Source organism: Urtica dioica, chromosome 9 (assembly GCF_054948205.1).
Source record: "Urtica dioica subsp. dioica isolate 48M chromosome 9, U.dioica_male_clone48M_v1_H2, whole genome shotgun sequence".
In the NCBI taxonomy this organism is placed as follows: domain Eukaryota; kingdom Viridiplantae; phylum Streptophyta; class Magnoliopsida; order Rosales; family Urticaceae; genus Urtica; species Urtica dioica.
In genome coordinates, this window is record NC_142764.1 from 17942523 (window position 1) to 18014611 (window position 72089).

The window sequence follows — 72089 nt, forward strand, 5'->3', positions numbered from 1 at the left end:
TTTCCTCAAATCATTCTACTCCTGAGCCTTGTCAGAATCCTGAGTCTAGTCCTTCTGTTCAAAGTCATGTATCACCTGAACCTGAGTCACAATCCACTCCTGAGTCATCATCTGGGGGTCATACACCTGAGTCTGGTCCCATACCTATCTCTGAAATATTCATTTCTCTCCCTCCACCACTCCCCAATCAAAAAACTCACTCTATGACCACCCGTTCCAAGCTAGGCATTTACAAACCAAGAGCCATGTTAGCAGATTTTATGTCTAACCAGCTACCCATTGAACCACAAAATGTCCAAGATGCCTTAGGTAACCCTGATTGGCTAAACTCTATGAAGCAGGAATATGAGGCCCTTATGAGAAATAAGACTTGGGTCCTAATACCTCGAGCTAAGGACATGCATGTGATTACTAACAAGTGGGTTTTCAGGACTAAATTTAAGGCAGCTGGTTCACTGGATAAGTACAAGTCCAGACTAGTTGCCAGGGGATTTCAGCAACATGAGGGTGTTGACTTCTTTGACACTTTTAGTCCTGTAGCCAAGCATTCCACAATTCGAGTTCTGTTCACCATTGCATGTCAATTTGGTTGGAAAATTCATCAAGTGGATGTGAACAATGCATTTTTTAATGGTGTTCTCCATGAAACTGTGCATATGGAACAGCCTCAAGGTTTTGTCGATCCTACTAGACCAAATCATGTTTGCTTACTGAAAAAGGCTCTCTATGGTCTTCGTCAAGCTCCTAGAGCCTGGTTTGACCAGCTAAAGGGTGCCCTTGAAGGTTTACACTTCCACAGCTCCACCTCAGATACTTCCTTGTTCTACAAAGGGCAGGGTGAAGATCTCATTCTCATCTTGGTGTATGTTGATGATATTCTGATCACTGGGGGTGACCAGGCCAAGCTCAGTGCCTTAGTGGCCTCACTGAATGCTCAATTCTCGCTGAAAGACCTTGGTCAAGTCAACTTCTTTCTTGGTTTTGAGACAGTCAAGTGTACAGGGGGATATTATCTGACTCAGAGGAAATATACGCTTGATCTGCTAGCCAAAACCAACATGGACACTGCGCACGCCAGTCCAACTCCGATGTGTCAAAATAAGAAGCTTGGAGCTGAAGGAATTGAGCTTGAAGATCCCCAAGTTTACAGGAGCACCATAGGAGCACTACAGTACTTGACTTTGACAAGGCTAGATATTGCTTTTCCTGTGAATAAGCTGAGTCAATTTCTCAAAGCGCCTACAGTTGAGCATTGGAGTGCCTGCAAGCGCATACTCAGGTACCTGAAGGGTACACTGGACAAGGGCATTGAGTTCACTGCTGCCAAAGCCAGAGATAGACTTGACATAGTGGGATATGCAGATGCTGATTATGCTGGGTCATTGGATGATAGAAGATCGACCACAGGATTCTGTGTGTTTCTGAGTGGATGTCTTGTTAATTGGTGTTCAAGAAAGCAGAAGGTGGTGTCAAGATCGAGCTGTGAGTCAGAGTATAGAGCTTTGGCTGATGCTACTGCTGAGATAGTATGGTTGCAAAGTCTGATGAATGAGCTTGGCTTGCAGAGCAAAGAAAGTGCTGTTATATGGTGTGATAATGTTGGCGCTGCTTCACTAGCCTCAAATCCTGTATTTCATGCTAGAACAAAACACATTGAGGTAGATGTGCATTTTGTGCATGAAAAGGTGCTGCAGAGAGTACTTGACATTCGCTATGTGCCCACTGAGAGTCAACTGGTAGACGTGTTCACGAAGGCATTGGCAATTCCAAGGTTTCAAGATCTATGCAACAAGCTAACCTCTACAGTGGCAAGAGTTTAGCTTGAGGGGGACTGTTAGTCTGAGATTAGATTGCCTACGTGTAAGATTGATGAGTCAGCTAGTCTGACCTCAGTCACTTCATAACATTCTCTATAAATTCCTCTGTTGTACGGATATCAATCATTGAAGAGAATATCAGAATAAAAATTCTCTCTCTCTCTATCAGTCTTTTCTCTGAGTTTACTCTTTTCAATATAAATGCTTGAACATGTCAAAACTTTTTTTTTCTTTTTTCTCTTTGGACCTTTTGGCTGCTACGGTGATCTCACAAAATAAAGAACCGTTTCTTTGCTTTAAAGTTTTTTTTTTATTTTGCTTTTATTGTTGTTATTAGCATAATAAAGTTAAATGCTTTGATATATGGATCTTTACATAACCTTGGTCCCTTTTTTTTTTTTGAAATTACCGTGGATCCAGACTAATAAAGAGCATTTACTTTGTTTTAAAGAATCTTTATTTGCTCTTGCTGTATACAAGTTTTGGATACTTTAGGAATTTTTTTTTTTTTGGGCTTTTGGTTGCTACGGTTATCTCACCAAATAAAGAGTCATTACTATGCTGTAAAGAATCCTTTTTGCCTTAATTGCTTTTGTTGTCAGCCTAACAGTACATAACTTGGATATATCAAGGATCGAAATACCGTTACCGTTACCGTTCCGAGCTTTCGAATTTACTGGTAATCCCCCGTACCGTAAAGGAATACCGGGGGAAGCGAGAAAAATAAAGGAAACCGGTATCGTTGAACTTACCGTTACCGTAGAAGAATACCGTCAAATACCGTATTTACCGAAGGGAATTCAAAAAAGAAATATACAAAAAAACATACAAAGTATGTAGGATAAAATTCATAAAATTAAAAATAGTGTAAAATGTTTCAACACAATACTAAATTACAAACACAACAAAAAGTAAGTTTAATAACCAAAATGATAAAAGTTCAACACAATCCACCAAATACTATTGTTCAACAAATTCAACATAGGAGGGATACAAATGACTACTCAAAGCGACCGTATGCAGGGGTCATACAGTAATCATACCAAGTCATATAATGAGCACATGCACGAAAGTACTTGTCCAAGTGATAGTCATACTCATACTGAGATGAAGCAACAGACATGGAGTGGATGGGATAACCTGGAACTGGTTGCACCGTTTCAGGAGCGTAAGTTGATGCATAGGAGTCCTGGTTGTCGTAACTGGGAAGATCCGTCATCATAAGATGATGTTGGGAATATTGCCCACTTGAAGATAATGAATAAATGATTACTAAATTCGATAATAAGATAACTCTATTAGCATTATATGATTAGTGGGTTGAGTTCTAAATAATTAGAATCAATAACAACTATCTTCCATAGCCTCCGTATTAAACTGAGTCACATGCTGGGCACCTGAGTTCCGGCGGTGAGCTAAAATGAGGTCGATGACTGATATACGCATGGAAAGCTATATCTAAAGTCATATATGTGGAACACATAGGTGAAGCCTGATCACTATGTGGGAGAATTCTACACTTGTGGTAAGTGTACGACTTGGACAGGTCTTGGTTGTAGATGTGTCGTTTAAGGACCGTTACGACACACTAACCGAGGCCACTATGATGGTCACAGTGAGACTTGATCTGAATCCTGAAGTGATCATGGACACTGGGTCATGTTACTGAGCTCTTTGACTCATTCGCTAAAAGGCTATCCATGCTAATCACAACTTATGTCTTGGGAGTCTCTCAGAACATGATTCGAGTGGGGAGTGATTTACAGATACAGAATCCAGCCTTCCTGAAAGAAGGTTAATGTTCACTCACCTAAGGGTTTATTCAAGAACCGATAGATTGCTAGCACTTTCGAAGTAAGTAACGTTCGAAAGAATCTTTCGCTGGGGAAGCAACAATGCTTATGGCTGATATGTATCAAGAGGAGTATAACGGAAAAATTGACTTCTCTTGACACGGGTTGAACCTGGAGGATCTTGATCACGAACTGACTATATCAGTGGACACTCGTCACGATGAGTAAAATAATTCTAGTATTAAAGGAGAGTTCAGTCTTGGCTTACAAAGGGGAGTATTTGACCAAGATTAGACGAATCGATGGAAAAAGAGAAATGACTATTTCGTCTTTTTCATCGGATTTGTTAAGCTTCTATTACTAGGTCCATAGTCCCCAATTCGGCTCTGATAAAGGTGGATAAGAACTTTCATATAATAATGTTTATCATTATTAATCTCACTTGCTGTAATTGTGATTGACAGCATTAATTCTAAAAAATGGGTATTCGCAGAATTAAATAAATATTTATGGTAGAATTGTTTATTTATTGTTGGATCAAGTAAATAATCAATTATTAATTATTTGTTTGTTATTGGATCAAGCAAATAAATAATTAATTGAGTTTTAAGCAATTGGGTCTTGCACACATGAAAAGTCGAATTAGGGTTTTGGCACTAGGAAGTTGCGCAAATCTCCTTGGCCGTGTGCCATCAAGTTCAAAAATTTCAAAATTGGTATTTACCAATATTTTCTCTTAGTTGTTTAAATAAAGGAGAGAGAATAATATAAGATATTGTCCTATATTCTCTCCTTATTTAAAGGAAAGTATTTAGGAGAATATATGAGAATATATTTAAAGGGAAATAATATATTCTCCTTTATTATCTCACTAAATAAAATATTCTCTATTTAAATAGAGAATAATATCCCATAGATATTGATCTGATGGACGAGAGAAAAAGTAGGATTCAGTTGTTTAGATCCAAGGGCCTAGATTTAATTCACCAGTGTGAACACAATAAAAGGAAATAAAATATTTTGGAAGATTCCATGAATATCTCCTTTTACTACTATAAATAGGGGTTCATGAGAAGACAAAAATAAGCAATTTTTGAAAAAAATTTCGTGCACTTCTGCCTCTTCCTCCCCTCGGAAATTCGTTTCCATTCTTAGTAAAATAAGAGAGAGATCTCGAAACACCTAGTTTCGTGATCTAGTGAGATAAAGACTGTGCCCACTCATCTTTCTTATTCGTCTCAGAGATTACGTTTCGGAAGACTAAGGTGTCATCGTCGAGTCCTTCATCAAGACGACGCAAGGAGTACGCGATTGGTTTAGGAGCGTTCTGTAGCGAAACCGAAATCAATGTAAGTATTCGTTTTTCGCTCAAATCGGTTGCTTGATAAATATGCTCTCGTGAATTAAATTAATTAAACATAACTAGATCTTGGTAATTATAACCATAATTTAATTAGCTTATGATCAGCGTAATTAATTATTTTTCCGCATTAATATGGTTATATGGTGGAATCATCTCAAACGAATAGCATCAGAACGATTGTTTGTGTCTGATACGCGCTTGATTCACCAACAGATGACTCTGTTCCTTGAGGACCAATTGATACCGATCCGAAGTTGTAGGACAAGTCATCAACGTCATTGCTAGACGTAAATGACATGGCATCATTCATACCTCCGCTCTGACCTCCGCGCCCGTATCCTGAATCAAAAAAGGCAGGGTGATGAAGACGATCGAAATCTTCTTGCGATGGTGCTTATCCGAGTTGAGCACCGCCGACATCACCAAATGAAGTGCCTCCAGCAGTAAAGGAACCTCCAGCCCGATATGAACCTCCACCACCTCCCCCTGATCCACCGTCACCTTCACCTCCATCTGCTCCGCTTGATCTATGGCTTGAACCTCCGCCATCTGAATCCGAACTGTCTCTGGATCCACGTTGAGGTTGGACGTCCTCGTTCAGCACTCGCTCCGGATCAACTCCAATCTCTCGAGCCGCTTCAGCTATTGCCGGATCCGGGTTCTGGTTGACGTCGTCCATGTGAACTTCGTCAATCCAGCGGAGCATTTCGTCGTCTCCCTCATTGTCGTTCCCCGAGCGTTCGAAAGCTCGTTCGATGATATCCAAAGGATCCATCGGGGTGAGGTTGTTGTCGTGAATCCGAGTTGCTTCTCGGAGCTGCAACTTCATGTTGTATGAGCAGAAAACAAGCTTCTCGAGTCTGCTGTACGCTAGACGGTTTCTTTTTTTTTTTTGTGGACGAGGGCAAATGTACTCCAATTCCTCTCACAAGCGGAGGCGGATGAAGTTTGTGACAAAATTCGAATGGCCAACGTCTGTAAAGTCGGGGTCCAAGTTTCGTAAAGCTCCCACCACTCACCTGCAATCATGTGACATAAATCATATCATGTCATTTCTTACCATTCCATGACATAGTTAATGCATACAATTCATCTCACAAGCTTACTTGCACAAAGGGTGCCTCGTGCCGAAACAACACTTCTTTGTGAGAAGTCCCCTCGAGCGTCCCCCTCGAGCGTCTCAAAATGCGATTAACTGTAATTAGAAAATCAAATAAGACTCATATATTCATAATGTGATATAGCTTGTAACAATTTATATTTTTATACCTCTCTCCCAAGAGTTGACCCATCAAGATCCGGATGCAAGAAGTCGAACACCTTTGTGACAGCGGCCATGTGAGTATTGTTCATGGTTATATCCGGGTTAAACAACAACTTTGGATTTAGGAAGAAAGCTGCAATGTGTAGTGGATGTTCCATTTGAGTACTCCATCTGTGGTTCACGATGTCGACAACCCATTTCTTCCCACTCATCGCTTCCAACTTCTTTTTCATCTCGTGGAAGACGTAGTATAGTAATCCCATCGTGGGATGCACCTCAGTGTCCACTAATCGAAGAGTGGTGTACATCGGCTCGAATATGGCACACACTTCGTCCACCGAATGCCAGAATCTGGGATTTAAACAAGTCTCGGATACGGATCTACCTGTAGGAGTTGCACTCAATTTGGAATCATCTCACCATTGACTACTGAACATCGTCCTCAACGCAGCTCTCTTCTCTCTGAGACTTCTGAGAGCTAGATAGTTCGTGGAAAATCTTGTTGCGCCGGGACGGATGATTTCACCTGGGGATGTCTCCCGTATCTTGGACAACACACTGTTGTGGTTGTAGATGAACTTAGTCGCATCCCTCGCAGCTTTGATAGTATGCTTAACACTATCTCTCTTCCCAATATCTTCAAACATCAGATCTAGACAATGTGCGGCGCAAGGTGTCCAGTACACATTGTACTTGCGTTGTAATTTCAACCCGGCACTCCTGTAGTTCGAACCGTTGTCGGTCACAACTTGGACGACATTGTGTTTTCCGATTTCTTTGAGCACTGACCTCAATATTCCATAGATGTACTCCCCTGTTTTCGTATACTTTGACGCATCAACGGACTTTAAGAACACCGTTGCACCAGCATAATAAACCATAATGTTTATGATGCTCAGTCTGGTCGGCCCCGTCCAACCATCAGTGAGTATGGTGCATCCGTATTTTACCCACCGCTTCTTTTGTTCTTCAAGGTAGTTCTCCGCGTCTACAACCTCCATATCGAGGTACTTGTTATGAATTTCATACGGAGTTGGTATAGGAACGCCTGGACCTGCAATATACCAATATAGATCATGTTAACGTTCCAAGAACACATGCGATTCGACAATATGAAAATACAATTACTTATCACGAATTAAAATTGCCTAGATCTTGAGCGGACGCTATCATGTTTTTTAACTCATGCGAGGCGCCCTTACTCGCCGGCACATGTTGGTGAAAAAAGAATTTTGTTATGTGTCTTCCGAGCCATGTTCTCTTCTTCGGATCAACTATCTCATCAAGTTTTGTTTGCTTCGCACTCGCTGACTTATATAATGACGGAGCAGCTGGTGGAGATTTTGCCGTAGAACCACTGCCGGGCATCGACATCATCCGAGCCTCCCATTCCGTCTTAGCCGCCTCTTGTCTTGACCTCTTCATAACTGCTCGTAATTGCGCTTCGTAGTCTTCTTCGTCTGATTCTTCCACGCCAACATTTTTAGTCAATGTCTTGCGAAGCGTAGAATCCAACGACTCTTTGTTCTTCTTTTTTACGACATTGCCTTGAAGTAAAGCTTGCATCTCTGCTTTCACTTCAGGATGGACTTTCTCACAGAATTTGACACTCCTCGTTGGGTCTACATGGGCTAGGTGGTTTTTCACTCTCGTGATGCCGTCACCTCCCATAATGTGCTCGCAAAATATACACTGGTGGCCGCTACTTTTTCCGGGAATGGGTGTGCAATACCTCCTAGCTGGGTCGGGGGCCGACATTCTTGCAACTTGTAATCTACAAATTAACAAATAACATTTACAACATAATTCGGATTAATTATAAACATGAACACAAACTCTAAAATTAAAAACAATTCATAACAATATACCATAAATCAATAAACAAGTTCAACATAACCTTAATCATCACTAGCTAATCCCAAAATTACCAAAAAATTCGGATTAATTACAAAGAATTATAAACATCAACACAAACTCTAAAATTAAAAACAATTCATAACAATTTCAATAAACAAGTTAACATAACCTTAATCATCACTAACTAATCACAAAATTACTAAATAATTCGGATTAAATACAAAAAAATTACAAACATCTATACAAACTCTAAAATTAAAAACAAGTCACAAAATTTCTTCATAAATCAATAAACAAGTTCATCATAACCTTAATTATCACTAACTAATCAAAAAATTACCAAATAATTCGGATTAAAAAAAATTAGAATCATGAACAAAAACTCTAAAATTAAAAAACAAGTCACGAAATTTCTTCATAAATCAATAAACAAGTTCATCATAACCTTAATCATCACTAACTAATCACAAAATTACCAAATAATTCGGATTAAATCCAAAAAAATTACAAACATCAACACAAAATTAAATCAACACTACATCAATGCTTACAACTATCAATTTATACTTAATCTTCAAAAATAATCAAGAAATTTAGAGATTTAAACTCAAAATCATCAAAAAATAAAATTTGGTCGGGAAGTGGACCGGGAAAGGGATTACCGGGGGGATCTGGGCAGATTTGGCCTTTGGCGCGTCGGGAACTGGGTGAGGTGGCGGGATCCGGTCGGGAAGTTGGAAAATTTGGTCTGGGTCGCGGCGGGTTTTGGTCTCCTTCTTTCCGTCCCAAATGCTTTTTTTAGGTAAACCGGGTATTTATACCCGGTTTTGTTTTTTTTTTTAACCGGACTGGACCGGGAAGTGGGAACCGGGTTCCTACCCGAATCCCGGTCTGATTCCCCGGAACCACCGGAAACTTCCGGTTTTGGTGGTTCCGGTGCCGGGGAGCTCAAAAAAGGGGGAACCGGACCGGTTCCCCCGGGATTTAAAACCTTGGGATATTTTCGGAATTTTGTTTTTCCTTATTTCGTTCCTACATCAGGAGTTTTTTTTATTAGGCTGATTTTATATAACTAGATACTAAGGTATACATCTTTAGTTATATAAAATTATTTTTTTAAATCAAATTGAACCATCAATTAAGTTTATCTGGTATATTTTAATTGAGTTGATTCAAACAATATGTTGTCAAAGTAACCTCTGTTGTGGAAAATTAATTTAATTAAAATTATACGAATAGATGTTTGTGCGAAATTATTCATTCGAATTATGCTCAGCCCAAAGGAAGACATAGTTTGGCCGAATAACAACGTGCTTGCAAATGCGTGATAATTATAAAGTGTCATTCATGTGAACTATGAAAAGTCCAAAGACATTTTATAGTTTGACAGAACTTATTATCAGTATTTGATCAATGCATTGAGTGTACCAATTACAATTAATTTCTCTGTCCAAAGACTTGGAATTAATGTTGTTCTAGGTAGCTTGAGATGGTTTATTGATTTAATTATGTACTAAAGTGAGCGTGTATTTTCTTTATTTTGTTCGTGGATCCAGTTTCTATTGCAACTGCTTCTAACATGTCTAGCCAAGTGAGCCACATTCCTATGCTGAACGGGACGAATTTCAAAGCATGGAAGGAGACCATGGAGATTGTCCTTGGTTGTATGGACATTGATCAAGACCTACGACAAGATCGGCCCATTCCTACTGCTGGAACCGTTGAAGATGCAAAGACTGATAAATGGGATCGGTCAAACCGTATGTGCTTGATGATCATGAGGCGTGCCATCCCCGAAGCGTTCCGAGGCTCCATTTCGGAGAGGGAAAGTTCCAAGAAGTTTCTGGAGGAGATTGAGCAATATTTTACCAAGAACGAGAAATCAGAAGCGAGTAATACTCTGGGTAAGCTCCTCTCCATGAAGTATAAGGAAAAAGGAAACATCAGGTAATACATCATGGAGATGTCTCATCTTGCGTCAAAGCTGAAGTCACTGAAGCTTGAGTTGTCTGAGGATTTGCTCGTGCATTTTGTTTTGCTCTCTCTCCCACCGCACTTTGGGCAATTCAAAGTGAGCTATAACACTCAGAAGGACAAATGGTCATTGAATGAGCTTATTTCTCATTGTGTGCAAGAAGAGGAGCGGCTCCAGCGAGACTAGACTGAAAGTGCTCACCTGGCAACCTCATCTCGAAATAACAAGAAGAAGAGAACCACGGAAACTGCGGGACAACCATCTCAGCTAAAAAAACAAAAGACGCATGAGAATGAATTCACCTATTTCTTCTGCAGGAAGGAAGGACACATGAAGAATGAGTGTCCCAAGTATGCTGCGTGGCGTGTGAAGAAGGGTAAGATTTTGACTTTAGTTTGTTATGAAATTAATCTGGCTTTCGTACCTAAGGATACTTGGTGGGTAGATTCTGGTGCTACTACTCACGTAAGCGTATCCATGCAGGGTTGCCTGTGGAGCCGACCGCCAAGTGATGATGAAAGATTCATCTTTGTTGGCGATGACAATAAATTTGCCGTGGAGGCTATTGTACTGTCTTTTAGACGGAATTTGGTTTCTGTTTCTATGTTGGACAAATCTGGTTTTTCTTGTTCAATTGGAAATAATAAAATTAGTCTCCATCAAAATTCAAATTTCTTAGGTTCCGGTTCTTTAATTGATAATTTATACTTGTTTGATATTGTTAGTTGTAACAACGAAATATTAAATACAAGCTCACAGGGTAGGAAACGAAAATTAAATGAGAATTCTGCCACTTTATGGCACAAATGTTTATGTCATATCTCTAAACAGAGAATTCAGAGGCTTGTGTCGGACGGAATTCTTGAACCCCTAGATTTGACTTACTTTCAAGTCTGTATTGAGTGCATCAAGGAAAAACAAACTAATTCTAGAAAATTGGGCGCCAATAGAGCTACGGATGTTCTTGAACTAATACATACCGATATATGTGGTCCGTTCCCTACAGCTGCTTGGAATGGACAACAGTATTTTATTACGTTCATAGACGACTATTCTCGATATGGTTACCTATATTTGATACACGAAAAGTCACAATCATTGGATGTTTTCAAGTCTTACAAGGTTGAAGTCGAACTTCAACTTGGAAAGAAAATTAAGGCTGTTAAATCCGACCGTGTTGGTGAATACTATGGCAGGTATGATGGATCTGGAGAACAACGTCCAGGACCCTTCGCCATTTTCCTCGATGAATGTGGAATTGTTCCGCAATACACAATGTCAGGGAAACCTAGCATGAATGGTGTTGCCAAGCGACGAAACCGAACTCTTAAGGATATGGTAAGTAGTATGATTAGTCATTCTTTCTTACCAGAGACTCTTTGGGGAGAAGCGTTAAAGACTGCGGTTTATGTCTTGAATCGGGTACCAAGTAAAGCAGTTACCAAAACCCCTTATGAGCTTTGGACTAATAAAAGACCAAGCATCAGGCATTTACACATTTGGGGTTGTTCAGCTGAAGCTAGGCCGTATAGACCACATGAAGCAAAGTTGGACTCAAGAACGGTTAGCTGTTATTTTGTTGGTTATGCCGAACGTTCACGTGGTTTCAAGTTTTACAATCCCACATCCAGATCCTTTTTCGAAACGGGAAATGCCAGATTCCTTGAGGATATTGAGTTTGGGGGAGAAGAAAATACTAGGAGTGTTGTCTTTGAAGAAGAATCTTCAACTATCGGTATTCAAGATATTATACCTCTTATCGTTCAAGACATAGTTGAAGATATCATTCCTAACGTTGTCCCTAACCAGGACAACATTGAGATTCTTCCTCAAGACCCGCCCATAGAACAAACTCAACAACCTCAAGAACTGCCATTAAGGAGATCCACTAGAGACAGAAGAAGTGCGATTTCTGATGATTATATCGTTTTTCTTCAAGAACATGAGGATGGCATTGGTCTGACAGAAGATGATCCAATCAACTTCCATCAAGCCATGTGTTCTTCTAAATCTCAACAGTGGATCGATGCCATGAAAGATGAGATGAAATCAATGGAAGACAATGACGCTTGGGATCTTATTGACTTACCTGAAGGTGCGAAGCCGATTGGTTGTAAATGGATATTTAAAAGCAAGTTGGATTCAAAGGGTAATGTTGAAAGGTATAAGGCTTGTCTAGTCGCCAAAGGCTTTACTCAAAAGGAAGGCATAGACTATAAAGAGACTTTCTCTCCGGTTTCATCGAAAGACTCTTTTAGGACTATTATGGCACTAGTAGCTCATTTTGATTTAGAGCTATATTAGATGGATGTAAAGACTGCATTTCTTAATGGAGACATTGAAGAGACAATTTTTATGACTCAACCAGAAAACTTTGTGTCAGAAGATCCAAAGTCTATGGTTTGCAAGTTAAAAAAATCCATCTACGGACTCAAACAGGCATCCCGGCAATGGTATCTCAAGTTTCATCAAGTTATTACTTCTTACGGATTCGAGGCAAATATTGTTGAAGATTCTGTATACCAAAAGTTCAGTGGGAGTAAATACATCTTCCTAGTTTTATATGTCGACGACATTCTGCTCGCTAGTAGTGAAATTAGTTTGCTACATGAGACCAAGAAAATTCTGACGAAAAATTTCAAAATGAAAGATCTTGGTGAAGCTTCTGTTGTATTAGGAATCAAGATACTAAGATATCGTTCTCAAGGTGTTCTTGGATTATAACAAAAGAGCTATATTGATAAAGTTCTGAGCAGATTCGGCATGAAAGATTATAAGCCAGGAGATACGCCCATATCTAAAGGAGACAAGTTCAGTCTCAAACAATGTCCCAATAATGATCTTGAAAGAAATGAGATGCAAAAGATTCCCTATGCCTCAATTGTTGGGAGTCTTATGTACGCTTAGGTTTGCACTCGCCCCGACATTGCATTCATCGTGGGTGTCCTTGGTAGATATTTGAGTGATCCAGGTTTGCAACATCGGAAGGCGGCTAAATGTGTAATGTGTTATCTTAGACGAACAAAAGACTATATGCTCACTTATCGGAGATCAGAGAGTTTGGAGGTCGTAGGTTTCTCTGATTCCAATTTTGTTGGATGTCAAGACAGCAAGCGCCCCACATCAGGCTATGTTTTCATGTTGGCAGGAGGAGTTATCTCATGGAAGTCTGCTAAACAAAGACTCGTAGCTTCTTCGACCATGGCAGCGAAGTTCATAGCTTGTTTCGAGGCATCCAACCACAGAATTTGGCTGCGGAATTTTGTCACTAGATTGCGAGTTGGATGACATTGACAGGCCATTGAAGATTTATTGCGACACCAATTCTGCAGTTCTTTACTCCAACAACAACAGTAGCTCAACGAAGTCAAAATTCATCGACATCAAGTTTCTAGTTGTGAATGAGAGTTCAGGATGGAGAAATTTCTATAGAACACATAGGAACCGATTTTATGCTAGCAGACCCATTGACTAAAGGTTTAACGCCTAAGGTGTTCATGAGCACATTGCTCATATGTGCATTATTCTAGATAATATATTGGTTTAGTGGGAGTTTTGTTTTGTGTACTATGTGTCCTGTATTCATGTTTTGATTGATGATTCTGCAGAATAAAGTTGATTTTTTCATCAGTGTCATGAATTCTGAAACTTGCGATATTATATTGCATAAAGAAATAACCTTACTAAAGACTACATTAGGACCAGTTGAAAATGAACATGCCTAAGGTCATATTGCACGTTATTTTCATGCTACTCATCCATATTTGATCTATGTCATTAAGTGTGTAGGTATAGTGATCATTGTGGCTTAGTCATAACATTCATATAACTATAGCCGCGTTGGTTCTATATTTATGTACGCAATTGACCAGATTGTTTAAGAAAAATAAAATCAAAATAGCATCCAGAAATGCGCATCAGGAATTTGGTAACTTAATTATTGTAAATATACATAGCTATATTTTATTTTGTCAATTAATTTTGATAATTATTATGTAATTGATATGGAAATAATGGGTGGATACTAAATATAATTGATTAAGGGAATTATGGGATTCCTTATCAAATTATATATAAAGATAAACAATGGATATGGTCCCCAATGCAAATCAAATAGCCTGTTCTCTTCACATATAGAGTTAGACCTTCAGTGTTCTCGTCGGAGGAACAAAGTGATTTTGCAAAGGAAGACCACGTACCATCCGGCTTGTGTTAGTCCGACCACCGATTATCAAAGTTTTTCCGCATCAAGTGGTGATCGACTAAGATGGATCCAGGTATTCTTTTAATCTTTATAATCTAATAACATGTTGATTATGTGAAATATTATTAGTATATAAGTTTTCATCGGAGTTAGTTTTTGTTATATTATACTTTATTCCATGCTTAGAATGGTTCAATATCACGAAATCCAATAAAGTTATTTTTTCGGATTTTTCATTGAAATATACAATTTTTGCAGTTCTGCATTGCGTCCCTGCACCATGGCTAATTTTTGTTGCATATCTAACCGCATCATCCTGCTACAGCTATATATGTGCAATTTTTGCGGCCAGTTGCGACAATGACAGAAATATTTAAAAATTTATATCTTGACTTTCATGAATTCGCACCATTCAAAACATATATTAGCTCAGAAAAATAAAAAATACTAACTTAAGGTGAAAATTGAGTCCAAAAATAGAGTAAAAAGAATATATTTTCATTTATATTATTTTCCTACACACTAAAGATAAACATAGAAAATGAACACACTATCAACTTATCGAACAATGCAACACAATAAATATGAAGTTCCTATTAATTTACCACTATAGATGATAATTAATGAAAATTAATATATTAGAAGAGGATAGAAGATCGGGGTTTCTAGGGTTTCTATGATTAGAGGTATACATGTTCCTTGTGTGCCCATTAAGAGAATATACTTATTATTATATTCGGAAGATATAAATTACTCTTAAAGACTTATTTTTTTACACATACTAAAATACTTTGAGGTAAACCTTTTTGTTGTTCAGACTTCAGATTATCATTAAAAAGTTATTTACTTTAATAACAAACATTGCCTCTATATATATATATATATATATATGCAATGTTTGTTTGTAAAACAGTACTTTTCAATTATAGAAGAAAGATCCCAAAGATTAAGATACTTGAAACGTCGGATTTGCAATCTAGACAACCTTTTAGATATGTTTAAAATCTAGCAATGTTTGATGACGTTGCATCACTAATCAGATAATATTTTAAATTATTGTCCATAGCATTTACATGCGTTAATTTGATAAATGACTGTAAATAACTAATTTAGTAAAATAAATGAAAGATTGACTACTAGTTTCTTAAAATCAAGTTTAAAATTAGCTAGATACTTAAAATTTCTATAAATTACATTTGAGGGCCTTATAAACGATTTTACCAATATATTTAACTTTCACCTATAGTCTCTAAACTAGCTATATATATAAGTATTTTTTTTAATCTTCAAAAACTAACTTTACGTGTAAACGCTATATATGCCTATGTGACAAAAGCCTGTGAATATATAAACGGTCAATTAGATATATAGTCATATTTATAATTTCATATTGCTATGTAGTCAACATTTTGTCAATTTTAGATAAATAGTCAGGTCAATGTATTTACACGTATAAATTAACGTAAATATCTCACAAATTTATTTTAATGAAATGACAAATCAGGAATGTCACATCATCATTATAGTTGCTATATATCAATATCAAACATTTTAGTTGGTTAATTACCTAATTTTTTGATATATAAATGCAAGTACAAGAGAGCAATCATATATCCAAAAGAATGGAGCAGTCCTTGTTGCTGAGGAAAAATGAGCTTGTGTCTATTGAGTTAGTCAAATCCAGTCAATGAGAAGAATCACCTTGTCTCAATCTCTCTCTCTAGATCTCTCTCTATTCTGTTTGATACTGTTAGCAATCTAACCAATGATTTTGATATGTTTAAAATCTAGTAATATTTGATGACGTTGCATCATTAATAAGATAATATTTTACATTATTGTCCCTAGCATTTACACGCGTTAATTTTAGCAAATGACGGTAAATGGCTAATTTAGTAAAATAAAGTTTCACTAATTTGATTAGTTTTTTAAAATCAAGTTTGAAATCGGCTAGATAACTAAAATTTCTATAATTTAAGTTGAGGCCCTTAAAAACGATTTTTCCAATATATTTAACTTTCACTTTCTAGTCTCTAAGCTAACTATATATATACATATATATATATATATATATATATATATATATATATTAATTTTCAAAAAGTAACTACACTTGTAAAGGCTACATATATGTCTATGTGACGCAAGCGCGTGAATATATAAATGCAAGTACAAGAGAGCAATCATATATCCAAAAGAACGGAGCAGTCCTTGTTGTTGCTGAGGAAAAATGAGCTTGTGTGTATTGAGTTTGCTCAAGCCTAACAAGAAGCTTCTCATTTTCTTGACCCTGCTGATACTTTGGCAATCTGATCGCGGTTTCAAAGTTCAGAGCGCAGGTCCATATTCCAATAGTCCTAATAATGTAATCCCAGCTCCGCCTCAACCTATCGGAGAACTCCCTCAATCTGAAGGTATAATTATAACCAATCCTTACGTATGCATGTATTGTGTACAATGGTTTTGCAATCAAAAGTATAATTTTCTTTTTGTTAGAATGAATGAATCATAAATTAAAACTTAAAGGAATGTGTGTCTTTATTTCACATGAAAACAAACGCTCAATTTTTTTTTTCTTTTCTGAATGAAAATTTATTTCCCTGCATTTTACGAAAGCAGAGCTCGAAGGACACATAAAGCTTATATACTTGGCTTATGAAGAAAAAAAAAAAAAAACAAATATCATGCTTAACTCAATACTCTGATTCCCCTTTATGTTTTTTTAGAAAATTGTTTATGTAGAAATTTAGAGAGAAAAATGGCATATTTATACTATTACTTTATGTATAAGAGTACACTAGACACGTTAGAAGAGTAACCAAAAAAAAAAAAAAAAAGCTACATAATACAGAAACTACATAAGAATATGGAAAAAAAAAATAAAGCTACATAATACAGAAACTACATAAGAAATATGGAAAAAAAAAAATGGGGAGAGATAAATGCAACACTAATTCTAAGGTGATACGAATAATAAAGAAGAGGTTGTTTCTAAGATGGTTAACTCTGTTCTCGGTGTGAAAGGGCATGAAGCGAGCTCCGAGGTAAAAGAATCTGAGGTTAGATTAGTGAGCTGTGAGCTGAATCCAAACGGCTAAACTTAGTCTCAAATTTGGTTAGAACGGATAATAATCCCGCAATAGGGCATCAGTGGTGGGACCCAAACACTGGGTCCCATTGGTTATAAAATAATCTCTCAGAATCGAACACGTTGGGATGATGCCCTGATAACTCTGATACATATAATTTTCCCATGTTACTTTTGTCGTAATGGTGCCCAGCTGTTGCCCACCAATAGAAATTTAAATGTATATTAAAATGGAGTCATGGTAAACATCTGAAATTCTCTGTTTTTTTTTTATTACATTCTACGGTCTACCTAAAGTTTATTTTTATTAAAAAATAACTTAGTTTATCAGTTTCGATTAAAAAAATAACTTAGTTTTAAAAAAATTAATTAAAAAGTTAATTAACTTTATTTCGATTAAATTGAAATATATTCAATCAACTAAAACAGTTAATTTAATTGAGTTCAATTTAGTGAGTTTTTTTTTTTTTTTTTTTTTTAATTTTGATTATTTTTTTAAAGAAAGATGAACTATTGAGCTATTAGTTTAATAGTATATGAAAAGATGATCAATTAGTTAAATGAAGGAAATTGATAATAATTTTTATATTTTAACTAAAATTTAATTTTATTAAAAAAATAACTTAGCTTATAAATCGAATTAAATTTAATTAATTAAAATAATTAATTAAATTTATTTCGGTTAGGCTGAAGCAAATTAAATTAACTAGAAGAATTAATTTAATTTACTTTGCATGTAATGGGTTATTTTCTTAATTAAATAAAATTTTGATTATTTTCGAAAAAAAAATGAATTATTGAACTATTAGTGTAATTATCCCTTAAAAAAAATGGTCAAGTGGTTAAATGAAGGATAGAGATAATACTTTTTATATATTTTTTTGATGATCAAGTGAAATCGGAGAATTCTTAGTAAACAATACTCGTACATGGAATTTGTGTACTTTTACAAGTTTTCAAACAAAATTGACGTGGCAATTTGATGAAATAATTGGGCAGCGTCATCTTTGACTACGGTGGTGAACCAATTAAAAACAAGAACACCGCTATCTCCCGCAATCACAAAGTCGTATTGCAGAAACTCTCAATCAAACTATGGTTTCAGCATCACCTGCACCGACAGGTGCACCGAAGCCGCATCTTGCCAAATCAAAACTTTGTATGTACTGTAATCTTATTCTAATGTTATAGCGTGATCTTCCTAATTACGATTATAATTATTTACTTTCTGACTGGCAGAATCTTTACTAACACGGGGCTAAGTGGAACCATAGATGAAGCCATTGGGGATCTAACAGCGCTGACCACAATGTACATTTTTCGTTTTGTTACATAATACAATGTCGCAATTCCTTCTAGATATTTTACTTGAGATATTTTAGTGACATTTTTATGTGTGTAAACAGTAATCTAGCCAATAACGACCTCAAGGGACCAATACCTACAACCTTGGGAAATTTGATAAATCTGGAAACTCTGTAAGTATATACATATAATAATTTACAGTGAACTACATGTTGATTTAATTATTATCATATTATTTTCACAGGGATCTTTCCAACAATCAACTGACAGGGATAATACCAGACAGTTTAGGAAACTTGCGGTCCTTGAAATACCTGTATGCTCTCATTCTTGAAATATATGTCTATATATAGATAGTTATTTCAAATCATATCATAAGTGATTGTTTCTTTCCAAGAGACATATATTTTTTAGTTATATTCTTGCAAATTTTTTATTGCTTCTCAAAAGTTTTAATGCATAATTGTTAATTGTTGGTTTCCTCATATTTACATAGTTCGTTATATCTACAGCTATTGATGCCAAATTTATTTCACCATATCAACTATGATTATTAACCACAATTTTAGGTTGGGGTCAAATTTCTAGAATTCTCAATATTAATGGTTAAAATTACACATACTAAGTCACTTCAAACATTAAAATTGTACACTAAAATTATTTAAGAATTTGAATTAATCGATTTTGATGATGTGACAATTAATTCAAGTTTTGCATTTCAATTCTATCATTGTTTATATATTGATATTTTTTGTTTTTAAAATGTTTGTTAAAAAAAAAAAAAAAAAAAAAAAAAACTAGCTAAGAAGATATGTTGATTAGGGTCATTAAAATACTTTCCTTTTTGAATTTTTATCAACATATAAAAATACATTTGAGTTATTTTTATTTACGGCTATTTTGTAATACAAACTAGAATATTAGCTATGTTGCAATACTCAAATTTTTATTGGGAAATTAATTGTGTGGCAGGTATCTAAAGTACAATTTGCTGGAGGGTCCTATACCGTCAACACTGGATCAAACGTCTCTCATACAACTGTACGTTTCTTATCTCAAATTGTATTATGGTGACATTTTCCCGACAATAATAGTATATGAGTCTGTACAGGTACTTGGATTATAATAGGCTATCAGGGTCCATCCCCAACACTCTGGGGCTACTACAGAACCTTAAGTATTTGTATGTTCACCCGTGCATTTTGCATATATATTTTGGTATTTCATGATTAATCTTAATGTATAAATATATATATATATATATATATATGATGAAGCCAGAGGTGATGAAAAAGATAAACAACGACGATCGTCGATTCGTGCATGAATATCGATCGATGTTTCTTCCGAAATCTCATTGATTCGTTAGATTACAAATACCAGATAAAAGGCATCTTCACTACTACAAAATTGAGAACCTACAACGCTTAAAAACAGTTGTAGAATACAGCGTTGTAGAAGTTTCTACAACGCTTAGATATCCGTTGTAGAAGCTTGACTTCTACAGCGCTTACGCATCTATTGTAGAAGCTTCTACAACGATAGAGTTTCATTGTCCAATTTTTAAAAATTTCGGAATTTCTTGCCGCGGCGATGTATATATCTCGCCGCGGCAATGTATGCTACAACGGATAAGACAGATGTAGAACTATCTCGCCGCGGAGAAAAATATAAACCGCCGCGGCGAGAATATCTGTGTTCTGCCTCAATTCTCGCCGCGGAGATGTATATTTTGAGTTAGTTGTCTTCTAGCTTTTCTTGTACTGCTACCGCTAGAACTAGTAGTAGTGAACGACATGAAATCTAAGAAACACAATTCAAAACATAATCTCAGTTTCTAACTCAAATTCAATCACAATTTTAGCTCAATTCAAATCAAGAACTCAATCTCGATTCCAACACAAGATCAAACAAAATTATATCTCAATCCCAACTAAATATCAAATGCAAACTCAATTCCAACGAAATATTGTGTTTCAACGTAAATTATATCAATTCATATTCGGAATTCTAAAAAAACACATATTTTCAACCTAAATTATACATAATTCTCAACCAAAAACTAACCCGGAGTGTAGATGAGGAGCATGGAGGTGTGGAAGAAAGAGAGAGTCGGAGTTGTCGCCGGAGATGCCTAGGGTTGTGTGAGTTTGACGTGGTGGTGGATTTTGTGGGTTTGTGGTTGTGGGTTTTGTTGGTTTGAGGTTTGGGTTTTGTGGTTTGTGGGGACGGAGAAGAATATTGAGGGTGGAGAGAGAGTGAGGGCGAAGAGAGAGAAATGAGGGCGGAGAGAGAGAGAGAGAGAGAGAGAGAGAGAGAGAAGAAGAAGAAGAAGAAGAAGAAGAAGAAGAAGAAGAAGAATGAAGAGCAATGAAGAATGAAAAGAAGAAGAACAATGAAGAATGAAGAAGAAAAATTGGTTAAGTCTGAAATTCGGGCGGGGTTTTTGAAAAATTTTAAATTTTTAGGTTTTGAAACGATTCTACAATGCTTAGAGTAAGCATTGTAGAACTCTCGTGCTTAGCGAAGGCTATTTCTCGCCGCGGCGAGACTGCTGAAAGTGAACCCATAATTGTCTCGCTGCAGCGAGAGATAGCCTTCGCCGCGGCACGAATATATTCTAAAAAATGGCTCTCTTGAACTATTCTCGCCGCGGCGAGAATCTGTTTTCGCCATGGCTAGAACCTTCTACAACGGATAGATAATCGTTGTAGAAGGTTCTCTCCGCGGAGAAGAAGGATTCTCACCGCGGCGAGGTTCATTAAATTTCACTAATCCCAAAACGCTTAGATTATCCATTGTAGAAAGTTCTCATCGCGGCGAGAAAAACACGTCCCCGTGGCGAGACTTCTACAACGGATACTCTAAGCGTTGTGGGAGATCTGAAATATGATGAAATTTTACAACACTTATAGTAAGTGTTTTAGAAACACCAAGCATCTACAACACTTATGGTAAGCGTTGTAGAAACACCAAGCTTCAACGATGCTTAGCCATAAGCATTGTAGAAACACCAAGTTTCAACAATGCTTAGCCATAAGCATTATATAAGCATTCAGTTTCTACAACACTTATTTTAAGTATTGTAGAATCTCCAGAATATGGGTTTTAGAATCCAACATTTGTAGTAGTGCTTGAACTCGTTGATTCACAGATAATATAGAAAATAAAGAAATGGAAGAGAACTCTCTCTTTAGGATTTTTTTCATTCATCAAAATCTTAAGCTCATTTTCTTATATTCATGAGACCTCTTTTAATAGAAAAATACAACCCAAATTCGGAATTCTATGTTGCACTAGCTAGCATAAATGGATCAAATTAGGAATTCTATGTTGCACTAGTTAGCATAAATGGACCAAATTCGGAATTCTATGTTGCACTAGCTAGTATGTATGGGCCAAGAAAACATTAGTTAGGTCCGGTAACATTAAAATTAAAAGTCTAATTTAATAATACGTACCTAACACATATGAGCTTCACTAAACATTATTTAACCCACGTTACTTAATAAATTAAAATCTAACTTAACCCCTTATTTTTAGATACAAAAACAACAAATAAATAACTAAAGAAACAAAACTCAAAGTGAGATTGCTTTGACAATTGGCCGAATGCATGAGTCGACTCTCGTTCTTGTTCCGTAGTAAGAATAAAATCTGCATCTATAGTCTCAATCATTCTCACCGGATTTGACAGAATTCGTTCGTCCTCGAATTCGATGCATCTTCAAGTGGTGTGGATGTAGAACAATTTTCCTGGCCAATTCTAGAGAACAAAACTTAGGCTCCATTGAAAGAAATAAATCCACAAATACCTTATGGATTTCATCGGTTTGATTGATCACCGAAGGAAGAGCTATCTCCGGGTGGTCTTCTTCTTCTTCTTCTTCTTCTTCTTCTTCTTCTTCTTCTTCTTCTTCATTGAATATTGGATCACCAAATCGGCTCAAAGAAATACTCTTCCTTTTTTTGCCATCAATCTTGAGCACATGTGACATGAGGTCGTCGTCATTGAATCCAGCAAAAAATTGAATGATTCACGATCGTCTTCGGCTCTGATGCCAACTGATGGAGAGGGAGGTGGTGGAAAAGAATAAAAAACCACAACCGTGGATTTGCGCACGAATATCGGTCAATGATTCTTCCTAAAACCTGTTGATTCATTAGATTACGAATACCAGATAATGGGAATCTTGAAATTGTTGATTCACAAAGAGTACCGAAAACAAGGAAATGGGAGAGAAACTCTCTGTTTGGGGTTTTTTTTTCAATTCATCAAATTCTTAAGCTCCTTTTCTTATTCACGAAACAAGAAAAACACAACCCAAATTCGGAATTCCATATTGCCCTGGCATAAATTGGCCAAGAAGACATTATTTAGGTCTAATAACATTAAAATTAATAGTTTAACTTAATACCTAACTCATATGGACTTCATCACTAAACATTATTTAGGTTAGCCCAAAATACTTATTAAGTTATATAGCCACACGGATATAGTGGATTGAGATATAGCCCACATTTGATTAATTTCTTGTAAATAGCCAAGTAAACTTATTTAACACAACCAAACATATATTTTAGGTAGTTAATAGGCTGTCACGTATGCAAGTTGGCTATTTACAAAGTATTTACCAAATGTTGGCTAATTTACAATTCATATAGTTTAGGTGGCTTACGTAGCCAATTTTTTGTAATAAAAACACTCTGACTTAACCCATTATTTTTTAACTACGAAAATAACTAAAGAAACAAAACTCAAAGTGAGATTACTTTGACACTTGGCCGAATGCATTACTTGGCTCACGTTCTTGCTCCGTAATATGAATAAAACCAGGTTTGACAGAATTCGTTCGTTCTCGAATTTGATGCATCTTCAGGTGGTGTGGATGAAGGATAATCATCTTGGCCAATTCTAGATAACAAAACTCAGCCTCCATTTAAATAAATAAATCCACAAATACTTCATGGATTTCATCGGTTTGATTGATCATCAAAGGAAGAGCTATCTTCTTCTTCTTCTTCTTCTTCTTCTTCTTCTTCTTCTTCTTCTTCTTCTTCTTCTTCTTCTTCTTCATCGTATATTGGATCACCCAATTGCTCAAAGAAACATTCTTCCTTTTCTTTACTATCAATCTTGAACACATGTGACATGAGGTCGTCGTCATTGAATCTAGGAAAAATATGCACAAATCACAATCGTCTCCGACTCTAATGCCAACTAATGTAGCGGGAGGTAGTGGAAATGAATAAACAACCACAACTGTTGATTCACGCATAAATACCGGTCAATGATTCTTCCTAAAACTCGTTGATAAAAAGCATTTTGAACTTGTTGATTCGCAAAGAATACCGAAAACAAGGAAATGAGAGAGAACTCTCTCTTTTGGTGTTTTTTTTTTCATTCATCAAAATCTTAAGCTCTTTTACTTAATCATGAAACAAGAAAAATACAACCCAAATTCGGAATATCATGTTGCCCTAGCATAAATGGGCCAAAAAACACTATTTAAGCCTAATAACAATAAAATTAGTCTAACTTAATAACTAACACATATGAGCTTCATTAAACATTATTTAGCCCAAAATAACAAATAAATAACCGAATAACCCATTATTTTTATCTACGAAAATAACAAATAAATAACTAAAAAAACAAAATTCAAAGTGAGATTGCTTTGACAATTGGCCAAATGCATGACTTGGCTCTCGTTATTGCTCCATAGTATGAACAAAATCTGCATCTAGTCCATCAATATGTATATGTATCTTATAATGCAGGCAATTGTCTGAAAATGAACTGACTGGAACGCTTCCGTCGGAGCTTGGAAACCTGAAGAAGCTCCTGTCATTGTAAGTTCATTTCTGATAATGGTTCAAAGAATAAATCAAACTCTAACGCGAGTGTGTATACATATATGTATATAGCTGGATGCCATCAAATTATTTTACCGGAGATATTCCGAAGAGTTATGAAAACCTCAAGAGTCTTCGCTGGTTGTAAGTATTTTTTTCGTGTCTTTTTTTTCAAATTGTTTCTTATTTTTTATCCACTTAAAATGCTAATATTAAGGGTTGAACATACTTTGAAAAACCATCAATGCAGTGCAGTTGCTGGGAATGATTTAGAGGGTTCGTTGCCTAACATAGCTAGCTGGAATAATATTGAAGCTCTGTAAGTCTTTACTCTTTACTATTCTCTTTTTTTCTTATAATCCTCTGTTATGAACTTTTATGTTGGAAATGTATATATATATATACACACACACACACACACTTAAAATGTTGATTAAATAACGCAAGGTGGCTTCAAGGAAATAAATTCGAGGGGCCTTTGCCTGGCGTTTATTTCGAGATGCCCAATCTTGAGCAACTGTAAGTGAAATACGTAATGTGCTCAATTTGCAAAAAAAAAAAAAAAAAAAAAAAAAAAAAAAAAAGTTAAGGCTCTTTTTTTTTTTAGCTATGTGATAGTTATATATTATTTTACTTATGGTCTGGCTACAGGTTGATAAGTGATCTACGCGGAACAAGTGAGACCAAATTTCCACCAACTGTGAAGTTTTCCAACATGAACAGATTGTGAGTATATAACTATTTGTTAGAGATTACCAGATCATTCTGGCTAGCTTTTTTTTTTTTTGTTTCCTATACATAAATATATACAAGATAATTTATAGTTTCATATTGAGTTAATTTATAATCCGCATATTGAAAATTAATCATCAATTAGTGCTGGCAAAAAATATAAACACTAAATTAAGGAATATACTGATCTTTGGATGGATGAATAAAAATAAATACAAGATTAAACATTATAATAAAATTACAAATTGACCAAGCAGGGTACTTAGGCGATGCTTTCTCAAAGGCCCATTCCCTGAGTTCATTGGCGAGCTTTCAGCGCTAAAACACTTGTAAGTCCTACCCATTTTCTTCATATGGCATGTCTATGAATAAATAAAGTTCGAAAAAAAAGAGTATCTTTATTAAATGAGTATATGATTATAGAATTTGTAGTTGAACAGGGGTATCTTGATGAGTATATTGCATTAAATTTTATGAGGACAAAATAACATTTGCTCCTAAAAACGAATAATGACTCCTAAAAATGTTTGTTTGAAATATATTTTTTTTTTCTTATAGATCACGTCGAATTCCTCTGAGATTTTTTAAATGATAATGTTTACCTTGAATTTCTATTTATTTTTATATTTTTCGCTTTATATTACATGATTACTTCATGTATATGACTCTCCTAGATAATTGTTTTTTAAATTTCACCATTGACTTCAATTTTTGGCTCTGCCACTGCTCATGATATTTTTGCATCGCAGAGACCTGAGCTTTAATAGTCTCACGGGTGAAATTCCAGAATCAATGAGACCAAATTTAATTTCCATGTAAGATTATCCACCCAATCCAAGTCTATCTCTGAAATTTTATTACTAAGTACGGGGACTATTCACACGTGTACTATACAAATATGATGAATTTTCGGAACTTTCGAGCAGGTCTGTGGCAAGCAATAATCTCAACGGCACCATCCCAAATTGGATATTCCAATCAAGCGGAACAAGAATGTATGCTCTTTTATATCTAGATCCCCCAAAAGCTACTTCTAAACCAGTCTCTGTTTATTGGCCATTATGCATATATATATAATATCTATATATATCTGGCATGTATTTCAGAGATCTTTCATACAATAACTTCACAAAACTGGATACACCCATACCATCCGATCTTAATCTGTAAGCTAGCTCACACTGCGTGCTGATTTATAATATTATAATACCCGTTCTCTGCTGCAATTTTTATTTTTATTTTTTTTTGGGTATTATATAGTTTTTATATTATGTTTTCATAGGAACGTTTTCTCGTGTTGCTGCTGCGAAGTATCTGAAGGCGCCACGGAACCGTACATGTATCATCATATAAACTTGTTCATTCATTCTTTATATAAATAAATAATAAAAATATACGGCAATACCTTTCTTATTACAAATCACTTTCTGGCTTCAAACCAGTGGCATGATGAAATCATATTTTCCCAAGAAAAAACATAAGTGTAAGCTCCAGATAAACGGAATTGTTAGTGGTATCTAAACAATGTCATTATGCATAATTGTTGACTATAGACTGTGGTGATATTTTCTCACAGTCTATTCTCTGCACATAAATTCTGGAGGCTCGCAAACACACATGAATAAGACTTTATACGAAGCAGATAATGCCACATCCCCTTTTTATGTTAGTCCGGGGAAGAACTGGGCTTTCAGCTTCTCCGGAGATTTTCTTTCAGTGACCATCAACTCGAGCGAATACACCAATAAAATTTCATGCGGAGTTTCCAACTCCGAGTCGTCCTTGTACGAGGATGCGCGTCTCTCTCCAGTCTCACTCAACTATTACGGCCTAGGTCTCTACAAAGGCCGCTACAGTGTCACCTTACATTTTGCAGAAATAGTGTATTCAGAACAAAAAGAATATCTCTCATTAAGGAAACGGATATTTGACATCTACATTCAGGTAATTTTATCACATATGGCGTTCTAATTAATTCGTTGCGTATAAAAATATTATTATTATTATTATTCTCTCTTCTTCTTTTTTTTTTTTTTTGCATCGAAAAATTAAACAAGATGTCTCTCAACATGTTCTTCAACTTATTTAAACTCTTTTTTCCTCATCATCAGATCTCGCAAGATATGATATGGTCCGATTTTTGTGAAATTACCGATATTATTAGAGATGGTATTTCGCGCAGATATGCACCAAATATCTTTTATTCGCTTTTGCTTGGAAATCATAAAGATATATCTAGATGGTCAATCACTACAGAAGTGGAATTCTACTCTTAGTGACTATTCTTCACGTGTTGTTTCTTTTCGAGGTTGAGGGTCTGAGAGTCGGAACCAATTTTGAGTGTGTATTCATCTCTATCTTGTCCTTTCCACTTATTCGTGTATAACAAAGATCGTATTTGTAAGTTGTGAGTACTGTTTCACAAATTATTAAAATCGAAAGTAACAAACAGATTAGGCGAGTCCTTTGAGTGGAAATGATAATCTGATATTGAAAGGAGCCTTAGTTGAAATTCACGTGTATTAATAGAAAAATCGTTATTCAGAGTAGACTAGTTTGTATTATTTACTATAGTGAATTTTTTTTCACTCGAGCCAAAACTCTTCGAATTTAGGTGATATTCCATCAAACTGAGTTAACAATTCTTTGTGTTTTTATTTAAGTGAAATTTGTTGTAACTAGCCAAGTTTGTCATTCTTATTGGGGGAATAGCCCAAGTTTCATTTTATTAAGCAAATAGCCCATATTTTCGGCTCAGACCATAACGCCCTTGGTAAATTCGCGAATAGGTTAATTTAATTAACCTACTGGAGTGAGTTAGGTTAATTAATTAACTTATTGATTGAATATTAGTTTAGGTTCTGATTTTTTTGTGAGTAAAGTTAATTTACTGAATGATTGAATTCGGAATTAGGTTAATTAATTGAATGCTTTGAATATCAATTGACTTAAGTTATAATTTTTGTAAATTTTTTGTGAATTTCAAATCATTCACGAATCAGTTAATTAATTAACCTAACTCACTCCAGTAGGTTAATTCAATTAACTTACCGCGAATTTGGGGGTTCTAGGGTTCGTTCCTGGAAATTTCAACGCAGACCAAGTCAACCATGGCCAAAAAATCCCTAACGACGACGCTACCGTCCCGGAAGAGATCCAGGCAGCAACCGACGACCACCGAGACCTCCGGCGAACTCAGCGGATTTCTCTGCCGGGACACGAGCATTTGGCGGAGCCTCTCGATGCCGGCCATCCGCTCCTTCGCGTCCCTCGCACGCGCGAGCTCCACCGCCACCTCCTTCATCGCCGATCCGGCGGAGATTTGCCGATCCGGCGGCGGAATCAGCGCATAAGCGGAGAAGAGAAACAAGCGCGACTTTGGCAATGGTTGAGGAGAGAGAGAGCGTGTCTGTGTGTTCTGTGTGTACAGCTAGAGAGAGAGAGAGAGAGAGAGAGAGAGAGAGAGAGAGAGAGAGAGAGAGAGAGAGAGAGAGAGAGTTGTGTGAAAGGGTAATTTAGGTAGTTTAGATTAGTTGAGCTATTCCCTTAATTAAATGAAACTTTGGCTATTTTCTTAATATTAATAGGTTGATTTGGCTAGTTAGCAAAATAGCTCTTATTTAATGCATAGCTTATTTGTTATAATTTATTCTCTAGATATCTTTAACACATATTGATCCAACATTACTTGTCACATCTAGTATCAAACTAAACATAATTTTTATGCCTATTACTATTATTATTATTATCCCTGCAGGATAAGCTGGAAGTTCCCGATTTCAACATAAGACGTCGTGCAGGGGGTCCAAATAAAGCAATGAAGCTGACTTTCCATGCTGAAGTCAACGAGAGTAGTCTACTTCATATCCACTTATATTGGTCCGGAAAAGGGTCGTACCTCTATCCGCCTGCATTCAACGGGCCTCTTGTATCGGCCATTTCTGTCAATCCTTGTAAGACATTTTTCTTGTTTATAAGCTACACGTTGTTTTTAATATAGATTTGATTATTAGCTATTATTATTTTAATAAATCTATTATAGATATATGTAGAGAAAATAAAATAAAAAGCAAGAACACACACTGTTTACACGAAAAATCCAATGGAACCCTAAATCGAAAAAAAAAAATCACGGGTTCAGAGGAGAGGATTTCGTGTAACAAAAATTGGTTATATACATTTTGTGAGTACAAACAGAAAATGGAATCCCTTGCTCCTTGTCCACGTCGAATCGTTCAAGCCAATAAGTCTATTCGGGTCATGCCAAACTGGGACAATCTGCACTTTGACATGCATATCTCATCAAGTTCAAGTAGGTCAGGATCGGACGTATCGGCCGATCCCTTAACCAACAACTATGTCTCCCAACAAATGCATTTGCATCACCAAACACCAACATTATTATTACATTCTTAGTTTAGCCTTTTGACTATAACTATGTTATTTCTCCTTATCGTAAATTCATTCGTGGTACTTATTAGAAAACCCTACCCGTTATCTATACTTATGTCATTTGGCTATTGATTATGTTGTTTCAATGCATTCTTATATTTCCAATATTATAACTATCAGTCATTATTATTCTGTCTTTTTTAGAAGTCATTATTCACACTTTCAGAGAAAGCAACCCTAGCGTCCATTTTTTTTTATGGATTGCTTGTATCTTGTAATTACTAGTTTTTCTTTTTACTGAATTCTTCAGTGTTCAAAGTTGGCAATGAACTCTCCGCCTGGGAAATAGCCTTGATTGCAGTAGGTTCATTGGTTCTGGTCCTACTGCTTTTGTTGGCTCTGGCTTGGTCAATGGGTTGGTTAGAAAACAAAGAGCTAAAAAGTAAGACCATACAACTACATAGTTATAAGTTTGTGAATAATTATAGTAATTTATAACTCAGAATTTTCACATGCGATAATATATGTTTGAGCAGAGAAAGTAAAAGTCGGCGAGCATCTATCCAGCGACGACGCTAAGGAAGGCATAATGGTCACACTCAAAGCATTGGTAACCGCAACCCGTAATTTTAATGACACAAACAAGATCGGAACTGGTTATTTGGGAGCAGTTTATAAGGTACTTAATTAAAAATGCTTTTTAGCACACATGAGTGGGCATACAACTTAATTATAATATTACCAAACAATTTTTTTTTTTTTTTACTAGAGTACATTTTGTGTAGTAATGATATTTTTTGGGATTAAAAACATTCTATACAACATTGTACTTATATTTTAAGCAGCTATTTTTTGTAAATATGTTTTAATAAAATAATAATAAAAGAGAAAAACAAAAACTCACATTCAGCCACATTATATGAAATTAAAGTGAAGCTCAAGTTATATATTTACTGTGAAAATCTGAATTAAAATACAGTTTAAGACGAGAAATTTAATAAAATATGACTCATAGTCGTCATGAAATTGATTTTTTTTTTTTACTTAATATATCAAATATTTTAAAAACATGACTCTTTAAACCAAAATACCCTAAATGAATAAGAAAATACAGCGTCGAGCCGCATATGGTTGCGGTCGAAGTAGATAATTTATTTTTTTTATTTTTTTTTTTTTCGCTTCCAACTGCGACTAGACCGATACTGTATACTCTTCATGATTAAAGTTATTTTAGTTCAAATTTTTATAATTTTCTAATTTTTGAAGTAATATCTGAGAAAAAATATAATGACATCGCCTATATTTTCAAATTTCTCCTAAATAATCGATCAGTATCTCTTCTTTTATCAATTTGGTTTCCTACACTGTACGTAGGCAGAAGTAATGGAGAGTCCTAAAATCACTGTGGCTGTGAAAAAAATTTACCCTCGCCACAAGGGAAAGATCAGTGGTAAGATTCAAAATGAAATCTATCACCTGAAAACTTTGGAAGGTCAGAACACCGTCAAGTTGCTGGATGTTCATATCGGGCAAACCCTACAACTCTTCATCTATGAGTACATGGAAAAAGAGTCCCTCGAGACCGTCTTATTCAGTATGTAAATTTACTTACAACTATTTTGGTGTATCATTCGATTAAATTCTCATCTTGGTTTAATGATTAAATGATAGACTCCAAAGTGGGAACGTTTCTTTGGAAAACAAGATTTGAGATATGCAAGGGAATAGCCAAGGGTTTAGCTTCTCTTCATCAGCGATCAACTAGGGTTGTTCACGGCAATCTCAAGGCTTCAAACATCCTTCTTGATAAACACAATAATCCTAAGTTGTCCGACTTTGGATACGCTAGCATATACAACAATGATGAAGACAAGTTCTCGCTAATCAAACAACGTGGTCCAAGGTGATGAATCAAACAACTAATCATTCCCCTAACTCCTTATATAAGATTCTAGTCGAAGTTTTATTTTATTAAAGAAAAGAGCCCACCAAGCCCGCAATAAAGTAGTCAATTAAAGAGTAAATTTAATTTACTCTTTACTTAATTAATTTATGGCGGACCTAGTGGGCTATTTGTTTTGGGACAATTAGGTCAGTAGTTCAATAGTCTACTCTCTCTTTAAAACCTAGCCAAAATTTTATTTTATTAAGAAAATAGTCCGGCAAGTCGAAGTTAATTAATTAACAAGTAAAGTTAATTTAATTTACTTCGAAAAGTAGCCTACTTAAGTAAATTAAATTAACGGTTTTAGTTAATTTAATTTATTTCAGCTTGATGAGCTATTTTCTTAATAAAATGAAACTTTATCTAGAATCTTAAAGGAAGTTTGAGAGTTGACTAAGTAATTTCAACAAATTCTTCATTTTTTTATAAAATGAAAGTTTTCCTATTTTTTTTAAAAGATGGTGAACTATTGAGCTACTGCTCTAATTGTCCCATAATTAAATATATGGCCTAATTTAGTTATATACAAACTATTGAATGCAGGATTATGATTGACTTGAAAATGCATTGCTTGAATGATTTACAGTGGCCTAATTTATGTACCTTGTTTAAATCGGTCTTTCTTAAATAATTTCTTCGTTAATTAATTTACAGTGGCGTTTTGGCACCTGAGTATTGCCAAGGCCGTAATGACGAACTCTCAGCGAAAACAGATATCTATAGTTTTGGGGTAATACTTCTTGAAATCGTCGCTGGACATGGAAATAAAGAGAGCAAAGGAACCCAAGAATCGACAGATCTTCTAGAAAAGGTAATCCTTCATAAGTAAATGATAACTAGAGAGTCGTTCAAGTTCAACAAAATCAAGACTAACATTGAGTAAACGTAGGTTCATGCCCACTTTGCTAAACAAAAACCGAGTATAAGTAAGCTTATCGATCCGAAGATAAAAGGAGATAAAGAACTCAACGAACGGGAAGTTGAATTAGTGTTGAGGTTGGCAGTGATGTGCACAAGTTCCTCGAGTATGATCAGGCCTTGGATACATGATGTTTTGAGTGTTTTAAATGGCGAGAAAAGTCTCGATGAAATTCGTCTTAGTCAGTCATCGGCGATCTCTAATGACTTAGACAATACAACTAGATCCCCTGCCTCGACGTCTTCCGAGAAGCTAGCTTTGATCTCTTAGGGCAAGAGACACACGTTCACTTGTATGTGACTATTGGCATTAAAGTTTGTGGCTAATTGCTAATTTTTCTTACTTATTATTGTGTGACTATATTAAAGGTGTGTGTGTGCGCGTGTGATAGAATGTTCTTGAGATTTGGGTGTGGAGAAGTATTGGTCGCAACATTTATATACAGTGTGAATTTATATGCAGTGTCCTATTGTGATATCGATTTACAGTGTTTCATATGTAAATGCATATGAAACACGCTTGTTTGTTTGTAAGATTCGTTGTATTTTTCCCTTTTGCCTTTCTTATTATGGAAATTTGTTGATTTTCTTAAAGAGGAATACATTTTGTTTTGCAAGAGAAAAAACTGAAATATATATATATATATATATATATATATATATATATATATATTACATATCTACATATATATGCATGGATAATATGGATATTAGAATATAGACATGGATATGGATACTGATATGGAATTGTAGATTTTTTACTATGTATATGGATATGGAGATTTTTTAATATTCATAGGTTTTTAAAAGCCAAAAACCAACGGGCATATTGCATGAAAACAGAAAGAAAAAAAAAACAGAATTTGTGGAATAAAATGGTGCTTTCTCCTAAAAGAGTAGCTCGTGTTAAGTATGAGTGTAATCAGGTTGGGTTGACTGGGCTTTACGTGAAGTGCTCATATAACAATTTGTTTGCTATATGAAACGTATCGATTAATTTAATTGATTAGTTTTATTTTTCCAGAATTATCACTTGTGTATTACTACTTTCGCCTCTACAAAGCGTGGAACCATACATGTAATATGATCTAAACAACTTCTTTCCTTTTTTCTCGTCATTTATTATTCTTGGGAAAATATCATAGTAAGATTTAGACATCTATACCTTAGGTTTCTCAATAATATTATGTTTATCCCCTGAGCAATGACTCATATATATATATATATATATATATATATATATATATATATATACACACACACATAATTCTTTGTTAAATTTATTAGTTCATTTCAAAATGACAAAACTACCATCGTACACAAAGAGTCTTCCCATTTTTCATGGTTTGTCGTTCAATCTCAAGTAAGAATAAATGAAAAAAAATGAAAAAAAAAAAATGGTGAATGATTGATATGTATAAAAATGGTTTTGCTATTTTGAAAATTTACTAAGAAAGAGTCAACAAATAAATATATGAAGTATAATGACTCGCGAAAAAAAGTTAAAACGATAATTCATCAATGAAAATGTAAACTTGGGCATACGAAGTTCTTATTGAAAACTCAAGGCGTTGATTCAGTATTTAACTAAAACTCGAAGATACAACTCAAGGTATATGAAAAATTTGTTGTAACTAGTCAATTTTATAGTTTTTTTTTTTAAGATTTTACACAAATTTTCATTTTATTAAAAAATATTTTATCAGACCGAAATAAATTAAATTAACTACAGCAGTTAATTTATTAATTTACTTTGATTTAGTTGACTATTTTCTTAATAAAACTTTAACTATTTTTTGAAAAGACTGTGAACTATTGGACTACAAACCTAATAGTATTTTCCCCTTACATTTCAGTGTTATAATAGACATTTCATGTAATCCATTTTATCATTATTTCTTTCAGGCTTCAACTCACTGATATGAGGGATATCTATTCTCCTAAAAAAAGAAGCCGAAGTGTAAGTTCATGATAGAATATAGATCTATTAAGTATAAAAAATAAAAATAAAAGAGAGGGAAAAGTTTACTACCTATAATATATATAATTTTTATCTCGCACGTAATAATTATTTATAATTTATTGAAACTAGTCAATTCTTTAACTTATTTTAAGATTTTAATTAAATTTTCATATTATTAAAGAAAACAGCTCATGAGACCGAAGTAAATTAAATTAACTAAATCAGTTAATTAAATTTATTTCGACTTGGTGAATTATTTTATTAATAAAATAAAATTTTGACTATTTTTAAAAAGAGAGTGGATTATTAGACTACTGGTCTAATTGTCCCTAATAAGTATTTTGTTTGTCTCCCTTAATTGTGATTTTTTTTTTTTTAAATTCAAATTTTCTATCCATTTCAAAACTAGAACATATATATTTCTCTCAAACACGGTACAAAAAATAAGTTTTAGACTTTCCAACCCAACTTTTTTTTTTCAAAAAAAAAAAATCTATTTGACTTGATAAAATCCGTACCTCCAGTGCTAAGAATCGATATTTGGTTGCGATTTTGATTGCGTTTAATCATGACAGTTTCGTACAATTTAATTGGTGCGTATCATTCTTATGCGGCGACAAATTATTAACACTTGGTACTATAACCTTATAGTCCATTCATTGTACATAAATTGTGGCGGCGGACCGACACACTTAGATGAGACGCCCTACGAAGAAGACAACATCACGTTGCCGTTTTATATTACTTTGAAGGAGAACTGGGCTTACACCTTTTCCGGTAATTACTTTTCATTAATTGACATCAATTCCAGTGCCTACACAAAGAATATCTCCAGCGGAATCTCCAATTCCGAACCATCCGTGTACAACGATGCACGTCTCTCTCCCGTCTCACTCGACTATTACGCCTTCAATCTCCTCAAAGGGTCTTACAATGTGACTCTACACTTTGCCGAAATTGTCTACTCAGACCTGCAAGACTACGGAATATTAAAGAAACGAATCCTTTGACATTTTATTCAGGTAAATTCAAATCCTTATTTCCCACAGATATATCCCTTCTATTGATTATCAAGATTGATCTAATATGACACTTTGTTGATCAAATATTACTGGAGGATGAGCTGAAAAAACGGGATTTCAACATTATAAATTCCGCTAGGGGTCCGAATAGAAAGACTCATTTGAACTTCAAAGCTCTAGTCAATGAAACGGGTCTACTTAATATCCACTTATACTGTGCCGGAAAAGGGACTCAATTTTCTGTTCCTTCTTTCAACGGACCTCTCATCTCAGCCGTTGCTGTTAATCCTTGTAAGATATCTTCTTAAATATCACATAATTAATATCTTGTGCTCAATTATTTACTTTCCTAGACTCGATAATCAGTGTTCAAATTCGGTGGTGAAAGACTTGCTGTTTGGAAAATAGCACTGATTACATTAGCTTCGTTGGTTCTGGTGCCGCTGATTTTGCTGGCTATGGCCTGGGCGATGGGTTGGTTGGTAAGCAAAGAGTTAATGAGTAAGACAATTCATCATCCTTATATCTCTAATTCAAAAAGAATTTTCACATGTAATGAATAATGTCCGGACAGAGAAAGTTAAAGTTGGCGAGCATATATCGAGTGACGAGGGCGGCGCCAAGGAAGACATCACAGTCACACTTAAGACACTCGTTAAGGCGACCGGTAAATTTAGGGATGACAAAAAGCTTGGGGATGGTTATTTTGGAGCGGTATTTAAGGTAACTAACTTAAGAGTTTTTGTTTTTTCTTGCACTCAGCCCCAGAACTTTTGGTTTTTGACAGGTTTAGCCCCCGTTTAAAATTGTTTTTCCCCATTTTTTTCAATCAAGATATGCACATTTTGAACACAACTAATTTTTAATGCAAATGATAACTATATGTTATTGGGTTATTTGATGCTAGTTAGTTATTAAAAACCTTGGCTCGTTTGCTAAATATATTAATTTATAGGGGATAGCTAGTTAAAAAATATCAGCTCCGCCCATGCTTTTTACATGCATGTACGTACGTTTCACACTGTTTTCAGGCAGATGTAATGGAGAGTCCTAAAATCACTGTGGCTGTGAAAAAAATATTCCCTCGGCACAAGGGTAAGATCAGAAGTGCTATTCAAAACGAAATATATCTCCTCAAAACATTGGAAGGTCAGAACATCATTAAATTGTTGGATGTTCATATCAGACAAACCCTACAATTGTTCATCTATGAATACATGGAAAAGAGGTCCCTCGAAACCGCCTTATTCGGTACGTTTATCTCGCTTAATAACCTGTCCCTGACAGATTACAGCCATCGATATCTCATCGTTTTTATGTGACTATGATTGGCAATAGGCTCTAAGGTGGGAACATTTCTTTGGAGAACAAGATTTGAGATATGCAAGGGAATAGCAAGGGGTTTGGCTTCGCTGCATCAGCGATCAACGAGGGTAGTTCAAGGAAATCTAAAGGCTTCAAACATTCTTCTTGACAAACACAACAACCCCAAGCTGTCCGATTTCGGATACGCTAGCCTCTACGATGACGCAGATAAGTACACTCTCATCAAAGAAAGGGGTTCAAGGTAACTGGAAATTCGTTATCAAACTTATATAGTTTACATTTTTTGTCACTTAAGATCATTTATTCTTCGTGTAGCTACGCTTTAGTCCTTCATTTTTTTTATTACATTCACCCCCGAACTTTGATTTTGACATTTTTAACGCCTTCAAAAACTTTCGCTGATATTATAACAAAAATTGCGGGTTTCAATCTTAAACTAATTCTTTTATGTGTATTTCAGAATATCACTAATAACTTTTCAATTTATATTACTAGAAAATAAAAATATTATTTTTTAACAGGGCTATACTTATATATTTTATTTTTAATAAAATAATTAGTTAATATTACTTATAAATTAAATCCGCATTACATTTAGTGACTTGTTTTGTAGAAAATAGGAACATATTTTTCGTATGGCTCTGAATACAAAATTCAAAGAATGTTTTGGGAAGTGAATAAAAAAAATTATGGGCTCAGTGCAAAACAGTGTCCTAAAATGCCTAAATGTTTTAATGACCTCTCAAAACACATTAAACTGCAATTTTACAGTGGCGTTTTAGCACCCGAGTATTGTCAAGGCCGTGACAACGCACTATCCACAAAAACAGACGTCTACAGTTTTGGGGTAATACTCATTGAAATCGTCGCTGGACATGGAAATAAAGAGAGCACAGGAACTCAAGAGTCTATTGACCTTATAGACAAGGTAATTAACCTCTCCATGAATAAATATCAATAATTCATTCACAAGCAGCCCAAAAAAAAACTCTTTTTTATTGTGTGAACAAACATAGGTCCATCTCCATTTCCGAGGAAAACGACCGAGCATAAGTGGGTTCATCGACAAAAAATTACAAGGCGATAAGGAACTCAATGAACGTGAAGTCGAACTTGTGTTAGAGTTAGCGGTGATGTGCACCGCTACTTCCCCAAGCCAAAGGCCATGGATTGACGATGTTTTGAGTGTTCTTAACGGCGAGAAAAATCTAGATGAAATTCGTGCTCTTGAAAACTCGTCGCGTTCAAATGAAGTTACTGGTGATTCCGCTAAATCAACCGCTTCCTATCAGAAACTGTGTTGATTTGGACAGCTTTTATGATCATCTACCAACCAACTTAATTATGGCTTGAATTTATTGAAGGTGTGGCAATGCAATGTACTTCAGAGTGAAAAGTTTAGAACTGCTTATTATAAAATATCTAGTATGAAATATCTGTAGCCGTGACATTGATTCCATACATTCGGGTTTTTCTTGTGTTTTTTTTTTTTTGTTAGATGCATTATATCTCTCTATGGACTTTTGATGGATCAGAAAACTATCTAAAAGTAATATAACATTTTGTAAGAGGCAAAGTTTAATTAGTTTAATTATGGTACCTAAGTGGGGCTCCCACGTCATTTTCATCTGGGGTGGCACTACAACAAATTGGCGCGTCTTCCACTTTTAGCCTCGACAAATGTTACGGGTGAAACCTCATCGTTATTTTAAATACCCGCGATGAGACGCGTCTAGTGAATTGTCCTCCAAAAGACGGTAAAAATGAGTAACTCGATCTTTTTGGAGCGTTGTTATCATTATTACATAAAACAAAATATTTGCTTATAGCTACTACCATACCAATTTACAAGTAAAAAAAAATTTGTTTAGTCAGAGACAAAGATGTCGCACGCAATATTAAGTTAATGTATGCGACAATCTGTTCCGATGCAATAAATGAAAAATATAAAGTTATGTGTAAAAGTAAATGACACAAAGAATTGTAACTCAATTCGGTACAACGTCACCTACTCTGGAGACAATTCGTCCAATGGAAAAGAAAATTCACTATATGAAAAGCAGTCAATAGTACACATGGTCTTATATGAATGATCACCGCTTCAAGGCCCATTTCATATTAATATCCGTGAATCTCAACTCAGGCTCCTTCTGAATCTGAGCTCCCCTTATTTCCACTCAAAGACTCTCCTTAATGTTTGTTAATCTTCAATGTCAACAATCGTGTACGCTCAACCGCGAAAACAAAACCCAAATAAGACTCTAACACTTTATAAAATAAGAGTAGTGTCTATAGAATAACACCACACACACCACACAATCAGTTTACCAGTCCGTCGGTCTTGAGCGTATAAAAACTCTGATTGTGTGAATGAATGTGTCAAAGACCACTATGGGCAGATGCTTTCTTTAAAGCGGTCAACACCTCTAGAAGTCGAAATAGGGTTTATGTACCCATTCATGCGAAGAAAGTATACACAAAAGGGATTCTGCTAACAACTTTGAAGAAACACGAAACTTGCAAAAAATACAGACTTTGTGCACAACATCGAAGATGTCTCAACATATCCTGGAGCATGTCGGAAGACATATTGCCGAGAGAAACTTGCCGCTAAAAAATTATTCAACAACACAAATAACAAGTACTATACATATAAGAAAATACAAAAATCTTACAAAAAAAAAAATTAATAATAAAACCAATTCCAAAACAATTTTAATTTGGTCATACCCTATCATGTCAATTTTAAATGGGCTATAAAATAAAATCTAATAAAATAATAAATATATAAAAATAAAAAATCGGCAACATTTCTACTTATTTTTAACATCATACACAAAACCACAAAACATCAAAAGCTCGGTTATAACACTTCTTTAACTAACAATAAACGATATCACCATATCTCAATAAATTTATAAAAATACATTTATAATATTAACAATCAACTAAATCTAAATATATTATACTACCATTAAATATATAAGCAGTAACTAAGAGCATCTCCCACCCAACTAAATGCAATTACTTGCACTTCAAAATAAAGTTTATTTCACTTCAAAAAATATTTAATCTCCAACTCAATACTCTATTTTTAACACCAAAAAAACATATTCCATACTTCTTTAATATTTTAATAATTTTAACTTCCTAATTATTACAATATAGTGCTTATATATTTAACTTGTATTTTTGTATCCATTATTACAATATAGTGCTTATATATTTAACTTGTATTTTTGTATCCAATCATACTATATAATTTTTACATATTAAATTTAAAATGATTATTTGACTTCCAAGAAATACGAAGTAATATTTTTTTTATAAAATAAACACACATTACATATAATATTTTAATACTTGGAAAATAATTATAAAGTGAAGTGCATCATACTAAAATACTAATTAGAAATTTACATATATATATATATATGTATATTATATAGTATGTACATATAAAATAAACACACATTACATATAACATAAACAATTTATTATTTAGTCTTATTCATTAATATATTTTTCTCTAACATGATCTATCAATACGTTTGCACTTGACTTTGTAATGTATTATGTTTAACAATTTATTTTTTAGAGTTTTAATTTATATATATGGCATGTAGTTGTATATCTACTTTTTATCGATGTTCATACTAAATTAGAATAACATAAAATAAGTTTGTGATAAATTAAGAGATTTGTAACTAATTAGGCCACTTTAAACATGTGATTTTGGATCTAGCCTATGTTTGACAATTTTTAGGGATATAGCCAAATGGCTTATGTAGTAATAATTAAAGTCTTATTTGCCCTTATTTATTAATAAATTTGTCACTTTCTCTCTCCTATTTTTTTTCAAATAATTTTTTTTGCATCAAAACTTCAAAAATTTGTATCTTTCTCATACGAACTCGAAATCGAGTGATTTCAAATCCTACAAATTCGTGGCGTCGAGATCTTCAAAAATAGATCCATTGTGTTTGATACAAATTATTTTAATGGATCATATTTACATTTTCATTTATTTTTTTTTATAATTTCAAAAAATTTCAGTTATTTCCATATTTAATGTATATTTTTCTACATCTATGGTATTAAACATTATATTTCATCAAATACAATGGATCTATTTTTGAAGATCTCGGCGTCACGAATCCGTAGGATTTTGAATCACTCAATTTCGAGTTCATATGAGATAGATATGGTTTTTTGAAGTTTTTATGTAAAAAAAAGTGTAGGAAAAAAATAGGAGAGAGAAAATGACGAATTTATTAATAAATAAGGGTAAATAAGACCTTAATTATTGCCACATAATCATGTTGGCTATTTTCCTAAAAGTTGTGAAACATAGGCTAAAAATAAATTTTATAGTTTCATTTTTGCTATTTCGCTACAATGCCCATTAATTAATATAATTGCATTATAAATATTAAAATATAATACATTTTGAGGTCGTTTTACAATTAGTTAAATTATTTAAATATTATTAAAATCTCACTCCAAAATGGAGTGGAATGAATAGTGAAACTTCATATTTGATTTTTTTTTTCTATTCACCCACTCTATTTTGGAATGTGAAATGAGGCTAGATTGAAGCATATTGAACCTCATTATAGAGTGGGTTAGAGATGGCGTTAGCCACCAAAATTTGGAGATTAATTAAATAGCCTACCATTGGTAATTTTTAAGTAAATAGTGATTATGGTGATGTGGCATTATTTGGACGTTTCTAGCATTCCGTTCTTGGAATCTGATAATTTATTCACAATTATTAAGGATTATTCACAATTATTAGTCTTTTTGGTTTTATCAAAAAAGCTTCGTGACTATTTACTTAGAATTTATCAAAAGTTGATTATATGGCAAAATCTAAATTTTCATATAGCTATATATTTAGAAAACCCAAATATCTCAAGTTATTACTTATTATTAATATATAACTAAAATAAGATAACTAATCGGTGCCAATAATGTCAAAATAAACTGTTAAATAATATTTATCAAAACTCTAGCTGAGGCCGGAAAAATTGTTTTCAATTTTAAGGAGTATTGATGAATGAAGTCTGTTTTGATTTCGTGATTGTTGAGCAAATAACACTGTTTCTCGTTCAATCGGGCATTGATGAATGAATACCAATGTTTGCATGGTTAGAATTGCATGTATTCAATGAGTTTTTATTTTTTATTTTATTTAATTTTAGTTTCATGAAAGTGAATTGGTTTATACTACTTCATTATAAGTGAGCATATGGATAAGACATTTTTATTGTCGGTGACTAAAAGTGCTAAACGTGATACTAGTTTAATAGTGTTAATTCTGTGCATACTATTTAATTATCCAGTTTATGACAGTTCTATCCAGTTTATGAGTTAATTTAGTCGAAGACGGAGCCAGGTAAATTAAGAGGGACTAATATGTAAATAGAAGGGGGCTAATCTGCAAAAAAATTAAGGTAAAATAAAGAGAATAAATAAAAAAAAAACTAAGCACAAAAGTATAAACCAATATGGAGCGCTTCAATATTGTCATATTTAATGGCCATATTCAGCCTATCTCCGTCACTGAATTTATTAATAGCCATATTAAACCAATATGGAGCGCTTCAATATTATTTAAAACGAAAACGAGATAACTAATTTAGAAGAACTGTTTGTTTAAAATAACTATCTCTAATTAAAAATGAAAATCTTTAGCCCTTATTGGAACTATCACTTTAAAGCTTAAAATGAAAATGCTAAGGTTGTAAGGGAATATGATTCATGCATCGTTTGGCATAGTTTTCTTTTTAAAAAAGTGTTTTTAGATTCAGTTTAAAAAAAACTATTTTTTTTTTAATTGACAAGTGTTTCGTAAACTATTTACAAAACAGTTGTTACTGATAACAAAAGTTGATTTAGCGTTTGATAAAATAAATATATTATTGTAAAAAGACTAAAATAAACATATTTTTAAAAATTAAATAAAAATTATTAATATGCTTATTAATATGTTCTAAATAATTATTAAGCTAAAAGAGGAATATTGAGATTCAAGTATTTCCAAAAAATGAGATTTTGAAGATGGAAGACAACTATGTAGTTCCAAAATATAATATTGCGTACCATAAATATTTTACATCTCTCGTACAAAGTCATTAGTTATTCTTACAAAAATGAAAAAAAAAAATGAAATAAACATTTCGCTAAACAAAAGCAATAATTATTATTAAAAATACAACATTGCAGGAAAAAGATGATAAAATAGTAATCACATCACAAGCCTACCAAATTAGTATTGTACTATTGTATTTTCTGTTCTCATCAGATCAGTCATTGAAAGAGGAAAAAAATAAAATAAAATAAACAAGAGAAGAGAGAGAGAGAGAGAGAGAGAGAGAGAAAGAGAGAGAGAGAGAGAAAGAGCGACAAGACATCTCTGTCTGAGAAAAAAAAACTCTCTTATGTCTCATGTACGAGGATATTACAGTAATTTGTTAAAGTAAACTTAAAAACATTTTTTTTCAAAAGTTAGGAATCCTAGTTTTTTCAATTTCTGTAGAAAATCTAAAATCGTTTTTGAAGTTTTTTTTGTAAAAACAGTTTTGTCAAATACCAGATAAACAATTTAGTTTATTCTAAAAACAAAAGCAAATTTTTTAATTTCAACCAAACGCAACCACAGTCAAATGCTATATTAATTCAATTGAAATCCGAAACTTCAATGCTATATTAATTCAATTGAAATCCGAAACTTCTTATAATTTAGTGTGATTTTATAGGAACTGTATAAATTAAGGGATATATAAAGTCATCTCTCCGCCTATAAAAATATTATGAAATGCGTTTGATTTGGCTAATTATTATTTAAATAGAATGTGGCGTCGGCTATTAAAAAATTTGGAGTGGCTTATTATGCACTTGATTCATTCGATATGCTCTAATTAGAAAGTTCGAATATTTGTTTTTCTAAATAATCAATTCCTTTCCGCATGGTTCTTAAGTATAATAATTAATATATCATTATTATAGTTATAGACTTTGTTTGGTAGGTAGAAGAACAAAAAGGGTGGATATGATAAAAGGAAAGTGATGGATTATGAATTTTTTTAAAAGTTTAATTAGTATGATGTGAGAAAAAAATAATTAAAATTCATCTTTTTTATTGGTTGGTGTAAATTTTTTGTCTATTAACATTGTGAGACAATTTTATTCAAAAAAAAAAAAAAAAAAAAACATTGTGAGACAATTATTAGTTACTGCTAAGAACATTATAATTGGAAAGAGTACAAGGCTTACTAATTCCTTATTGTTTTCAGTTTTTATGTTTCAACTTATGCTTAAAAGATGTTTTAATTGGTGAATATATACGCACTATCTGACTCAACTTTAGTGGATGATTAAAGAGATTTTTTTTTTTGATAAAATAGCTTGAAGCTTTTTATTAGAAAATGGGCATAATACCGACGATTACAAACATCCAACTTCTTCCAACAAAGAAGAATAAGACCTCAAAATAAGTATATTGATTCAACACTAATTTTTGATGGACGCACATCAAATGTGTACTTCTAATGATTAGAAGATTGATCACACTAACTTTCGAGCATTAAATTCACAATACTTTTCATGATTAACGGTAAATCAAAATGCCCGAAAACCACCGATCGTACAATCGCCAAAAAATCTACAAAAATGCGGACGCAAAGATGATTAAAGAGATTCTGTTTCTAGTGTTTTCCACATTGTTCCTAAAATAAAAAAAATAAAATTAAAAAAAAGGCACGAGACCAGGAATAATATAATTTAAAAAAAAAAAAAAAAAAAAAAAAAAAAAAAAAAAGAGGAATCATACAAATTTAAAGGTAAAGTTTTGGGAAAAAGGGGCACTTGACTGGATATAAGAATTAGGTGCGAATAGCCTTAATTGATTCGGACATGTCAGCATGAAAAATTCTTTTGCAGGAATTGGTGGGCTTGCTTTATTTTTATCCCTTTTCAATTACACCTATATCAATCTAAATCCAGATAAGATTTTCCATTGTACATTTTAATTTTATTTCCTTCTTTCAAAATTAACCATCAAAAGCAGGGAAAGAATCGGAAACGGACTAACTCTATTCGATCATGGATCAAGAGCGTATTTGAATTTTATTTTTTAATTTTACACGCATACTATATATCATTCCATTGATGCTCTTATTATTGTAATTCACAACGAAAAGCATATATTATTGAAAATATAGTGTCCAAAACTTGATGACTTTCCCCAATAAAAACGAATTCGTAATAAAACATACAAGGAAACAATGATATTTGAATTCTAGCACATACATACAATCACGCCAAAACCTAGCTAAGTTACATGCATGTTTTATTTTGTGTTATTTTATTCAGAAAGAATTCGGAGACGAGAGTGTTTGAGAATTTCATAGAGAAAACCTCTTCCAATTCATTCTCATTGAATGATTGATGTAAGTTAAATACTTTACACGTGATAACTAACTAACTCTCCTAACAAAATTTTGTTTGGCTATAGCTTAATGGCTAAGCAACTACTGACTTAGCTTGATGACTCAACTGACTCTCTAACACCCCCTCTCAAGTGAAACGGGGATTCTTGCACGTGAAGCTTGGCCTTCAGCATTTGGAAATTCTTGACAGAAACACCATTTGTGAGTACATCAGCAGTTTGCTCGAAGGTTGGAACATATCGAATCTCCAACTGTTTTCTCATAACCATATCTCGAATGAAGTGCAGATCGATTTCCACATGCTTTGTTCTAGCGTGGAATACTGGATTTGCTGCCATTGCAGCTACTCCAATATTATCACACCAGACTATTGGTGATTGCACTGTGGTTACTTTGAGCTCGCTGAGTAGAGACTTTATCCACAACAGCTATGCAGCTACATGAGCTAGAGCTCTGTATTCAGCCTCTGCACTTGAACGCGCCACAATTCCTTGTTTCCTTGAACTCCAAGAAACCAGTGAACCAGGTAGAATCACACAATATGCACTTGTAGATATCCTGCTGTCAAGGCAGCTTCCCCAATCAGCATCAACAAAGCTTACTAGATTCAAGTGCTTTGTTGGTCTTAGAGTAATGTCATGTGTGATTGTTCCTTTAAAATATCTCAAGACTCTTTTGCAAGCCTTCCAATGAACTTCTGTAGGACACTAAAGAAACTAGCTGAGTTTGTTGACTATGTACGCAATGTCAGGCCTGGTCAATGTTACGTATTGTAGAGCTCCGATTACACTTCTGTACTGAAAAGGACTGTCCATTGGTTCCCCATCTCCTTTAGACAAAGTGGAAGCGGGTGCAGCTGGGGTAGAACAGGGCTTCGCATCAACCATGTTTAAACGCTTGAGAATATCCCATATATACTTGGCCTGAGATAGATAGAAACCAGTTTTGTCTCTTAAAACCTCAAATCCAAATAAATAGTGAATAGAGCCTAGTCGTTTAAGCACAAACTCATTGTTCAGATCACTAGTGAGTGTCTCCATGGTCTTCTCACAACTACCAATCAAGACGATATCATCAACGTAAACAAGTAGCATAAGATAGACCTGATCAGTTGAGTAGATGAAGAGAGATGTGTCTGATCTTGAGTTTGAGAAACCCATCTTGAGTAGTGCAGAACGAAGACGATCAAACCATGCCCTGGGAGTTTGCTTGAGTCCATACAATGCTTTCTTGAGCTTGCACATATGGTTTGGTCAGAGAGGATCAATAAACTCAACTGGCTGATTCATGTAGACATCTTTAGTTAGCACTCCATTTAAGAATGCTTTGTTGACATCTAACTACTTGACATCCTATCCTTTGTAAGCAGCTAAAGTGAGGACAACACGGACTGTACATGGCTTAACCACTGGACTGAAAGTTTCAGAGAAGTCGACTACAGGTGTTGGTGAGAAACCTTGAGCCATTAATCGTGCTTTGTGCCTTTGAAGTGAGCCATCGGAGTTGTACTTGAGCTTGAACACCCATTTATTTCCTACCACATGCTGAGACATCTCACGAGGTACTAAGCACCAGGTATCATTTTCTTTGAGAGCTTGCAACTCTTTGTTCGTTGCTTCAGTCCAAGCTGGTTGGAGAATGGCTTGACCAATAAATGATGGTTCACCATGGCCAAGATCTAAGGCTAGAGGTTGTTTAGATATCGTAAAGATCTTTGGCTTATGTATCCCTAGCTTGGATCTTGTGAGCATCTGGTGATTGTTTGTGGTTACTGGAGCAGGTTCTATGACTAAGGCAGAGGTGTTTTGAGGAACAGGTATGGTTTGTAGGTTTGGCTGATTTGTGATGCCAAAGGGTAGGTAAACAGCTAGTGTGTGATCTGAGGCCAGTTGTGGCTGATGTTGATGTGTGGTCACATGGTCGTGAGGCTGATCAAAATGTGGGATTTGGACCTGGGAACTTATATTTGGCTGGGGTTGTTTAGGAGACACTAAGTCTGGTAGAGATGAGACACCTGCATCAATGGACACAAGTAGATGGACAAGACAAATTTGACCCAGATTGTTGCTGATTGACTAAAGAAGTGAACTGAAAGGTTGACAAAACAATGGGATCATCACTGAAGTTGTTTGTGTTTGACTCAGAAAACATAGACTGATATGGAAATTGTTGTTAATTAAAGATGGTATTCTTGTTATATAGACACGAACTGAACTGTGAAGACATTTATAACCTTTGTTATGTGGGCTATAGCCAAGAAACAAAATTTTGAAGACCTGAATTGCAGTTTGTGGGTGTTATAAGGTCTAAGATGAGGAAAAACAGAACAACCAAAAACTTTCAAAAAATTGTAATGAGGAGTTTTGTGAAAAAGAGTTTTGAAAGGACTTGAATTCTTTAGCACAGGTGTTGGTAGTGTGTTGATTACAAAATAGGCTGAAGAGAAGGCATCATACTAGAAGGACAAAGGCATATGGGCTTGAGCAAGCATAGAGGGACCAAGCTCAACATATGAATGTGTTTTCTCTCAACTCTGCCATTTTGACCATGAACATGAATACATGAATGACGAACTGGAATGAAATTTTCTTGTAAAAAGGGAACAAAACTTCTATATTCTCCTCCCCAATCACTCGTAGAGTATAGATAGATGTGGAAAGAGATTTTTCTACATACTTTTTAAAGTTTTTGGAAATAGCGAGGGCTTCACTCTTCAAGGTTAGAGGATAGATCCATATAAACCTTGAAAAATCATCAATGAAACTGATATAGTATTTATATTCATGTGTTGATATTTGAGGTGAAGGTCCCCACAAATCCGTATGAACAAGTTGTAAAGGTTTGTTCGCTTTTGACTAAGACAATTTGAAAGGCAAAATGTGACTTTTTCCAAACTCACACGCATCACAGAAGTGTTGAGTTTCTTTTATTAGACATTGTATATTACATTCTTTCAAAACATGAGATACAACTTTATTTGATGTATGACATAAACGTCTATGCCACAATCGAAATTGTTCAGAAAGACTAGACAAAAAACATTGAGAATTTGAGAAACAAGAACTGACACTATATGGACTCAATTTGACAGACACGTAGGCTTTGTGAGGACTTTGTAGACTTGAGATTTGATCAGAATCAGCACCCTAAGATCTTGTCATAACATAGAGTCCATTTTCAAGTGTTCCTTGAAGAAGTGTCGCACTTGTTTTAAGATCCTTTACTAGACACAATTAGGATAGAATTCTATAGAGACTTCATTTTTAGATGTAAATTTGGAAACACTAATCAAGTTTTTCTTTATATCTGGTACTCTAAGAACATTCCTAAGGCTGATAGGTTTGAATATGTTTTTGCTTAACATGAGTTATGTGCAAGCACTTACCATTTCCTACAATGATTTCTCTTTGCCTTTGTAGGAATTGTTGATCTCTAGGTTTTCAAGGCCCGCCGTGACATGATTTGTCGCTCCAAAGTCCATGTACCACCACTAGAACAAATAGAGGCATCCGTTGCGACGACTGTCGCACCAAATACCTCAAAAGTTGCACCTAATAGTCCGTCGCTAAAGGTATTAGGTGCGACATGTCGCACCTAAAAGTGTCCATATTAGGTGCGACACTTTTCGCTGCGACATGTCATACCTAATTTCGCACCTATTTTGCTGCCAAAATTCTTGAAATTGGCGGGTGATTTCATATGTCGCACCCAATATAATGGCGGAAAGCCTATTTGGTTCGACATATCGCACCGAATAAGCTTCCCGTCAATATATTGGGTGCGACAAGTCACACCGATAAGCTTCCCGCCATTATATTAGGTGCGACATGTCACACCCCTGTTTTATACTGCAAACTCAACCGATTGTTCTCGGTAATCGAATCTCTACTTGGATTTGACATTCCGCAGAATGAGAGGGGAAATTGAGAGGTAAAAATGAATCGTTAGAATTCGTTTGGTAAGAGTGAATTGTTAGGAAATTGAGAGGTAAAAATGAATCGTTACGATTCGTTTTGTAAGGAAATTGAGATGAAAAAATGAATCGTTAGGATTTGAAAGAGTCGAGAGCGAATTTGTAACAGTGAAAGAGAAATTGTGAAAGACATGTATTAATTTTGAAACGAAATTGTTAGAATACGTTATTATATACAAATTCACTACTGATTTCATTAACGAGTTAACCAATTTCGACAAATTAGTAAATTTCGTTAAAATATGTTATCGAAAGAGTTAATTTTTTGATAAATACGTTTTATTCTACCAAAAATTCAGCAGAATTTCCCTTATAATATTGACTAACCAAAATCTGCAATTTCAAAAAAAAAAAAAAAAAAAAAAAAAAACACACACACACACACACATATATATAACTAAACAGGACTATCCTATTAACATACTAAATACTAAACCGAACCTTTGTGGTTCGATCGCAATAAATTTTCAATAAATTTAAATTATATTTAACATGTTACTAATTCATTTTAAAACATAATCATATATATTACTAATTAATCTAACTAAACATGTTACTAATTAATTAATTAACTAAATTTTCAACAAATTGCAATCAAATTAAACAAAACATGTTACAAATACTTTAAATTACACTAAACATGTTACCAATTAATTTAATATGTTACTTTTAACTTAATTCATCTAATCTAACATGTTACATATTTATAATCAAACTAAACATATAAGTTACTTTTAATTTAGGGTCCAGTAGCTATCTAGCCATATGAAACGATAGAAATTTCGAAATAGTCAACGTTTCGTTAATTTTTTGTTAATAGCCACATAAATCTATTTACGCTATCAAAATAATAAAAAATACATAATAAATTTCTAGTAAGTATGATTATTTACGAAATATTTACAATAGTTTTTGGCTATTTACAAAAAATTTACAAAACGTTGGCTAAAACGCAAACGCTTATGTTTATGTGGCTTGTATCGCTAAATTTTTGTTTAATTTAATTTAACTCATCTAACATGTTATTATTTAATTTTATAACATATTACATATAAAATAATCTAAAAATGTTACTGATTACAAATAACAATTAACCTTCACCGATGCGACCACAAGACAAGGAGGAGCTGCGAGGCATAAGACACAGGGCTGCGAGGCAATGAGCTACGACGCGGAGTAAACGCGGAGCTACGATGCGGGGCTGTGGGGAAAGAGTGAGAGAGTGAAAAAGAGAGTGAGAGAGAGTGAGACTTACAGTGGGCTGGACAGGGATGGGTTGCGGCGAGGTCGGGGACGGGCTGGACTCGCTGCTTCGAGCGGCTGTGAGCGGGGCTGGGCCGAGGGGGGCTGGGACGTCCATCGAGGGCTGGGCCGAGGGGAGGTTTGGACGGCGGCGTTGGTCGGAGAGATAGAGTGAGATTGAGAGATAGGGTGAGACAGAGAGAGAGATATGGCCTTACCGGAATCGGCCGAGGAGGGCTCGCCGGAGGAAGGCGGCGAGTGGGACTGGAGGGGGCTAGGACGTCCGTCGAGGGCTGGGCCGAGGGGGCTGGGCCGACTGGGTTGGGCGAGGGGGCTGAGCCAAGGTCGCCGGAGAGGGAGTTACAGAGAGAGAGAGAAATCGGCTGAGGAAGAAGAGGGGTCGGGTGTATATATAACCCTAAGCTTATTCGGTGCGACATGTCGCACCCGACGTCGCACCGAATATGAAATCACACAGCGAAAAAATTTTGGGGAGATTTTTCAAACCGTTCCAAATTTTGAAACCTTTAGGTGCGATAGTCGTCGCACCTAAAGGTATTAGGTGCGACGAAATCATATTCGATGTGACACTGTCGCACCGAATACCACTTAAATTCAGCGAAAAATTTAGTTATCCGGATAGGTATCTAGTGCGATATGTCGCACCTAACATGAGCTTAGGTGCGACATGTCGCACCTAATACCCTTCCGGATCAGAAAATTGAATTTGTAGTAGTGCACGTTGTATCCATGATTGTTACAGAGCTGGCAAAGAACGCACTTGCATTCTTGTTTTGACCTTGTTGTTGAGGCATTGGAGAGGATGATGAAATCTGATAGGACTCGTCCATTCTGTGCCAGCAAGCACTGGCTCTATGACCTTGCTTTCCACAAATCTGGCATGTAGGTCTGGCATTTCCTCGAGCACCTTGACCACTTCCTCTTCATGATCTTCATCTTCCTAATCTTCCTCTTCCTCGAGCCTCTGAGTAGTTGACATTTGCACCTTGTAGGTTGATCTCTTGGACTGCTGTTTGTTGCTCAATTCGAGTCTCTTGTGAGAGAGCCATGGCAAGAACTTCTTGAACGGTGAACTCTGCAATTTTGTCTTCTCCACTTTTGAATCGATTGTTGATTAACGCAACGATCACATCGTATTCAGCCTTGCAATCCTAAGAGTATCACCATTATCAAATCATCTTCTAAGATCTCACTACCTGCCAAAAATAGAGCATCGACTATGTCTTCCAGTTTTTGCAAAGTAGTCGGAAATTGAGAGATTTTCTTTCTTTAAGGATTGTAGCTGTAACTTCAACGGTATAACACGCGCTTTGGAATGAACAGTGAAGTGACTTTCCAGAGCACTCCAGATTGCTTGAGAGGTGCTTTTCCTTGTCACAGATCGGAGGATCGTCGTGGTGAGAGAAGATAACAGCCAACTGAGCAGCAATTGATCCTCTCTGTTCCAGTGATCAAACTCCAAATTGCGTATCTTTTCCTTGATTCCTTTCTCATTGACGACTTCGTCAAATTCTGGAGGACAGACCGTGGTCCCATTGATGAAACCTTGAAGGTTGTGGCCGTTTATGGCTGGAAGAACTTGTGAGTGCCAAATTCAGTAGTTATCCTTGTCGAGTTTGACGGAGTTAACAGTGTTCAGAGTAGGCGTGAAATGAGAAGCGATAGCCGTCCTCTGAGATATATCGTTGACTTGTGATTGCGAGGAAGATGAATCTTCGAACGCCATTGTTGTTGCTCTGATACCAAGAAAGAATTTGGAGACGAGAGTGTTTGGGAATTTCATAGAGAAAAGGCATAAAAAAACTAAGTAGTCAGTTCGGTTTCGTACACACGGCTTGTGCAAGAACTTTAGAGGATCCTACATAACTCTGATTATGTTCAGCCCTTTATCGAGTAATTGAACTATGTCGTTTCCTAATTAAGTTAATATATATATATATATATATATATATATATATTAACTTAATTAATCTTGAAAAATGCAGAGAACATATAAACTTCTTGCAACAAACATCGACAAACAAAACCCTAAAATGGATACATGATGATAAGCTACGCACATTTCCCAGATGGTTACAAGAGTGAGTTTTGAAGGAGAACGATGTTCTTGATACACTTCCTTGTTTATCGAAAATACTGAGTACATAGGTTATCAAGCATTCATGCTACATCTTCAATTGCGTATAGTTTAGCACAGAGGAGTGTGATCGGCTAAGAGTCATGCAAAATAGAGGCGTGAGCCTGGTTGCAAAGACTATGCAAATATCAAGTGTGAATGACAAAAATCCCATATATGCAGACATGGTATGCTAGTTATCAAAGAAATATGAGATATCGATTATGTGTCATTTCGTCAGCCTATTTTTATGTGCGATTGGGTTAAGTAACAATAGAATCAAAGTGAACAAGAATGGATTTACAGTGGTAGATCTAAAGAGATTAGGTCATCATAAAGAATCGTTTGTGATGGCGACACACATGAAGTAAGTGTTCTATGTCCGTAGTCAAAGAAATTCAACACGGTCATAGAGTAAAGATTACGCAGATGAAATTCGGGCAGAATTTCATGACAATTATATTTTAGCCGAATGTTTAACTGCTACCAAAGGTCTATATTTAGATAACGGTATTATTGTAGATAACAAGGAAGCGTTATTGTATTTGCGTGATAATGGAGAAGGCATTTATGTAGATTGAATATATGGTAAAGTAATTTTTTTAGTTTTAGAGAAATCCACTTGTATGATGTTGTTGTAAAACTTATAATAATTAATAATTAATTATATCTTATTTTTTGTGCAGGTTTAAAATGTCTTACTCTTAAGCTTCCTCTTTTGATGAGAGGTGCCTAGTGGGAAAGGAAATAGAGGTCCTACAAAACTCTCTGCCATAGTACATGCTAGGAGTCAAGCAACAAGATTTGGAGTTGACGTGAATGAGTTTGGAGCGCCTATCAGTGAAAAGGCGATAAGCTTCGCTTGTTTTTTTGGTGTTCAAGTTAGACAACTTTTGAAATTGACGTTATTTATCAACATGCAGCAATGAAAAAAGTTAGAATAATGTCGGACGATATTCATGTAAGTTTATTATTCAGTATAACTCCATTCGTATTTGATATACAATTTATTGGTTAATAACTAAAACTCATTAATTTGCTTTTATTAGACAACTTTTTGAAATCAACGTTACTTATCAACGTGCAGCAATGAAAAAATTGGAAAAATATTTCGTAATTTCAAGAATAGGTTGACAAGCAAGATCTATCAGAATATAAAAGATGACATTACTCCCGAAAGTCTAGCTGAGTATATAGAAAAGAGTACGGCATCCCAAAGGATGATTGGATCAAGTATGTGAAGATTCGCCTAAGTTCGGAATTTTTGGTAAGTTGAGTACATAACCGATATTCTTATATACAGTCTACTTCTAACACTTTATGTTTGTCCCAACAACTCCAGAAATTACAACAAGGGAGAAAGAAGAGTTACACAACTCCATATCGAATTGGGCAAACATCACTTGTGAAGTTACGAGATAAAATGATGTATCTTGTTCTTATTATTACTTTTATTCTTCCACTTTTGAATGTACCTACTATTATTTATGATTTTAATATAGAGGATGAAGGATCCGGATGGTGCTATACCGGAACGCGCCTTCATTTGGCTAGAGTCATACAAAAATGCCTAAGCAAAGCTTGTTGATGAAGTGAACGCTATCAGAAAAGCTTGTTGTGTAGGCTCGGCTAATGGCACTAAAAGAAGGAGGAGATTTTCAAGAGGTTGAAAGGGTTGATATTTATTTTAATCGCGATTGACAAGCCTGTAGATGTAGCTTTTGAGAACTATATTATGACATTACGAGTGTCCTTATTTGATTTGGTGTTTAGACTTTTTATTTTAATTTCTTGAACATATATATAATTTGTGATATATAAATCATTTATTATTTTATAGATAATATTTGTTATACGAATAAATTTAGATCGGTGGAAATCGATATTACTTACCACACAATATTCCAGTCGAAACTAATATATCAATAAAATCAGAACTTTTTGTATTAATATCCACGAAGGTGCTCACAAAAAAAAAAAAAAAAAAATTTATCAATTTGAAAACTGTTTTTGATTTTTCTAACTTGAACAGTTTTCTGAAAAAACTGAATTCACTGTTTGTTTGATGATTCTCAGATTACAACTCAAAAAGTTTTCAAACTGTTTTCTGTTTTAATGAAGAAAATCAGAAAACAGTTTTTAGTTGTTTTCCAATTTTTTCACTCAACTTTTTTGACTTTTTTTTTTTATCTCCTCTTGATATCTCATTCCATCCTATCAACATCATTTCATTTTCCTCACTTTTGATTATCGAATTTATTTTCGTTTCTTGAAAAACTTAAGTTTTACAATTATGACAAATTTTAAACAATCGGAACTCCATTTTACAAACTGTTAATTGGTCGTGATCCTCTCGTCGAGCACATCAGTTTTCACTATTTTTAGTCAACATTAGGTATCAAAATTTGATATTTGTTTTATTGTCTACAAAGACAAACAGTGTTTTCCGATGAACTTGTGAACAATCATTATAACTAAAGGTACGAACCATTATATTCGCAGTAAAGACTTTCACTTAGTATATATCTCGACGCCTGATTCTTATGTGAATTATTACACTATAATTACAAAAAACTGAATAAAAAAAAAAACTGAAATCTTTACCAAACAGTTATTTGAAAACAACTGCAAAAAAATTTTACACTACAACTATATGAAAACAAAAACAAAAAACAAAAACAGTTTGAGTGAACTACCAAACAAGCTCTTAAATCTTTATTTTTCTTCTCATCTTTAATTATGCTTCTATTGAAAGATAACTTGGGTCAGTAGTGCTCACCCAAAAAAAAAAAAAAAAAGGCTTAAATCTTTATTTTTCTTCTCATCTTAAATTATGCTTCTATTGAAAGATAACTTGGGTCCGTACTAAACTTTAACTTTTCTTCTCATTATTCTCTAAATATCGTGCCAATTGGGACAGATGTTACAATCTCGCAAGTATAAAGAGGACATTTATCTAAAGATTGAAACAGAAATATTGTTGAGAAAAATGGGACTGCATTCTTTCTTGATTTTTCCAAAAGAGAAGCTTATCATTTTATTTAACTTGCTAATACTCTGGCAATCGGGTTTTGATGACTTCGTATTTCAGAGCACAGCTCAATCTGCCGGAGAACTCTCCGACTCTGAAGGTGCGAATATCACTTTATATATATATATATATATATATATATATATATATATATATATATATATATCTTTTATACGATGGTTCTCTCCAGAACTTACCAAAGGATTTCATTGCTATTGAAAGTAAACAATTAAAAAAACTAAACAAAAAGGGTTTGGAGAATTCATTATTTTATACTTCGTACATATCGTTGACTTGGTTTTTATTGCAATATATGTTTTTTTTTTTTATTGTTCTTCTGTATACAAAAAAACAAAATAAAAAATTAATCTGTCGATGGCAGAGCGTTAGAGTTGGTTACGTCATTTTCTGGCTAAATAAATTTGATCATTTTTTTACCTAGCTTGTTATTAATGTTTGGTGACCCATGTGGGTTTTGGTCGCGCCCGAAAAAAAAGCCGGCGGTGAGATAATCTGATGTTTGCAGGGACTTAGAATTTCGCCTAGAATTTCGTCACATTCCGTTTTGGCGTTTCGTATACATTACCCAGATTGAATTTTTTTTTTTTTTTTTTATATAGTGAAAGTCCTCGCATATGCATGTGATTTTTTCCCCGTCCTGGGTGTTAAATGTGTGTTCTTCATTTTTGTTTTCAATTTTCTTTTACCTTCATTGATTCATAACATAGCCAAAGTAAGATCATCGATTGCCTAATTTTCAAATTTTAGCTTAGCATTCAAATAAACTGATGACACTAAAGAATTGGTTCCGTTTTAAGGAATGATATATCTGATAATTTTATTAACAAAAAATTGGCTAAGTAAGCCACATAAACTATATGAATTGTAAATTAGCCAACTTTGGTAAATACTTTATAAATAGCCAATTTGTATACGTGGCAGCCTATTAACTACATTTTTTTACATGTTTGGTTGAGTTAAATAAATCTTTTATTAATTTGTTAAGAAATTAACTTGACTATTTACAAGAAATTAACCAAAGGTAGGTTATATCTCAATTCACTATAACCGTGTGGCTATATAACTTAATAACCTTTTTATTAAATTATTTGGCAGTAATATCATTCAATTTTATGATGGGGAAATTAAAACCAAAAGACCTGTCAAGCCTTGAAATTTCAAACGATGATTGCAACAGCAACAGATCAAAGTCTACTAACCCCATCGTCTGTACCGGCTGCAAGAAAGGTTCACGGTGTCAGATTAGCAAATTGTAAGTAACTTCTTTATATAACTTTAGTTTCGTATTAAACTTTGAAAATCTGATAACTTTATTATTTAGTCGGAGACTACTGACGTATAATAGCGTAGTAGTGTTTGATTAGTTATTTACAGTTAGATTGAAGGGTTTTTTTTTGTGTGTGTGTGTGTGTTTTTTTTTTTTTTTTGGCTTCGAGAAGTAAGCTGTTTAGTTTGAATTTGAATAGATTGGAATAAATCCCTCAATCGTATTTATTCTCAAACGATGTCTGTCAAGGAAAGCAAATTTCATCATCCGAGTTTACCACTCAATCTCTCTCAAGGAAAGCAATTTTCACCTTAATTGGAACAATTTCTAGTTCTAGAGCTTGCGGGTCATCACCACAACTCGTGCTTGAAGGGTTCTTGCTTGCAACCATTTTGATTTGAGCTCAATTCCCTAGATCAACTGATTCTGATACAAATTTCATCAGTCAATTTTTTAGTTTAGATTATATAATCTGGCTCATGATTAATTTCTTCTAAGCTAGCTATTTGTCTCGATTTCAGACTGTATGCTTGGCCATGTGAATAGGTGCCTCAAATCAACCCATGTCTGTTTGGTTTAATTAAGTAATCAGGGATTATGATGTGATACTTTATATCCTAGGCAGCCTCGGATTTAAATACGAACATTAATCTGTCAACTTTATATCCAGTTCAAATTGACTATAAAGTAGTAACTAAAAATGGTATAAATCATATTACACCTCATTCTTATTTTTATTTCAATTAATATGGGATTCCAAACAAGAGTCATGAAACTTAAGGGAATGATAGTTTTTTCGGGCAGTTAAAGGAATTATTACGTTGATATATATTCTTGTTTTTAACAATATGTAGTATTAACACGATTTGATCATATGATTTATTACAGAGACTTGAGTAACTACCAGCTAAGTGGAACCATCGATGACGCAATCGGGGATCTGACAGGACTGACCGAAATGTACCTTTTCTCTTACTTTTATATTCTCTTTTTCAAAGGGATTTTGCCTAAGCTTAACCTTTTTCTTTAAAGGGCACTAAAGTGGAGGTTTTGGCCTAAGCTTAACCTTAATATCAACTAATAAAGATGTCAATTTTCGTTTAAAAACAAATAATAGCAAATAGTGCTGTTGATTAAGACTATTTTTATTCATTTATAAAGAGTAATCAATGATGCATTATCTTTTTTATGTACTAATTTGTGTAAGTGCTCTGTTTTATAACTGTTTTCTTTGGTTTGCTGCGTATGACTACAGTGATCTATCCAGTAACAATCTTCAAGGCCCAATAACTGCTAGATTCGGGAGATTGTACAATCTAAAAAGTCTGTAAGTCATAAATTACAGCTATCTCATTTTAAAAGATTCCTGAATACTTTATTTATCACTACTGCGTAAAATATTTATTTTATTTCGAAAATAATTTCATAGTTTTTTCCTAATTCTTCGCAATTTTTATTAGACTTTTTTTTTTTTTTTTTTTTTTACATTTTTACAGCTTTCGTGGTTGTTTACTTTTTTTTTTATTTAACATAACGAGAAAATCATTTGATATTTTAAAAAATGAAGTATTTATAAAATCTTTATAAAGTTGATACACTCAGATAATTATGATCTTCAAACAAGTTCTTGTTGAATTTCATGTTAATTCAGTTAAGACCGTAACTGCAGTGTTGGGCCCAGCAGGTTACCCGCCCAATACTCTTTAGAGGTTTGGGTTGGGCCGGCCCTCTTCGAAAAACGCTCAGTTGCTCAACTCTTTTGATATAAATATGTTTTTGCTCAAAACCTTTTTAATTTAATATTGAAGAATTTGTTTCAATTATTCAATCTTTTAGTTTCTTTTAATTTTCTAACCAAAGTATCAGTTTATTAAGAAAATAGTCCAACAGACCGAAGTAAATTACATTAATTAAAGCAGTTAATTTAATTTACTTCGGCTTAGTGAATTTTTTTTTTAATAAAATTAAACTTTTACAATTTTTAAAAAGAGCGTGAGCTATTAGTCTAATTTACCCATATATATATATATATATATATATATATATGAGATTTGGCTGGACTTGGGCCTCTTCTACATTTATGGTGTGTTAAGAACTTGAAAAGTTACTGGGAAACACAAATAAAGTCCTTCTTATTTGCATTGTGTTGTTTAGATTACGGCTGAATAATGAGATTTTAGGCGAAAATTAAAAATAGGCCTTTTAAAAAATAAAAATTATATATCAAAGAAATAGTGATGTGCTGAAGAAAAATAGTAAAACCTTAACCATCATTGTTATTAAAAAAAAAAAAAAGATTAAAATATTACCACCCTCTTTAATAAGTTACAAAAAGAATATTAAAAAAACATAAATAAATAAATAAATAAATAAAATTGTTAATTGGTATCTCACTTTGTCAATTTTTTATCCATAAGGCGCACACAAGCATATTCTCCACAAATGAATAAAACTATTTCATCTAGAGATTTTCTCATTTGTCTACAAAAACATGAGCTTGTTTTTTTTTTTTTTTTTTTTTTTTATGTTAGGCGCACACAAAGCATATTCTCCACAAATGAATATAACTCTTTCATCTAGAGATTTTCTCATTTGTCTACAAAAACATGAGCTTTTTTTTTTTTTTTTATGTTACAAAAATAATACATATTGTCCGAAACTAAATAAATAAAAACCATTTCATATGTATACGTTTTAGTCTCCGATCTCTTCTAATATAAGGGAAAGACCATTTTCCTAGGGGTTTTTACTTGTATTAATCTTATGTTGCATGAGCGTGACTGTTCAGCGAAAAAATGCACATATGAAGAGATAGGACGTTGCTTGGCGCATTATTAGCGTGTCTTTTGATTACCAAGAAATCAGCCGAAAGTCTGGCCTTCTTTCTAATTTATTTCCTTTATTTTCGGCCTTGTTCTAATCTTACTTTTATTGGGCTTTCTAATCCTACACGTACATTGCTAGGACTTTGTTTTTTATTATGGAAAAATTAGGAAAATAGTCAACTTAAACGTTTGACATTGCTAAATAGCCGGCGTTTAATAAATCTTAGGTAAATAGCCACTTTCAGATGTAAATATTATGTAAATAGCCAATGTTCAGTATATGAAAGTGGCTATTTACATAAGATTTACGTCTAAAGTGACTATTTACCTAAGATTTACCAAACGTTGACTATTTAGCAATGTTCAGTATATGAAAGTGGCTATTTACATAAGATCTATTTCACAATTTTAGGGACTTACTAGTAAATATCAAAAGTTTTTAGCTAGTTGTTTAACCATTGTTTTGCATATTGACTTTTGATCTAAGCAAATTAGCTCTATAGAGCAAGTTGCTTAACTATTTAGCTCTAGTAAAACTAGTAGACCTCACATTTTTTTCAACCAATGAAAATTGCATGCAAATTAAAAGAAAATATAGTAAATTATCAAGCAAGATGAGAGAAATTAGTTAACCATTAAAGAAGAAAGTTGCTTAAATGAGTTGTGGCTTGAAAAATCTATATGACAAATGAAGCTATGCATATTAGCTAAACCATTAAAATGCTCTTAGGATGATATCGATTTGATTGAATTCTCTTTATATTTCTCTCTGTATTTCAGCAGAGTAACTTTAATTACACTTACAATAGAATGGGCCCTCATTTAGAGGTTTATTCCCCTATTTTCAAACGGTTAGAAATATATACCATTTACATTACACAAACTTGACCTTCATATTTTAAGTTATTTTGAATTTGTCCTTCTTTGACTGAGCATCATCTTCGTCTTCTGAATACTAGAAGTTCTTCCTATCTGCAGTACATCGCGTGAACATTCTACCTTGTTTTCATTGACCTTTGACATGTAGGTTTGCGACTAAGACTAAACCAATTTATGTACAACATCATTAAAAAAATTAGCCAGATATAAATAAGCTATAATCAAGGGGAATAACAAAATTCATACTAAACAACAGAGAAGAAGAAGAAGGAGAAGAAGAAGAAGAAGAAGGAGAAGAAGCAGCGAATACAATTTACTTAATGTGTGCTTATACCATTACGATGTGTTTTCGGTGCAGTATGGGCCCTTAAAAGCGATTAGATAGAGAACTAGCCCAAAATCATGAAAATGGGAATCCGCCAAAATCAAAGAGTTGCACAAGGCAGTAGCTGAGTGTGCTCCAGAGTGCATCATGGAGAAGCTGAAGCGCGACTCACAATTCCACTTGCGCATGCTGCAGGGAAAGACTAACGTAATATGCTTGTGCCGTGACCCTTGGACACGCGGAAAAGATCGGTTGTGGCATGTTAAAATGACTCTGAGAAGTCAAATTGGTGTCATGGGACGTTAATAAGCCAATTGATGTGTCAAAAAGATCTTTTGCAATGCGGATTTGACCTTGTGTCCTCCGTTAGTCTCTTTGGCGAGGCGAAACATGCTTGACGTGCAGTGAAACTTGAACAATCCATAGTTTCTTGCTCCGATGTCCATGTTTTGCAAAGCATTAGGCATAGGAAATTTTATTAAAAGCTCAATTTGACTATACAAATAAATAACTCAAAGTTACTCCCTTTAGAGCCTCAAAATCATATAGAAGAAGCATATTTGCTTATCTTACTCAAAATTGTTCGAAAAGCATCTAAACCGTCTTGAGATGTTCCAATTTTGTTCCATTAAGCTACAAAAGCTATAATCTTAAAAAAGACTTGAGAAAACTTAAATAAACTAAAAAAAAATATTAACACGCTTGAGAACTCACTACAATATAGTCTTAAAAACACTTGATAATTAAGTGTGTTTGAAACTCACTTATTAATGGTAGAATAATTTAGCCACGCAATTGTTGTATTACTTTCGTTTTCATTTAAAAAAAAATTGTATGAAAAGACTATTTCAAATGAGAAGTTTTAGAAACTATATGCGATAACTCATAAAATTTGGTATACAAAGTTGATAGTGTCAAATATTACTTGTTTTATGTGCATTTTTGGTGTTTCAAACAAACATATCTTTCAAACTTGTGTAGGTTTAGCAGAGGGTCGCATTTGGCTGCAAAAAAATCACAATTTGTGGCCTTCTGCAGCCAAATTAACATGTTTATTAATAGTATTTTTGTCCTAACGCATAGAAAGTAAATATTTGACACAATCAAGCCATAAACCTGATTCCATGTATTATCACACGTACTTTCTGAAAATTTTGTTTATATTCATTTAAATGGCTTTGGCTCTGGGTTTTTCATGTAATTGTAATGGTTTTGTAAATGGCATGGTATCTATTTCTGAAAAATAGCTGTTCGTTTTTGTCGTGCTGTTGAGATGATTATGGTTCTTTAATGCTTGAAAAAAAAAGGTGGCTTTAGTTGTCCTTGAGATTATTAATAACCATGACAGCTGCAACACTTTCTTTTAAGAATTAATGTCTGGAGTGAGATTAAGTTGTCATCACTTAAGATATTCTTATTCTTGCCGCCGCCATTTGATAAAGACAATAATAGGGATTGGAGTAATTCTAGTTTTATACTTGGCTCTCTCATATAATCATATTCTGTCTAGTGGCGTTGATAGCTGCATATATGATTAGAATTTGCTTTTCAATTGGAAGTGGTGCATATTGTGTGGTTGTTTAAGTAACTCTATAAGACTAGCTAGTTAATTTAATTTACTTTCACCTAATCGGCTTTTTTTTAATAAAATTAAACAATTTTGATTAAAATCTTAAAAGAATCTAGAGATTGGGTTCCTGCAACAAATTCTTCAAATATACACACACACATATATATAGATATATATATATATATATATAATAAATAAATATAGGGAGATTAAACATTATAAAGGCAGTCGGATCTAGTTAATATAGATTCTCTTCCAACAAAATACTAAGCTCTCTCATTTACTGGTCTAGGATGTAAAATGGCATGTTGATTTATTTCTTATGATATATTTTTTCACAGGGATCTTTCGTACAATCAACTGACAGGGATGATACCACAGACTTTAGGGAACTTGCCGTCCCTGAATTACTTGTATGTCCTCACCTTTGATATATATATATATATATATATATATATATATATATATATATATATATATATATATATATAAATAGAAAATTAAAAAAAATAACCAATTTAAACGTTTGACATTGTTAAATAGCCAACGTTTGGTAAATTTTAGATAAATAACCTCTTTCAGGCATAAATCTTAGGTAAATAGTCAATGTTTGATATATGAAAATGACTATTTACCTGATTTACGTCTGAAAGTGACTGTTTGCATAAGATTTATCAAATATTGGCTATTTATCAATGTCAAACGTTTAAATTGACTATTTTCCTAATGAACCCTATATAATATATATATATATATATATGTATATATACACATTTACACGCAAATAATCATATATTATATATGTTTACTTTGATTATTTGATATAACCTGAAATATTAGAAACTGAAAAAAAAAAAAAAAAAAAAACCCTTTAATCATATGTCCGTAGTTACTTTTTATAATCTTTCCGTTGGGATTTCCTCAATTTTCAAACATAATAAATAATTCTATTTTTTTCTCACATTCTTATAAAGGCTTCTGTATTTTTGTTAGACTAGTATATTTAAGTTAATAGGAGAACCTTAGACTACAGTAAAATCACTTATACATGTCTATATAATGTATACAATGATTGTCAACTGAAATTCAGCGAAGTTCCATATAGAGCAAGTACTCTCTCTCTCTCTCTCTCTCTCTCTCTCTCTCTCTCTCTCTCTCTCTCTCTTCTCTCTCTCTCTCTCTCTCTCTCTCTCTCTCGTAGAGCTCATTGTAACTAACCCACGAAGCCCTCCTCTTTTAAAATTATACCTCAATTTTTTAACATATTTGTTATTTAGAAAAGTAGCCAATTTGTTAAAATAATATTTCAATATCCCAATAATACCTTTAACGTTTAATATAATTAAATGTCAGAATAAATAATATTAAATTTCATATAATTTCATCAATTTTATTTATTAACCTTCACAACAAATACTACTATTATTTTCGTCATCCTTTTGATGTTTAGTATAACATTGCCAAATTCACCATGTTATCATCCATGGTTAATTAAATAAACATTCAGAATAAATCATATTAACCTTAATTGTAAATCAGATTAACCTTCATTAAATCTCCAACCGTCTTCGGCGACTCCGCCACTGTAATTTACAGCGAATCTGTCCAATCCTGATTAGAGACCGAGTACTCTAATAACTTGATTTTTACGACAACCAATCGACAACTAATTCTAGCGTTAGAAAATCTCTACGACACAGGTCCGACGTCGATTCCGATGACGATTTGCATTTTTCCTCGAACTCGATCGAGGAACAGGTGATCTCGTCGAACTCGACGCCGAGTAAGTAAACATTCACAGCAAATCAGATTAACCTTCATAATAAATCATATTAACATTCATAGTTAATCTTTTAACTTTCACAGTTAATATTATTCAAATCCAATTCAATTAAGAAAAGAAAAAGAATGAGCATGAGAGGAATGTCTCATGTCAAAAAACACGAAGATCTTATTCTCTTCTTCTTCGCAATTGATCGTCTTCATCATTGCTTGGGAAATGTATTCTCAACCAAACCGTCATCTTTATCGTCAATCGGCGATGGATCTTCGATCAGATAGCCAATAAGCGTGTGGCCAAAAATGTACAACTCTCCAGTCACCAACGCTTTATGGGAAGCCCGATCCTCTATTTTCGAAACCACCGCCAGCGCCGGCTCCGACGATGGAGTCCTCACCAATGGAACGGAGATACACCGAGCCGGATAACTAGATCGCCGTGAATCATGTCCTCCCCCGCATACGATCACTGATCCAAATAGTATATCTTCCTTTCTGTCTTCTCCGATAACCAATGTCGACGGATCTTCCACCATCAAGGTTCCTAATAGTCGGCGTCGTTCCGACAATCGATGTCGCAGTGTAGATTTTGATAGCTCCGGCGAATACTACCATCGCGCCGTCGCAGGCCTCGCTACATGCCTACAATTGCCGCGAGGCCAAGACCGTGGTCATGAAAGCCCTAGGCAGCAAGACGGAGGACCGAGCTTAGATCGGGCGGAGGAGATAGGATAAAATAGCCTAATCTATGTTGACGAGGGTTTGTTTGTTGGTTCTAGAATAGACGCCATTTTTGTAAAGAATAAGGAGGACGAGATCTGAAGAGAGAAGAAGACGAACGATAATAAAAAAATTGGGTAAAAGGGTATTTTTGACATCCCAATTAAATATTGGCCATTATCTTTAGTAAATTGATAATTTGGCTATAATTTTAAATTCTCTGTCATGAACTGGCTAACTACTAACAAATCTCTATATTTAAGTCAATACGAGAACCTTAGACTATAGTCAAATCACTTATACATCTCTATAATGTACACAATGATTGTCAACTGAAATTCAGTGAAGTTCGATATAAAGCAAGTAATCTCTCTCTCTCTCTCTCTCTCTCTCTCTCTCTCTCTCTCTCTCTCTCTCTCTCTCTCTCTCTCTCTCGTTGTTATTCGCTAACTCGAAGCTTTCATCATTGTGTCCACAGTCACTCATCCTTCTGCCTTAGCTGAAAACTTAACTCGGCTTGTACCAAAATTTCTCGGCTCATGTCAATCCTTTTATTGATGATAACGCTCAATACTTACGCTTGTATTTTTCCCTTAGTAAGAAAAATGAAACCAAAACTATTTTCTCTTATTTTTGGCATATAATGAGTAAAATTCAATTCCAAGGTCAAAAGTGTCCAAATAGACTAGCGTGGGCAATATAGGTCTTTAGCTCAAACACTAAGTTGACTTTATAAGTGTTTTTAGGCACCCAGGCCCTCGCAATCATTTACAAAATAGCAAAGTTGGGAGAAAATCAGCACACTTTTGAGATTGGTCTTTACTCTTTTGTCTCAAGCAAACTTAATCCGATTAAAAACAATTAGTTATTCAACAAGTTATTTCACCCACTAGTTGAACAACTATCTTACGGCACTTTTAGTAATTTCAGTTCTCTTTCTGGAAATTAATTAATATTATTTTCGGCGTTGCATATGTTTATTGCGGGGATGCTAAGGGAGACGAGCTAGATTCTGTAATTTGTTATGAATGTTAGAGCTCAGTATAAAACCATCTTGTACCGTACTCAAACATTTGAGATGAATATAATAAAAGTTTCCAAACACTTTTAAACTCTCTCTTCTAGTATTGACAACTCTGAATCAGTTAATTTATATCAAGTATTTGCTTCCCAGGGATCTGGATTACAACTTCCTGACGGGTAGTATACCGTCGTCACTGGGTGAAACGTCTCTTAGATTACTGTAAGGACATCTCTTACCTTTATTCATCCTCCATATCTGTATTACAATCATTTCAACAATATTAAAATGATTGTTTAACTTACAGCTCGTTGGAGTACAATAGCCTATCAGGCTCTATCCCCCCTTCACTAGGTCAACTCCACAACCTCACGGAACTGTAAGTTAACAATATACATATACATTTGTGTGTGTCAGTGTGTGTGTGTGTGTGTGTGTGTATGTATATATGCACATGATTGCCAGCTTGATATCCTAATATCACTATAAACAATGCAGGTATTTGTCTGAAAATGAACTCAGTGGCTCGCTTCCTGAGCAGCTTGGAAATCTGACCAACCTTCAGGAATTGTAAGTCAATTTGTAATGATTTAATTTTAACTGAACCTTTTCGCAGTCTCTGAATTTTTGGTATGATTTTATCATTATTCACAAGGGCGTTTTGATCAATTGAAACATATTTTTTTGACACACTGAGATCTTCTCCTTTATCGGTGGTTTTTCTCGTTTTTTAGTTTTTCAGATTAAATCTGTGTGTTTTTCTTTTTTTTTGTATTTTATTCAATATATAGCTGGGTGTCATCCAATTATTTTGAAGAAAGTTTGCCAAATAGTTACGAAAACCTCAACAAACTTGAATCGTTGTAAGTAAATTTTTATTTCAATTTTTGTACCACTTCAGTTGATTAAAAGGTTTATAATATGATAAATAATTTTAAAACCAATGCAGTATTGTTTCTGGGAATCTTCTACGGGGTCCGTTGCCTGATATTGTCAACTGGACTTCAATACAGGCACTGTAAGTCTTTTTTTTTTTTTTTTTTTTTTTATGTATTAAGCTGCACAAAATAAATAAAACTTAGCATGATTTTGGTATAAACTGTTGCTTTGGGTATGTATCTGTCTGTATGATGATGTCATATGAGATTAAATCTCCAGGTGGCTTCAAGGAAATAATTTCGAAGGACCTGTGCCTGACGTTTATTTTGAGATGGAAACTCTTGTGTATCTGTGAGTAAAATATATATTATGAGCTCAATTTGCAAGTTTATTATTTCAAGGTGTTGTGTTCATACTATTATTATATCACTTCTTCTCTGGTTACAGGAGCATAAGTGACCTACTTGGAACAAGTGAGACCGAATTTCCAGCTTCTGCTAAACTTCCCAAAATACAAACGTTGTGAGTATAGAACAATATATATATATATATATATATATATATATATATATATATAGATATATTGTTGGTCAAAGTTTTATGTTGTTATGTGCTTTATCTACGTGTGTATTAGTATAGCCTATATGTTCACTAACGCTGAGTCAGCACTGGCTTGTGTTATTGGCTGAGTTTGAATTCTCAGTCGCATCATAAAGTCGGTATACAAACTCTGTTTAAAGGTTGTAATTACCAATACAATCTTCATCATATTCTTTCGCTACAAGAAATCTTCAGGAAGTGCAGTTTCTACTACAATCTAAAAAAAATGCGAATTGATTTGATGAACTCAACTCCAGTAGCTGATCATTCTGATATGATGTCTGCACACTATGCTTCTCACGGATCTGCTCGTGGCGGATTCAACAGAGGTTCTCGTGGAGTTTACAATCCAAATCAAGGTCGAGGCGGATTCAATAGAGTAGGTTTCACTTTCAGAGGCCATGGCCATGGTCAACCAGGTCAAGTGCAAGCAGTGGCGGATCCAAAGTTTAGAAAAAGGGGGGGCCAAAAACCAATTTAGGTTGAAAAAAAAGAGGGTTACATTTGGGTCCGCCCTTGAGTGCAAGTCGAGGCAGAGTTTTGTGTCAATTATATGGAAAAATTGGTCATTTGGCGTTGAAATGCTTTCACATGTTCAATGCTCACTTTGAAGAACCTGAACAAAGCTCTCATAATGAACATTGTATCAGAGCTCTAGGTCTCAACCTAAGAGTTTCAATGGTGGCTCAGCCATTAGTTCACGGCGATGCAATATTTTAAGTCGCTCCAAACTTCACACCGCATCTCAATCCACTTCCAATGCGTTTAGATTGGAACTATTACGTTCTATGGCGCTCACAAGTACTTCCAACTATCAGAGCTCACAGATTTAATTCAGTTCTGGAAGGCACAACGCACATTCAATCACAATTCATCGAAGTTCAACCTGACGTGAATCAACCTCCAAATCGACGATCGAATCCAGAGTTCCACAATTGGATGAGGTATGATCAGTGCATTCTCTCGTGGTTGTTCGCGTTAATTTCGGAGTCAATGTTAGGTCATGTGAATCGATGTCACAGCTCATCAGAAGTCTGGTTCACCTTAGCAAGGTTGAACTTAACACAATCAAAAGCTAGGTCATTGCAGCTCAAGCTGCTTCTGCAAACAACGAAGAAAGAAAGTCAATCGATCAAATTGAGTTAACATCAGCTCGAGCGAGTGCAAGACTAGACATCGTGTGCAATACCGATCAAATTGGGCGAGTTAACTGGATTAAAAAGATCAACCACATGATTTTGTGTATTTCTTAGTGGTTGTCTTGTGAGTTGATGTTCAAGAAAACAGAAAGTGATGACACGTTCAAACTGTGAAGAAGAGTACAGAGCTCTATCTGAAACTACAACAGAAGTGGTGAAGTTGAAAAGTCTAAAGAGTGAGCTTTTGGACTGCAAAACAAAGAAAGTGCTGTGATATGGTGTGACAATATTGGAGCTACATCACTGGTTTCAAATCCAGTGCTCTGATATGTGCGTATGTATGCATATGGACGAATCTAGGGGGTGCTAAAATATATTTTTTATATTGATGTACAATAACGAAGTTATATTTTCTTTAACCTAGTATTTAAATAAATATTAAAGAAAAACATATGTATAGAAATGGGTCTTACATAGTTTTAAGTACGTACTATTTGAAATACATTCTGAAACACTATATAAGCTTTAACTATATATTTCTTTTTTAGGGTTCGATAGTTATATAGTCACATAGAAACTTTAAGTTTGCATAATAGTCATCGTTTAGTTCATTATGATTAATTAGCCATTGATTGTATCAACTACAATTAAATTGACAACTATGTCCAAATAACTCATGCCTATTAATTGAGTTATTTAGGAAAAATTGTCAATTTAATACGGTTAATAGAATCAATAGCTAATTGCTATAGCTTACAGAGCGTTGGCTATTTAGCAAATAATAAGTATATTGTGGCTTAGTTGCTTATATGTTTCTTTTTTGTAAATAAATATCAAGAAATATTAAAATATATATATATATATATATTATTTTTAAAGCGGGATAAATCCCTCCTCACCACAAGGTTGCTTCGTCTTTTATACTAATTTTACTTTTCGCAGTGACTAAAACGTGGGCTACCCTGTTGTCAGGTCTAAAAAATAGAGCGTTGATATATTAATATATGTGGGATCCACCTGATATGTGGGTCCACCTCCTCTCTTACACTGCGGTTCGCTGACCGCTGATGAAAATTATTTTCGATAAATAATATATGCTCATACTATTTGTTGCAAATACAAGATACGTTTAGTACAAATAAATATAATCAGCATTGGATAATGTGTAAAAGGAAATCCCAAAAAAAAAAATGTTTCTAGAAAATCAACTTTTGGATGAAAATAAAAATAATAATTATAATAATTAACCTGCTGAGTATATTACATATTGACAAAACAGGGTTTTAAGGCGTTGCTCTCTCGGTGGCCCAATGCCTGCATTCATTGGCGAGCTTTCAGATCTAGAATACCTGTAAGTAATATGCACATACTGTTCCACTCTTTCTTTGTGGGGCATGTCTAACATTAAATGCCTGTTTTATAAAAATAGCCTTGGAATTCGAATTAGGTCATTGTCACTATAACTTGAGAGAAACCGGAATTAATACATTAAATGACATACTCTGGTCGACACAAAAGCTTGGGTGATACCACTTCAATTCATCATGGCCATAGGCACATGCCAATGATGCTATATGAAACGTTCTTTAGCAAGAAAACAATAGATCCATCACGCATCTATGTATAAATTGAAGATAATAATTAAGGGAGAGAAACATTCTGTTATGAACTAAAATAATTAATTCACAACAAGTCAGTCAAGAACGTGATAAACCAGAGAATGAGTCTTGTATTGATATTCAGTAAAGAAGATACAGACTTACGGGAGGTATAGAGAAACCTCCCAGAAATATCCTCCCACACACACAATACCAATTACAAGATAAGATTTGCTTTCCTCACTCTCACACATTTTATTCCTTTCCCGTAACTACTTTTCCCTACTGCCCACTCTCCTGCTGCCATCTGTCAAGTCCCTTCTTTCCCTGGCAGATTGCTTTTGCTCATTCTACCCCTGTCCCCCAACACCTGTACCAGCCAAACAGGGCCATTTAAGGCCTGTCCATTTCTTCTCTCCTGGGGCCCGCTTTTGATAAGTTGCTGCTGCTGGTTGCGATAACTTATCACATTCCGGTGGCTGCACACAGTTAAACCACAATTAGTATCTTTAATGTAATAAAAATTATGGAGTATTATGATCATTATAAGAATATTTTGCACTGCAGAGACTTGAGCTTCAACAGCCTTACGGGTGGAATTCCAGAATCGATTAGACCAACTTTAGATTACTTGTAAGTACCCAATTAGTAATTATCATGGCTAAATATTAACAAGTTAGGGCGATATTAAGTGTACACAGTAATGTATTACTTTGCTGCAAATTTTGAACAGGTCTGTAGCAAGAAATAAGCTTAATGGTACCATCCCGAATTGGATATTTCAATCTAGCGGAACAAGAATGTATGTACCTTCTTATATTCACATTGGCTCGTTTCTAATGATCCAATTTCTCTTTCCACATATATTGGTAAAAATGTTCAGATAATCTATTATATATATGTATATATATATATATATATATATATATATATATATATATAATTTTCTATGTTTCAGGGATCTATCGTTCAATAATTTCTCAGAACTGGAAAAAGCCGTAGCACCAGACCTAGATCTGTAAGTTAGTACACAGTGCGTTGATATACGTCCTTTTTGGAGGTGCAAATAATATTCTCTCTTTATTAGGAACCTGTTTTCCTGTTGCTGCTGCAATGTCTCCGAAGGCGCCACTAAACCATACATGTATTATGATTTAAACAACCTCTTTCCCTTCTCTCATCATTTATTATGCTTGGGAAAATATCATATGTCTCATCTAAGTTTTAGACAAATTTTGTATCTATACCTTATGTTTTCAATAACCTCCATTGACTAATGGCATTATTTGGCATAGCTTTGTTTTAAAAAAAACGCTTTTAGATTCAATTTTTGGAAAAAACTGTTTTTTTTTTTAAATTGATAGGTGTTTGGTAAGCTGTTTATAAAACAGTTGTTGTTGGTAACAAAAACTGATTTTGCGTTTGGTAAAATAAATATATTATAGTAAAAAGACTAAAATAGACATAAAATAAATATTTAAAAGTGCTATGGATAATCACGTGAGGATATTAAAGTAATTTTATATCAAATACAAAAACGTTTTTTCTAAAAGCTAAGATTCGTAGCTTTTGTGACTCATGTACAATTTTTAAAATCGTTTTTGAAATTTTTTCTAAAAACTGTTTTACCAAACAGTAAGATTACAGTTTGGTTTTTGCTGGGCTTAAAAAAGCTGTGCCAAACACGCCCAATGACTCAATATATATACATATATATATTAATCTAAGTTTTTGTTGACTTATTTTAGTCGATATCAAAATGACAAAACTACTACCCCTCATACACAAAGAGTCTTCACAATTTTTCTAG

General features: G+C 34.2%; 3 protein-coding genes across 3 annotated transcripts in view; 2 read left to right on the forward strand and 1 right to left on the reverse strand.

Moving 5' to 3' along the window:
• Nucleotides 1-6153: 6153 nt before the first annotated feature.
• LOC149385419 (uncharacterized) lies at nt 6154-7995 on the reverse strand. The gene is made up of 4 exons (XM_089626334.1): nt 7386-7995; nt 6764-7291; nt 6243-6622; nt 6154-6168 (listed from the first exon to the last, which is right to left on the reverse strand). The coding sequence occupies exons 1-4, from the start codon at nt 7993-7995 to the stop codon at nt 6154-6156; spliced, it is 1533 nt and encodes a 510-aa protein (XP_089482460.1).
• Nucleotides 7996-16427: 8432 nt separating this feature from the next.
• LOC149385420 (putative LRR receptor-like serine/threonine-protein kinase At1g53430) lies at nt 16428-33043 on the forward strand. The gene is made up of 26 exons (XM_089626029.1): nt 16428-16687; nt 18361-18520; nt 18601-18672; nt 18768-18839; nt 18911-18982; nt 19639-19707; nt 19778-19849; nt 24448-24519; nt 24595-24666; nt 24773-24841; nt 24970-25041; nt 25174-25248; nt 25512-25583; nt 26004-26069; nt 26181-26249; nt 26361-26420; nt 26537-26593; nt 26685-26737; nt 26831-27198; nt 29012-29207; nt 29957-30088; nt 30183-30325; nt 31021-31240; nt 31318-31549; nt 32246-32402; nt 32481-33043. The coding sequence occupies exons 1-26, from the start codon at nt 16504-16506 to the stop codon at nt 32778-32780; spliced, it is 3186 nt and encodes a 1061-aa protein (XP_089482155.1). The 5' UTR covers nt 16428-16503; the 3' UTR covers nt 32781-33043.
• A 22558-nt stretch (nt 33044-55601) lies between these two features.
• The window catches only part of LOC149385421 (putative LRR receptor-like serine/threonine-protein kinase At1g53430), a 20772-nt gene continuing 4284 nt past the window's right edge, over nt 55602-72089 (forward strand). The window contains exons 1-17 of the mRNA XM_089626030.1: nt 55602-55756; nt 56773-56929; nt 57833-57904; nt 58200-58271; nt 62885-62956; nt 66217-66285; nt 66371-66442; nt 66562-66633; nt 66855-66926; nt 67013-67081; nt 67222-67293; nt 67390-67464; nt 69961-70032; nt 70847-70912; nt 71013-71081; nt 71238-71297; nt 71367-71423. Of these exons, the coding sequence (XP_089482156.1) occupies nt 55615-55756; nt 56773-56929; nt 57833-57904; nt 58200-58271; nt 62885-62956; nt 66217-66285; nt 66371-66442; nt 66562-66633; nt 66855-66926; nt 67013-67081; nt 67222-67293; nt 67390-67464; nt 69961-70032; nt 70847-70912; nt 71013-71081; nt 71238-71297; nt 71367-71423 (1340 nt within the window). The 5' untranslated portion in view covers nt 55602-55614. The remainder of the gene's footprint in view (nt 55757-56772; nt 56930-57832; nt 57905-58199; nt 58272-62884; nt 62957-66216; nt 66286-66370; nt 66443-66561; nt 66634-66854; nt 66927-67012; nt 67082-67221; nt 67294-67389; nt 67465-69960; nt 70033-70846; nt 70913-71012; nt 71082-71237; nt 71298-71366; nt 71424-72089) is intronic.

What these genes read in the sequence shown, in the direction of transcription:
- LOC149385419 (XM_089626334.1), bottom strand. Translation starts at nt 7,995, where the DNA reads ATGTCGGCCCCCGACCCAGCTAGGAGGTATTGCACACCCATTCCCGGA. An exon ending in AGCGTCCGCTCAAGATCTAG is followed by an intron (nt 7,292 to 7,385) that starts GCAATTTTAATT and finishes GGTATATTGCAG; the next exon opens with GTCCAGGCGTTCCTATACCA. An exon ending in GATACGGGAGACATCCCCAG is followed by an intron (nt 6,623 to 6,763) that starts GTGAAATCATCC and finishes CAACTCCTACAG; the next exon opens with GTAGATCCGTATCCGAGACT.
- LOC149385420 (XM_089626029.1), top strand. Translation starts at nt 16,504, where the DNA reads ATGAGCTTGTGTGTATTGAGTTTGCTCAAGCCTAACAAGAAGCTTCTC. An exon ending in TGGAATAATATTGAAGCTCT is followed by an intron (nt 24,842 to 24,969) that starts GTAAGTCTTTAC and finishes AAATAACGCAAG; the next exon opens with GTGGCTTCAAGGAAATAAAT. An exon ending in CGACAGATCTTCTAGAAAAG is followed by an intron (nt 32,403 to 32,480) that starts GTAATCCTTCAT and finishes GAGTAAACGTAG; the next exon opens with GTTCATGCCCACTTTGCTAA.